The sequence below is a fragment of the Diceros bicornis genome, chromosome 31 (assembly GCF_020826845.1).
Source record: "Diceros bicornis minor isolate mBicDic1 chromosome 31, mDicBic1.mat.cur, whole genome shotgun sequence".
NCBI classification, from domain to species: Eukaryota; Metazoa; Chordata; class Mammalia; order Perissodactyla; family Rhinocerotidae; genus Diceros; species Diceros bicornis.
This window is the reverse complement of record NC_080770.1, coordinates 24,438,158-24,509,004: the sequence shown is the minus strand read 5'-3', so window position 1 is coordinate 24,509,004 and position 70,847 is coordinate 24,438,158. Positions and strand designations below refer to the sequence as shown.

Genomic DNA, 70,847 nt, shown 5'->3' with positions numbered 1-70,847 from the left:
ATGCAGGGACTGGCTCTCTGGGAAACACCCTTCTCCTCTGCAGGTTGATCTCATGTTCGGCTCTGCCCACAAGGACACTGAGGGGAGACTGGAAGGCAGGAGAAGGGAGAACGGACTTACTACTTCCTCCTGGCTTGCTGGATCTGACGCCATTGCTCCAGCGCTGATCATTCATCATGTCCCCTTCGAGGACCCAGCAGCAGCAGCTGGCTGGTGGCCGCTGGGAAGTCTGAGCCCCAGCTCTGCAGTTCTAGATTCTGTACCCCAACCTCTTCCCCTTGTTCCCCAGCCCTAGGGATGGTGACTGCATCCTATAATTATTACCTCTGTCAAAATGCCCGAAATGGGGTTTCTGTTTTCCCAACTGAACCCCTAAATGATACAGGACTTCACCACAAATCAAAGAAAAAAAAAGAAATTCAACCTGAACCTGATCAAATCTCTAGATCTAACCATCAATTTAGGCTGCTAAATTTTGTGGTAAAATTTGTTATGCAGCAACAGACAACTAAGACATGTGTGATAATGATATTATGATATGGTTTTCTGTGGCACAATGAAATATTTATATAGGATTTGCTTCAAAATAATTGGGGGGAGGGAGGTGGAGGGAGAGAGTGTGGTTGCGAGTGAAACACTAATAGACCAAGAGTTGAAAATTGTTCAAGTTGTGGGATGGGTAGATTGGGTTCACTATGCTATTCTTTCTATTTTATGTTTTTTGATCTTTAAAATTAAAGTTTAAAGAAGGCTTGCTCAAGTCCTGTAGGGCTGTCAAAGGGAGAAATTACGTTACTTAATGAGATTTGCTCTGAGTGAACCCATGTTGGGTCCCAGTGTTGCTCACTTCCATCTCTAGATGCAAACCACACATGTAACAACCCATCTTCCTATCTTGCATGGAGAAAAGTGTGCTGATTTATAGTTTCAGAATCTACATTCTTCCCCCTTTTGAGAAGTGGAAGGGTATACACTCCTCACCTGTCTTCGGGAACACTTCCTACTCTGTGTTTTCTCAAGAACGGAGACAGTGGGCCAGGAATCTCCTTTGCAAGTGTTCTAGGACTGTGAGCACGGAGCTCATTTAGAGCAGCCAGGTAAGCGCGGGTAACTTTGTCACCCATCTCTCGTTTCCATTCCATGTTTGTTTTGCCAAAAAGAAGAGACAGGAGTCAAAAAGCAGACGAAGAACTCCGTTCCGTTCATCCTTAAAAGACATGATGCCATCTTCCCCAAGCTCTGCTGGACCTAAGCATAAATACATCAGGAAAATGGGAACCAAAAGAAAGAGAAAAGCAATACGGAAAATAGACAGTGTAAAATTCAAGGCGAATGCATTAAATAGGGCCAAGAGAGTCATTTGATATTGATAAAAGTTATGATCAATAGTGAAATCATAGTCAGGTCCATGAACTTTAATGGACCGGAGAACATAGCATTGAAATATATGAGGCATAAACTCTTAGAAGAGTGAGTAGAAATTGACAGAAATTCAATTATAATGGAAGACCTTAGCATACTTGTCTCAATCCTTGTAAGATCAAGAAGACAAACTTAATAAAGCAATAAGAGACTCAAACTGTATCATTAATATCTGAATTAATAGACATTGAACTTACATCCTGCAAACAAAGACTGTATCTTTCTGTGAAGTGTTTGTGCACTTTTACAAAATTGATCATATACCAAGTCACAAATCAACTCTAGTAAATTCCAAATAGTAGGAAGTATACAGTTACTTTCTCTGACCAAGTGTTATAAAACTAGAAACAAATAGTAAAAGTTTAAAAAACAAATTTTAAAAGTCACCATTTGGAAAATTTCTTATAGACACCATTTTAACCCAAGTAGTGGATCTTTTATTCCTGATTTTCTTTTTGCTATAAATTTCACAAAAAGCCCTTTCTGTCATCCTTGGTGTTTTAGAAAGACTTAGTCCTGTTTCCTGAAACCATCTACTCACACCTATCAGAGAAGGCATTGGCTTTTTGGACCACGCGGTATCCATTTTATCTCCTTTTGGTAGTGGTGCTTCATTTCCTTCTGGGGAGGCACCGTCCCCCGGTCTCAGTTCATGGAGAGGGCTAGTGTTGACTTCACCTGTCCCCTTCCCCACTGGTGGACACGTGACACCAACCTGGTCAATGAAAGCACTGCATTCCCTGACCACAGTGATTCAGAAATGGCCACGTGGACCAATCCAGTCAATGAGACATTTGCTAGGACTGCTGGCCTTCGTCTCCTTCTGGACTTGAACCTGGGAGCCTGTAAGTCTGAAGCTGCTGCCACCTGGTTATCGTGGGAGGAAGCCCCGTGTAAGAATGGAGCCAGGATGGACTCCTGTGCTGTGTCCCATGACGTCATTTGAGCTCCTGAATCAAACCATACCTGAAACCAGACCTACCTCTAGACTTTTCAGTAAAGTCCCTTTTAGTTTAACCCAGCTTGCAGGGAGTTTTCTGTTACTTGGTTTTTTCTTCCCTCTTAGAACCTGCCCTTTTAAGCCTCATGTCTTTAGATACCAGTCTTTTAATCCTCATTGAATTATTTGGAATTGAATGATCTAAATCGCATTTTTTTTTTTTAGAATTCCCCAACTCTTTCTTGAGCAGTCTTCCCCTCTAGAGTCTTATGCCATGAATCATTCGTACCATTTGTCACATTTATCCATCATTTCCATCTTTTTTCCAGAACGTTTAAAATCTCTGTCTCTCTCAGTCAGTGCTTTTTCCCTGTGGATTGCTTCAGGTAGACTCTTGTGCAGCTGCTCTGTTTCTCTGAGAGACAGAGAGGGACAGACAGGCAGACAGAGAACAGGTTAGGATACAAATGGTTGTCCAGCCCACTCCAAAGCAGGAAATTCCACCAGGTACACATGGTATCACATTTTCTCTTACAACAACCCCATGGGAGAAATATTTAAATGCCCATCCTACAGCAAGGACAGCAAGTCTCTTCCCCAAGATCACTCCAAAGGCAGGAGAAGGAGCCAGAGGTCAAAACCAGGTCTGCCCGATGCCCAAGCCTTTCCATTCTCTCTACCACACCAGACGGCCCCCCTCTGGGCTATTGTGTCCTCAGGGAGGCCTCTGGGTCACATTCTGAGAAGCAGCCCATGTGAGCAGGAGGGAGCTTGGGGAAAGGGTGGGAGAGGTTGACTCAGTTTCCCCAGGGAAGAAGCAGCAGTTTGGGATACAGATGCCCCTGTTATAGGCCTCTGTGTGTGTGCCCAAGTCTTCCCCTCCCTGCCTCTGTGGAGTCCCCAAACAGCTGTCAGTGTCAGACAAGCTGAGAGGGCACCAAGCCTTGTGGCTGGTACCTTACAGGGACACGGAGACCAGAGAGAAAAGGTCACGTGTGGTCTCTGTCTGCTCTAACCCTGCCCCCGCCTGCCTCCACACCCAGGACCTGACCACGGGAGAAACTGCCCACTCTGGATGGATGTCACTCCCTCACCACCTGTTCCCACCCTGGGAACCGAAGCCCTCAGCAGGGCATCCCCAGCTGCAGGATGGAGCTCGCCTTCCAGCCTGTGGCGCAGACCCGAAGTCCTGCTCTTCACTGTTCTCTGTCTGAATAGGGACTCTGAGAAAAGCACTAGAGACACCCTCTTGAGGGGAGAGAGATGTTCTCTTATTGAGGGGAGAGGGCAGTTTGGGAATTTTTTTATTTCATGATCATCGAAGTTGAAGCTTGACAAATGAAAGTTTGTTCTGTTAGTCCCAAGGGTGCCTTTGTCAGCAAACCTCTGCCTCAGAATCCCCAAGGCAGATGGGTCCAGGACCCTCTGGTCTCTCCCAACCCCTCTTGAAAGCATTTTCCATCAAGGTTCCCACCAAAAGAACCCTCTCTCATCATGCTCAACCAATATCTATAAAATAACTACCTCCTATTGGGCATCTATTACACCAGGCAGTTTAGGTACATTATCTTTAACGTGAGCACTAGCCCTTACATGGTAGATGTGACTGTCCCCATTTCACATGCGAAGAAACTGAGGCTCACAGAAATTAAGAAATCCAAAATCACATGAGTGGTCAGGGGAAGAGTTGAGACTTGACCCCAGGTTGGCTAACCCTCCTTTTTCCACTGTTGGGCATCACCACCAGAAAGAAGGTCACAAATTCACCGTCTCTTATACCAACTGGGCCACCAGAGCCAGGTATAAATGTGCAGTTGGTGGGTGGATGGTCCACGCCCCTAGGAGCCCCTCCATTCTCCTGCAGTGTTACTTATATGGATATCAGTCTACATTACTAGAGAGTGGGCATCTCTAAGAGCTGGGCCTGACCCTCCTCACGCGCTCCGACACTGTGATTTGTGTAGGGGCACAGGAACATCTGCCATATTTGTGATTACTCATCCCCCTTAGAAAAGCTTTTCATTTGGGGAAATTCTCTCTGAGGTCTGCCTTCCCAAGTATATTTCAGAAGTCAACTCCCAGGCTCCCTTGCAAGGAGAGTCCCTGACTCAGAACGGAACCTCAGGCGAAAAACAGGCACAGCCTTCTGTTTTGTGGTCCAACTCTCAGGGTGGCCTCAGTTACAAGGTCAACTTCCGGTGGCAGAGGAGGCCGCGGTTGCAGCGAAGTCGGCTCCTGGCTCCCAGCTCAAGGCAGCTGCTGCAGCAGCAATAATTCCCCGCCTCGAGACAGTTCTGCGGCGCGGTTCCGACGGTTTCTCCCGGAAGCCTCGCTCAAGTCTTTCTCCTGCCCTCCCCATGACTGTGCATTATCTCATAGAGTTTAATAAATCCCTTTTCTGCTTAAACTAGCCACAGTGGGTTCCAGTAGTTGCAACTCAGTAAATGTTTGGCAAATAAACATTTTAAAATCACCCCTCACACTGGAGGCTGGAGGGGAAGCCCATTGCCCGGCACGTCTAACCCCGCCCCCTCCGCCTCCTCGCTAGATGCCCGCATCCCTCAGCAGCTGCATCAACGCAAGTGGGACGCAGCCCACAAGGCGTTGTGGGACCTGGCACAGAGCCTGGCACACAGGAGACCCACGGCAATATTTATTGATTGTTATGTTTCTCCTAACTCGCCTGCATCCCAGGATCCCCTGAGCTGCTTTTCGAAATTCCCATCCACTGAATTCTTTTCATGTGCCAGGCACTGGATAGAGGGCTTTACAACCACCAGCTCATCTAATCTTAAGAGCGCCTTATGGGGGGTAGTCTCATCAGCGTATTGAAGATGAGGACTCTGAGGCTTGGAGACCTGAAGCGGCTTGTCCAAGGTCACAGCCTAGAAGCAGCAAGGTCAGGCTTGTACCCAGGACTGTCTGACTCCAGAGCCTGAACACCCCACCCCCTTCGCTCTGCTGTACAAAGGGTGGCCTGGGAGGTGGGCGCTCGGCCTTAGGAAGCCGAGCTGCCGCCAGGGGAATATGGCCAACTCCAGTAAGCCCTACTGGAGATTTGGGAATTAACGGCTGGCCAGGCTGGAGCCCCAGATGCTCTAATTTAAAACAGGAAGACTTAAAACTATTGTACTTTTCTCTTTTAAAAGCAAATGTTATAAAGAATTTCTGAACACCTGTGGCTATTGTCTAAGGCTACACAATGGTTCGGACATTCCCCACTGTGGAGGGCTCTCTCAAACTCGTGAGGATCGGAGCAACAACAATCCTGTTTTTGCTACAGGAGCTGGAGCAGGCTCCAAGGGTCCCTGTTATGGACTGAATGTTTGTGTTCCCCTAAAAGTCCCTATAATGAAATCTAATCCACAGTGTGATGGCATTCGGAGATGGGGCGTTTGGGATGTGATGAGGCCATGAGAGCAGAGCTCTCATGAATGGGATTTGTGTGCTTACAGGAAGAGGTCAGAGAGCTGGCTCACCCTCTCTCTCCACCAGGTGAGGGTACAACCGGAAGTTGGTGAGGATCCAACCGGAAGTTGGTGAGGATACAATGAGAAGTCGGACTCTGCAGCTGGAAGAGGGCTCCCACCAGAACCCAACCCTGCTGGCACCCTGATCTCTGACTTCCAGCCTCCTGAACTGTGAGAAATAAATTTCTGTTATCTATAAGCCACCTAGTTTATGGCATTTTGTGATAGTAGCCCAAACTAAGACAGTCCTCCCTCCCCAAGCCTTCTCCCCCACAACTTCTCAGCTTTGGGGTGGGGGCTGCCAGCAGGAAGTGGAGCTGTCTGGGGGAACACAGGTAGAGAGCACCTCCCACCAGGTAAATCTCATCTGCTCTGACAGGTGATGGTCCCGGAGGACTGGGGTTGGAGAGAGAGGGAAGGTCAGCTAGGATGCTAATGTTCTTCCTCACAACATACAGAGCTCACTCACAGGCCTGTGTTGGGGGCTCCAACACAGGGACTGTTTGAGGAGGGGGTCTAAGCATCCCTCAAGGCTTGTTAGGGTGAACATAAACCTTGCCCTGAAGAGACATCGATTAGATGTCAGAAACGCATGACCTCTGTGTGCAAAGGCCAAGGTGAGGGCTAGCTCGGGTCTGGGCCTCCAACTCAGAGTTTGTAAACTGGAGACCAGTAGGCTGAATTCATCTCCTCTGTTTTGTTTGGCTGGCAAAGTGCTTCCCCACCCCAAAAAAATTTTTTTTTAATTATTTTCTAGCATCTTCCAGTTGGGAGATTTCACAGTCTAGTGAGCCCCGGGGCTTAATGAGCACAGAGCCGTTTAAGAGTGGAAAGTCTTAGTCTACTTAGTCAAATTAAGCATTTTTTTACCAGAAATTCCCTCCTGGTTATAGATCCAAGAGAAATTGTCACACAGATCTGGAAGGAGCGGGTAGAATCTCTGCTTCAGTTCTGTTTGAGGCAGGGGAGAGGAGGGAGGAGGTTTAGAAGCAATCTAGGCCTCCATCGCTGGGGGATGGATAAGTGTGGTGGATACAGCAATTAGAGCAACAGCCTAGATGTACATACAGCAACCTGGATAGAACTGTGAAAACATAAATGCTGAGAAAGAAAAAAACATAGAATTAGGTTTTTAGCACAATGCTATTTACATACATTAAAATACATGCACATAAAACAATGTAGGTTTCATAAAATCATAAAAATAAAAGCAAGTATGTCGAGTGCATTAAGTGCAGAGGAAGGAGCCAGAAGTGGGACAAGGAAGTGATAGAGAAATTCATCCAGATATCTTTGCGTGGACCAATGACGCAAATGTCAGGAACTGAGAAGTGGGTTAAAATCAATTCTGAGTTTCCTGAGATTGAACCTGAAAAAGCCTAGAGGTCTGTCCCTTAGGGGTCCGGGAAGAGGGATCAAGGACTAAAAGAGGAAAGGTCCTAATGTTTCTCTGCATGAGTGGCCAACGTTGGGCCTCAGACTCCCTGAGCAGAGCTATCATGGGCCTTAACTAGGTCCATTCATTATTCCTTCATAAGGGTAGTACTCACCTCACAGCTGTGTGGTTCATTGTCCTGCCCTCGAAAAGCTCACGGCCTGGTGGAGAGTCAGGAAAGTGACCAGGCCTCAGACGTCTGGGTGTGGGGTGTACATACATGAGAATCTAACCGAGCTTGGGGAGTCGGCGAGGCTTGCTGGAAGAGGCGACATCCGAGCTGAGCCCTGAAGAAGGGGCTCAGCCTGGCTGAGTGGCTCTGTCAGTGACTTGCTGGGGGGCTTCGGCAGATCCCTTCCCAATCTGAGCTTCAGTTTGCTAATCCATGAAAGATGAAGGCTGAGCTCTAATTTGGGGGTTTGCTAAATTGTGAAGTCCCACAGACGTACTTGAGGAGCCACTCTAACATCCAGAGTGACCAAGCAAGGCTTGAGGCCCCTATCCAAGCCTCAGTTTACCTTTGGTGATGAGCTCAGAGATGTGCAGCCCAGATCCCCCTTCAAGGAAGGGTGTGGTGCCCTGGCTGTCGAGAATGCCCCTTCGGCATCCATCTCAACTGCAGAGAGCCACCATCGCAGGTCACACCCTTCCTGGGGTGGCCCGCATCTAATGACTGACCAAAGAGGCTGGTGGGATAGAGGCCTGGTCATCTTGGCCCCTTCAGACGACTCTAATGGACCACTGCTGGCTGCAGAGCCCCCTGGGGGTTGGCCTGGGCTGTCTTTGGATCTGCCTCCCAGCCTGGCTTCTCCCTCTGCCCAATCCTGCTTCCTCCCCTCCCTTCCTCGGGGCTCAGCCCATGGACCCTCCCTGGTAAACATCCTGCCTCCTGGGGAACCCGACCTCAAACACTATTTGATATATTAAAATTTGCTTAGAAAGCAGCAAAAACAATATTATCAATGTTATGTGTTATCGGCCAGTTATTAACTATTAGTCTGCTGCCGAAAACTAACAAACTTCAAAACAAACAGACTGAATTCATCTCCAGCTATAACATTCGATGAGAGCAGCCAGAGAGTCAGTCATCAAACGCCACTGACCAGTAGAGCACAGCTTTGAAGCCCCGAGTTGAACACAACCCTGAGTACGTGGTTTTGAACCTTAGATAGCAGTTTTAGTGTTATTTTCTATAATAAGCTCTCTTGGGTATTTCCTAGTGTTTTCAGTTATTAATTACCCTCACTTTGTGCCGTATTATTGATTTATGGGCACAAAGGTTGATTTTTTTCTGCTACGGGATACTGTTTTCTTGAGAGTCAGGTTTACACAAAGAGCTAAAATGGTCATAGCCATCTGAACCCCAGGCGCCTGGCAGGATTTTATTGAAGAAAAGAAAAGAAGAGAAGAGAAGAGAAAAGAACAACTCAGGGAGGGGAGGGGGGAATAATAATGTCAATCCTCATTAATTGAGCGCCTACTGCATGCTGGGAGCTGGGCTGAGAGCTTGACAAAGTATGAGCTCATATGGCCACCCTATGAGCTGGGCCTTTAATAATCCTGTGGTATGTATGCAAGACTGAAGCTGAGTGTGACTAAACGATTTGCCCGAGATCCCAGAGCTAGGAAGTGGCAGAGCCAAGACTTGAACCCACATCTCTGTGACTCCAAAGCCCGGACACGAGGCCCACACCACCTGCCACAGTCGAGTCACACTACAACACTCTGGAAGCCAAAGTCAGGTTCGAGCTGCTCATAGCGCAAGACATGAGGCAAGATGTACCCCTGGGGTCCTAGAAAGAAGAGCAATTGAGACCAGGTGTGATCAGAGAGTGTGGCCACATGATGAATTACTCCTTGGAGAGACCCTGAAGCCTTCTGCAAAGTGTGGGAGCCAGGAGTCCGGGGGACCCCAAGCCGGGGTGTGTCCCCGGCAGCTCTGAACTCAGCAGTCCTGTGTCCCTCGGCACCTGAGTGCCCTGACCCCATCTACCCACCATAATTTTCCCCCAAAAGGGAGGGGCAACTCCACATTGGAAGCCCATCCCCGAATCAGGGCAGCCTTGCTCCTCCTAGCACAAGAGTTGCCATAGCAACCATTTGAGGCAGCTGAGATCTTCACTAAAGAAGGATTCCCCCACAGAGAGGGAGGGAGATGGGACCACAGAGGAGAAGTGGGGAGGGAAATTCTTGGAGGGTGTGGTGATTCACCTAGTTCTCTTCTGGTGGGTAGAGCGGCCTGAGTCAGTTCAGAAAAGTGGGGCACATGGAGGGTTACAGCAAGATTGCTCAGGGACTTCACACCTTGGCACGCAGAGAAAATGATCAAATTTGCACAATACATTGGAGCGAACTGGAGGTGACTTGGGATCATCTATAGGAAACAGGGTGAGAAAAACTGTATTATATTTTCTTTATATTACAGAATTTTGATGAGAAAAATAAGTACAAAGTAATAGAGAGAATATTAAATATTGCTATGTATAAAACTTCCTAATAAAATCTTTTCAAAAAATTTATTGAGAAAAGAGCTTTCTTCCATGAATACAGTTTTTTAAATATCAGGCTTTACATGTGAAATGGCCACACACAATTCTTGATGGGGGCTTTTTAATGATGATCTCTTGAAATTTTTGAAAGTCAGTATCAACAGGAAACTTTTGTTCACACGAGGACATGATAAAAACTGTAAGACCATTTTATAACCATTCAAAAATGTATCACTCTTCAAATTATATTAAAAGAATCTAACAGCCCTTCCTTTTCTTTCTTTGACAAATGTAATGTTGAAACTTCTTGGGATAATATGAATGGATTATGAATACAATCAAACCTTTTGTATCAAGTATTTCAAAATAATGATGAGGTTCTAATTTGCAAAGCGTGTGTGTATTGTTAGAACTCTCGCCCCGTAGCTAACGTGGATGCCACTAAAAGGCACACCATCTACAGGTGGGCTTAAGTTGGTGCCTTATACAAAGACAAGGATTTGGAGTCTTCTCGTCGAGATGCTCTGCCCTGGAGGTCTTACCCAGCTGCCTTGTCACCCCCTTCATGACTTGGCCCACATTGGTCTGGGCACCGTGCTTCCAGGACGTCAGGAATGTGAATTCCTCTTGCAAGCACAGGGTCCCCGTATCCACAATGGGAAGCACAGAGTTCCGCAGCTGGCTGCTGACACAGGTGTCCAGGTGGCAGAACACCTCCTTAGCGATGCCTAGCTCAACCTGGTGCCCAGTGTGGCTCTTCATCGTGAAGCCCGCTGGAACCACGGGCCTGTTCTGCCTCTAGAGAGAATAGGATGCCTGGGCCCTGTCTGGTAAGGGGACCGGCCATCCCAGTTTGCCTGGGACTGAGAGGTTTCCAGGGATGTAGTTCTTTCAGTGCTAAGAGTGGGAAAGTCCCAGGCAAAGCAAAAGGAGCTGGTCATCCTGCATAGCCACCTGAAGGGTATAAGAATCAGTTCCTCACTGCACATCTGTAACCCATTCACTGCACACACGTTGGAAAGCTCTGGATTAGAGCAGGGTTTCTCAATCGTTCATGTGCACATGAGTAATCTGGTGATCTTACTGAAAATTAAGACTCTGAATCAGTAGGTCTGGGATGGGGCCCAAGATTCTACTTTTCTAACAAGTGCCCAGGCGATGTAGATGCTGCTGGTGCATGGCCCACTTTGAGCTGCAAGGGCTTGGGTCACAGCACTGAAACCAAAGACAAGACTCCATCACTGTGAGAGGAAATTTCCAACAGCCCCCCCAAGGAAAAGAGCAGAGATGGGTCACTGAAATCCACCCCCACCATTTGAAAACCAACCATCCCAGGGCCAGCTTGGTGGTGTAGTGATTAAGTTCATGCACTCCCCTTTGGCAGCCCCGGGTTTGCAGTTTCGGATCCCAGGCACAGACCTACACACTGCTCATCAAACCATGCTGTGGCAGTGTCCCATATATAAAGTGGAAGAAGATTGGCACAGATGTTAGCTTAGGGGCAATCTTCCTCAAGCAAAAAGAGGAAGATTGGCGACGGATGTTAGCTCAGGGCCAATCTTCCTCACCAAAAAAAAAAAAAGAAACAGAGGAAATCAACCATCCCCAAAGGCCCATAGATTTGGAAAGTTGCTCTCTGCAGAAAGCAAACATCACCTATGAGGACAGATTTCCCATTGCGTCTAGGCCACTCTGAGTGAAGATCGGCTGGACCCTGCCATCGGTCATTACAGAGTTTCAAGCAGTGGTGAACTCGTCAGGCAAGGTCCTTGACCTCATAGTGTTTGGAGGCTGGCTGTCAGTTCATGCCACCAAAGCTGTGCACATGTGTCTTCATTCATCCCCTTGTTCATTCATTTATTTGCCAACTAGTGTCTGCAGACCTATCATGTGCTACGTACTGAAGAAGGATACTGAGTGTGACCCCCGTATGGCAGATTTTGGTAATACAAAGTGCTAGATACCTGGGATGACCCTCTTATTGAAAATAACTAAAATATCTGAATAAAATAAGAAAAAGTCTTCTTAAGTATAAGACAAGCTGGCAAGAAAGTAAATAATGCACAAGACAAAAAATGCAGTGAACGAAGGCAGAAACCAAAAGCTAAGAAGAGCAGCAGCTGTGTTTGCCAAGAGGGCACATACTAAATCCTGTGAAACCCTTTGGTTTTCCTGGTGTCCTAGGGCTAAGGGAGGAGCTGATAAAGCCCAGGTTCTGCCCAAGTGGGGAGTCTGATAGGAGTTTCTCCCCTCAAATATCTGAGACTTCAAAGATCTAGACTCTCAGGTTAAGGACAAAGGAGAAACATCAATTATCCCCTCCTTTATGGGGACCGCAAGAAAAACGGATTGTCCTAAAACTAAGCACTAAGTGGAAAATGGAAAAAGTTACTGAGAATTTGCAACCATCAGCCACCCCTTATGTAAGTTTGTAAGCTGAATTCGCACCACCTGGGTGGTCCTAAAACTCCACAAACCAAGAATTTAATTTACAGTGGTTACTGCCAGGTAGTGCCCCCAGGGGCATGGACGATGTAAAAAATAAAAACAAATATTCTTTGGAAGAATCCTCTGCAATCCCAGATCTCACAAATTTTCATAAATAAAAATCCAAGGAAAATGGGCAAACCACAGTACAAAACTAACCAAATACACAAAGAAACAAGGCATCTTGACTGAGAACCAACAGAAACGACTGGCAGCAGGACACACTTGTAAGAGTTTCATGTAGTGGACTTACCACACAAATTGTGAAATAATTGTGTGTGCTATTTTTAAAGAAATAAAAAATAAGTTTGAAAATATGTGCAGGGAACAAGAAACAATAAAGAATAAGCAGATTTGAAAAAGAAATAAAGATAACATCTAAAAATGAATAATATTACACCTGAAATTAACTATTGGGTGAACATACTTAACTGCAAATTAGACACAGCTAAAGAAGGAATTGATGAACTGGAAAATAACTACAAAGAAATGATCCAGAATTAAAAACAAAAAGGCAAAAAGATATAAAATTAAAAGGGAAAAAAGAATGAAGGATAGAGTAAGAAGGCCTAATGTATGCCTAAATAGAATTCCAGAAGGAAAAATATGAGAGACTGAAACAGAAGCAATATTTTAAAAACTAATGGCTGAGAACATTTTGGAACTGATGAAAGACATCAACTCACAGGTTCAAAAACCCAGTGAATCCAAGCAGATTAAATAAAACCTAGACTCGTCTTAGTAAAACTGCAAACTCCAAAGTCAATAAGAAGATTTTAGCAGCCCGAAAAAAAAAATACTGATTACCCTTAAAAGGAACACCAATAGATAATGACTGATTCTCATCAGCAGTCATGGAAACCAGAAGAAAATACAATGTTATTTTTCAACATGCTGAGAAAATAATTAAATAACTAGTGACCCAAAATTCCATACCCAGAGAAGATATCTTGAAAAATCAAGAGTTAGATAAAGACATTTTCAGATAGACAAAAATTGAGAGTTTGCCACTAGCAGACCCTCACTGAAAGTTGTACAGCAGGGGGGAAAAAAAGGAATTCCGGAAAGAAAGTCTGGGATGGAAGAAAAATGAAGTGGTAACTATATGCATAAATCTAATCAAATATTGACTACATTAAATTTTATAAAATTTAATAGATCAGGCAGATTTTTTAAAAGAATTAAAATGCATGACAAAGAACTTCTGCTTCCACTTGTAAAGAATTAAACTGCTACAGGATTTTCCCTACCACTATAAACAATTAGGAAAATGTCCCCCCCTCCAAAAAAAGAAACAACTTTTCAGACATTAGACAAAAAATAGCACAAGACCATGATCTCTAAAAGAAGAGAAACAAATGTGACAAGTCCTGTGATTGTCCCAGCTAACTGTCTGGAGACAGTTTCCAGACTGCAGTGCAGAAAAAGATAATGCAAACAGAGCCCAGTGGTCTCACTTAGTGGAGCAGACAGATATTGGAGTTTAAGGAGATTGATGTGGTTAAAATTTGTGAGTCAGATTACCAGAGAAAAGGGATTTGCAGAGAGAGAGAGAAAGCAGAGAATGATCCAGAGAACTGCAGAGGGTCCCCTTGAGTCTTTGGCTGAGTACTGATCTACACACGCATGGGATGAAACTCTACAAGCTCAGGAAAGAACCACTGGAAAGCAACAGACTAAACAAGTCCAGGAGCCCACACAGAGAGGGGAATAGTTTATGTTCCCACCATCTGGAGTGGTAACACCTCACAACACAGGGGACACTGGATAGAGTCCTTAGAAGGGTCACAATTTAGTAGTGGCACTACTAAATTGTAGTTACGCTTTGGACCCACCATAACAAAGCCTAAAATGTAAGGACTGAAAGGATCAGATGGCTCTCAAACTTCACTGTACACCAGAATGAAGTCCAATACTCTATAAGAGAATCCAACAAAATCCAGCATTCAACAACAGACAAATGTATAATGTCCAAATGCCAATTATTGCCTCTTAGCTCTAAATGCACCCTTCTTTGTCTCACTTAGTGATACTGGAGCTGAACCCTAAACACATTTCTCATTTGTCAATTGGTGCTATGTTAGATTTTGTCTTTAAAGGGTGCTGGGGCAGGTGGGGAAGTGTCACTGCAAAGCCATTGCCCAGGAAGAAGTTTTTCTTCCTGGTTCTAATATGTTTTATCTCCATAGCTGTCAATGGTGTTTAGGAGGCCTAGTGGCACTCATTCACCAGCAAGTTGTCCAGAAACCCCATAGACCACTTCCTACAAACCAGCACTGGCCCACTGGCACCTTAATTTATTGGTCACTTGACAGGCAGATCCTGTAGACCAGCTATGGTCCACCTGCACCCTCTAGTGAGTTTTTCAGCCATTTAATGGACTACTGCTGTGTAAATCTCTGGCCTGTATCCCCTGGCAAGTTTCTTCTCCTCTGGCAGGCTGTGTGTTCATGTGGCAGCCACACCTGTTCCATCAAGGTCTCAATCTAAGCAGAGGATGAAGGAGATGCCTCTTCTAAATTCTTAATTCCTTCCTTGTCTACTCTCCCTCAACCCTAGAGGAAGTGGGGCTTTTGCCCTTTATTTAATATTCCTGTATTCCTTAGAGTCCTCCTTTACCCCTTTTAGTAATTAACCACATTTTACTAGCTAATAATTATTGATATTAAATTGTTGCTGTTCAAATTACTGGTGTGGTTTCTGTCTTTGCTTGGCCCTTGACTGATACATCCAGCTTCCCACCAAAAGAAGCAGGTAAATATGACTCATAACCATGAGGAAAAGAAATCAATCAATAAAAGCAGACTTAGAAACGACAGAGATGATAAAACTAGTCAGCAAGGACTTTAAAACATAAATCTTATAAAAATGTTCAAAGATGTAAAGCAGAACATGAAGACAATGAAGATAAAATGGAATATATAAAATAAAAGGACCCAAGAGCCATATAAAGATGAAAAATATAAATCTGAAATGAAAAAATATGCTGGATGGGATTTACAACAGATTAGATGTTGCAGAAGAAAAGATCAGACAACTTGAAAACACAGCATTAGAAACTATACAAATTCGGCACAGAGAGGAAAAAGGCTGGAAAAAAGATGAAGAAGCATCTATGGGACAATGTCAGGGTGTCTTAGATATGTGTAAACAGAGTCTCAGGAAAGAGGGGGACAGAAAAAAATATTTGAAGAAAAAAATGGATGAAACTTTTCCAGATTTGATGAAAACTATAAACCCACAAATACAAGAAGCTCAATGAACCCCAAGCAGAATAAAGATAAAGAAAAACATACCACAGCACATCATAATTAAAGTTGCTGAAAACCAGTGATACAGGGAAATCTTAAAAGCAGCCAGAAAAAAAGATATTATATACAAAGGAAAAATATTAAGTCTTATGGCAGACTTCTCATCAGAAACAGCACAAGGCAGAAGACAATGAATCAAAATCTTTCAATTGCTGAAGGAAAAACTACCAACTTAGAATTCCAAAGCCAATGAAAATATCTTTCAAAAATGAAGGCAAAAGTAAAGACTTTCAGATAAAGTCTGGGAGACTTTATCATCAATTGACCTGCACTCTGGGAAATATTAAATAAAAGGTTCTCCAGGCAGAAGGAAAATGATACCAGGTGGAAATTTGGATCTACACAAAGGAATGAAGAGTGCTCTACAATAAAATGAAACAGACACTGATATATTCAACATGGATGAATATCAACTGCACCTAAGTGAAAGAAGCCAAACACAAAAGGATACATATTGTGTGATTCCATTTATACAGAACTCTAGAAAAGGTAAAACTATAGTGACAGAAAGCAATTCAATAGTTTCCAGGGCTGGATGTGGGGTAAGGAAATTGACTACAAGGGCACACAAGGGAACTTTTGGAGTTGATAGACAGGTTCTATATCTTGATGGTGGTAGTGGTTACATGACTATAGATTGATCAAACTTATCAAACAGTATACTTAAAACAAGTGAAGTTTATTGTGTGTAACTGATCACCTAAGAAACTTGATTATTTAGGGAAAAAACAACAAAAGACCATATATAATTCTTTACTTTAAAAAAATGCATCAAAAGAACCACAGAGAAGTTTAAAAGAAGGCAAATGGAATTAAAGTGTATTAAGGTATTAACTGTGGGTAAAGATATTGATTAACTTGAGACTTGAATAAACTGAGAAAGGAATTTGTTATTTCTAAGGTTACCACTAAAGGAGTAGAAACAGACATGTAATTTTCTAATCAGTGAAGGGAGGAAGATGTAATAGAAAAAAATACTGGGCCGGCCCCATAGCTTAGCAGTTAAGTGCGCGCGCTCCGCTGCTGGCGGCCCGGGTTCGGATCCCGCTTCTCTGGCCATGCTGAGGCCACGTCCCACATACAGCAACTAGAAGGATGTGCAACTATGACATACAACTATCTATTGGGGCTTTGGGGGAAAAAATAAATAAATAAAAATTAGAAAAAATACTGAATTAAAAGTAGGGATGAAAAAGCACACAATGGGTGAGACAAATAAGGAGCGCAAAATAAGATGGTGGCTATAAATTCAAATACATAAGTAATTACAAGGCATGTATATGTACTAACAGATGGAATAATAAATTACCCAAATTCTAACCAAAGAAGGCTAGTGTTGCTATATTGACATTAGACAAAATAGACTTGAAGGCAAAAGCATTACCATGATAAGCAGGAATACTTCATAATAATAAAAGGTTCAGATCACCAGAAATACATAATAATTTTAGATTTGTAGGCACCTAAAAACACAGTCTCAAAATCATAAAGCAAAAAATGACAGAACTACATGGGGAAATCGATAAATCAATCTATCCACAATCATAGTGTGAAATCTTTAATATACCTTTTTCAGTAATTATTAGAATAAACAAATATTTTTAAGTCAGGAGAGATATTTGGCCAATATGTTTAACTTGACTGCAGTAATTGGATACAGTGGGCTATATATGTCCACTGTATCCAATTACTGCAGAAGACACATTCTTTTCCATTATTTTCCTCAGGTTATAGCTGGGACAGAGACTCAGGAAAGATTACTGATTTGTCCAGCAAGATGCAGTGGAATAAGTTCTCAAGGTGAGTCTCTTGTCACCTAAATCACTAATTTTCTACTCTTCCTGGATAGTTCTAAATGCCTCCTGCTCCCCTCAGTGCAAAGGCCCTTGTCCCAAAGCCACATCCAGCTTCCTGGAGCCAGCCCAGGGCCAGGATGACATTGCTGAAGGCTGAGGAGTTACTAAGGAGGGAAGAAATTGGGAAGCAATGCAGAAGGCATTGTTGCCTGCGGCCATGAGTTAAAGTGTGCCAGGAGAGGAAGCCTCCAACAATTGGGTGTGGTTGGCTGGCTGTTCCCAGACCCACTCCAGGAAGCTTGCAGATTCAGGCTTAAGAACACTCTATATCCTTCATCGCTGGAGACAGTGGGCTTCCCTGGGCCTTCGAGAGAAAGAAGCCATTCTGAGCCCCTACACTAAAAATGGTCCTTTGTGAATGGAAAAGGAGCACAGATGCAGGTGCTTTAAAAGGAGGCGGAAGGGCCAAGTCCATCTGATCTAGAGGTGGTGGCTATGCAGCTGTCTTGGGTCCACCCCAGGAAGCCATTTCCCCAGGAAGTTAGACAATCGTGGAACTGTGGCCAGAATATGGCAGGTCAAGTCAACCAACTTCTGTTCCTGAGGGTTGCTCCTCCGAGGGGGCCCAGAGCCTGCAATACCACCCTGTGGGTAGGCCAGCTTGTCCCTATGCTTAGCAGCTATTCCATGGGCATTTCTGGCTGTTCCTCACTTCTCTCCCTCTAGTTAGCACTTGGTTCTAGGCCTTGGCTGATAAGGGGACTACATCAGCTGCCGTGCCATTTTACTCAGGGGTAACTGTGCATTGGTAGCAGTTGTGAGCAGAGAAGAGCTCACAAAAAAATGTACTCATTCAGCTAATGTTCACTGAGCAGCCATCATATTCCAGACTTGCTTGTGGGTAAAATGATGATGATGGTGATGATGATGATGATGATGATGATGATGATGATGGGGATGATGATGATGATGTGATGATGGTGATGGTGATGGTGATGATGACGGTGATGGTGATGATGATGATGTGATGATGGTGATGGTGATGATGATGATGGGGATGATAATGATGATGATGTGATGATGGTGGTGATGATGATGATGGGGATGATGATGATGATGATGTGATGATGGTGATGGTGATGATGATGATGATGTGATGATGGTGATGGTGATGATGATGATGATGGGGATGATGATGATGATGATGATATGATGATGGTGGTGATGATGATGATGGGATGATGATGATGATGATGATGATGATGATGAAGATGGCAGCTAGCATCCATTGAGCCCTCTCTATGTGCCAAGCACCATGCTATGCACTTAAATGTCTTACCTGATGCAGTCTTCAGAGTAGCCCTCTGAGATAGTATTATAATGATTCTCTCTGTACAGATGAGAACATGGACCCTCAAAAAGGTGAAGTGATGTACCCAAGGTCACACAGCAAGTACTGGCAAAGATAAGACTGGACCCTAGGACCATGTTTTTTATCACAATGGTTCTCAAGATGAAAGAGACTCCACTTCAAGTCATCAGCAGGTGGCAACTCCCAGAAGCAGAAAGTACAGCTCAAGGGAGGCATGCCAAGTAGGCAGATCTGAGGTTTTGATGGAGCACTTCAGGGCTCTGTGAAGCCCTGCATTTGTCTCTGTGTGCCCTGGGCAGGCTGGCTGCAGGCCCCCATGCCAGCCAGATCCTCATATTGGTCATCAGTCTCCCAGCTGCACCTACACACACACGAAGCCCATCCCAGTGGCCACTCAGCTGCAGCTAAACTCCCTGATGGGTCCCAACCTTGGCTATCTGCCCAGGAGGACTTGGTTCCAACCTGTTTTTCAGCCCTCAGGAAACAGAAGCGTGTGTGTTTTCTCGATGAGTCTGTGAAGGGGCTTCTCCCACATTTTTTTCCTTCCCAACAAGGAAAGTCATTCCAGCAGGGAGAAATTCTTCCCCAGAGAGGGGAAGAGCCAGGAAGGGCAGGTTTGTTCTGGACAACACCCTCTGGGATGATAGGAAGTGGAGCCCAGCGAGCTCCCCAGAGCCCCAGGGAAGGGGGGCCAGGAGGTCAGAATGTCTGCTCTCAGCAAGGAGAGAAACAAGAGTGGGCAGGTGGGAGCACACAAACAGAGGAAGCTGGTGATGAAAAGAATTGACAGGACACGGCTGCTAGAGCCATGGGGCAAGAGGGCCCTGAGTGTGGGGACAAGACCAGGAAATTCCTCCTTAAGATCTAAGCCATCAAGGCCACACACAGACGAGGTGGGGGTGGCGCTCTGACCACCATTTCCTGGCTAGAAGAAGGTGCGTCTATGTCAGCAGGAAACAGCCGCTGTAGAGGTGTGACTAAGAGGAGGGGGAGCGTGCTTTGTAAACTGCACGATTCTGTACATGTGTTTGTTAGCTCTTATCCTCCTTTGGAGCTTTAACCTGGGAAATTGTAACAAGTGGCAAGGCAGGTGACAGCACTGTGACAAAGAAACAGGAGAGCCAATGTCAGTGTGTGGAGTTAGAGAGCATTGTTGACTATGGGGGAGCGGATGTGGGTTTTTGGAACAAAACTCAGTTCAACCACCGCCCCCCCATATGTGGTCAGAGATAGCCTGGGAGGCATTACTGCCTCAGGTCTCATTAGATCCCTAAGAGGCCTTGCCCACCCCCTAATGAAGGCCTGGACAAGCAAGTTATTTTTTCAGGGGGGGAGCACCTGTTTATTCAGTCTTTAATTTATTCAACCAGTGTTTATTGGACACCTATCACATGCCAGGTCATGTAATGCAAAGTATGATTACAACTATGGTAAATGCTATAAAAGAGATGTACACTGTGCCATAAGGGCCTATAATCAGGATATATAATCAGTTATATAAGGGTCTATGATCAGGATAACAGAACTAATCTGATAAAACCAAGGGTGTTGATAATGAAGCTGAGATTGAAAGGATGAGTGGACATTATTTAGGTAAAGAGGGAATAAGAGAACCAGGCATAAGGGACAGTCTATGCAAAGACCCTTCAATGAGCCAGAGAATGGCATGTGTATGGGTCAGCTTTTGCTGCGTAACAAGCCACTCCAAAACTGAGTGGCTTAAAACAACAACCACTTTTTTCAACCCACAATTTTGTGGGTCAGAAATGTGGCTGGGTTCAAGCAGGCAGTTCCAACAATTTGGGTCAGACCATGGCGATCTTGGCTGGGGCTCACTCGTGCATCGGCCTCAGTTGCCACATCAGTGGAGGACTGTCTGGCCATTGGCTGGGGCTCTTTGGTTCTTCGCCTCATAGTCTGTCATTCTCCAGCGAGCTACCCTGGGCTTCCTTCACAGGGCAGTTAAAGGCTTCCAGAAGGCAGCCAGAAAGGACGACCTCAGGTACTTGTCACGTCTCTGCACCCATCACACTTGCTGTTGTCCCAGTGGCCAAAGCAAGGCACACGGCTAAGTCCAGAGTCAGGCATGAACAAATTGGGGGCTGTAACTGCAACAATCTACCTCAGTGTATTCGAGGAATTGAAACAGAGCAGGAAGAGGAGAGAGTGAAGGGTGAAGGGGAGCGTGGCGAGGGTGAAGCTGGAGGTGGCAGCCAGGACATGCAGGGCCTCCCAGAGCACTCTGAGAGTTTGTTCTTTGCCCTAAAAGCAGGCAAGCCCTCTGGTTTCTGACTGTCCATCATGTGGGTTTGGTCAACATAAATAAATCCTTGGAAGGTCAGCTGCCCCGGGTGACCTGGTAAAGTGGATTTTGCAAGCCTGAGAAGCTGAGGGCAGGATGTGGAGCATTTTCTACCCCACATCCCTGCCCGCAGTCTACACAGCTATAAATGCCCCAGACTTTCCCTCCTCCGTGCCTGTGTACCTGCTTCTCTCTCTGCTGGGGACGATCTCACACCCTGCATAGGGCCAATTCCTACCTCCCCAAGACTCAATTCAGGCACCACCACCTCAGAGAAGCCCTCCCTGACTTCTCTAAGCCCCAAGACCAGGGACACATTGAATGAGACCGTGAGGCCTAGGACACAAGCCTGTGATTCATTATAGTGGCCTTGTGGTTTGAGGACCAAGTTGGCGTGGGGCCCAGCCCTGCCCATAGGGCACACAGGCACAGTGCTTCTCCCACACTGTAACCATCTTTTTATCTGTCTGCCTCCCACTAGACTGTCTTCTTGAAGGAATGCTCATAAGCCCAGGGCCTGCACATAGAAGAGACAGAAATACTTGAATGAATGAATGAATGAATGAATGAATGAATGAGTGAGTGAATGATTCCACCACTAAACAGGGCTTTCCTTTGAAAGCCCCAGCCAGCGTTATTCAAGTCTTCTGTCGTGGCAGTGGAGAGGAAAGGGTCTTTCCAAGTGGCCCAGGAGCTCCAGTGTCTCCCAGTTCCAACATGAAGCCACCCACCCAGAGGAGAGAAGCCCCCTGGCTCTGGGACAATCCAAAGCAGGGTAGGGGGAGAGTGAAGAGAAAGGAGCTCCTTGAGAGACAAGTGCCCTAACATCATTTACTATGACAGGGAAAGAATCAACCAGCTGTGGCCTCCACAGGAGCAGTCTTCCCCGGGTGCTGGAACAGCTGACCAGGGGCACTGAGGGAGCTCTGACCGGCTGGGCACTGATGCCATGAAGCCAGCTTTTGAGTCAGCTCCCTCGCCACACGCTGGAGAAGCAACTCCTCTGAACCACTGGCAGAGAAGAGGGCACCAGAAGCCCCAGGCCCTGCCCCCCAAGTCCTGACAAAGACTTTCCCAAACCAGCCCACTGTTCTTGAAGGATGACGGTGTAAATCATACTATCTCCCTTTTGCAGAAAAGAAACCTGAAGCCCAGGGAGATAAGCCTTTGACTCAATGGCCACTCTAATAGTCATGGCCACCCAGATAAAAGACTACATTTCCCAGCCTCCCTTGTGGCTAACTGTGGCCATGTGACCAGGTTCTAGCCAATGAGACATGAGTGGAAATGATGTCTGTTAACTTTGGGGGTTTGCTCACAAATGGCAGAGGTGTAACCTCCTTTCTCATTTCTCTCCTTCCCAGTGCCTGGTGAGCCATCTTGGACCATATGGCCAAGAGCAACGCCTTAGAATGACAGAGCAGCAACAACATGGAAAGAGCCAGGGCCCCTGATATCCGGGCGCAGAACCAGGGAGCCACCGCATCAGCCCTGACTAGCTTTGCCTGCACGCACAGTTACACGGGAATAAAACAAAATAGCCTATCTTGATTAAGCTACTATCATCTAAGGTATTTGCTATAGCCTCTGAATCTGTATCCTCCTGACTCATATAACACCGCCCAGGACCGAGTTGCCTCAGGTAGCCCAGTGCTGTCATCGGGGCTGCCTAATCCCAGGCACTCTCATTGTCCCCGGACAATGGAGCTGTGACCCACACCCCAGGGACCAGCTGTCTTCTTGGAATAAGAGCCGGGGAAGCTGCTTGGGGAAAGCCGCTGTATTGCCAAAATGGCAAGGGAAGTAAGCACAGCTCATATTCCAGCAGTGTAGACACTAGTACACTTGCACTAGTTGTTAAAATACTGAATAATTCCAGAACAGTTGATAAGCAGCCTCTGCCCTGAGCCACCTCACCACTCGAATGTTCCCCCTCCCCAGCTATCCTGGCCCCAGACCCAGCAATTAAAGGGATAATACCTGGCACCGAAAGGGGTCACTATGACCTCAGCGTGACCTCTGGACACTGATTCAGCAAGCCATACTACTTGTTAAATATTTTGAACATCACCCTGGCTATAAGGTGACTGAAGGGAAATGAAACCCTGAACTCAGTGTGGAGGGTGACGAGGGTGACATGAGTTCTGAAAGCCAGGGACTTGTCGTTGAGTTCCTACCTCCACCTCCTTCTGTCTCTCCTCCCCACAGCCAGAAACGCCCAGCCCCCACTGACGCTGCCCTTGCCCCGTTCAGAACGTCCCACAATCACACCCAGATAGTATTGCACTCTTTTATTTACAGAAAACACAGATAAAGCATTTCAATGTTCATTTAGCAAACCAATCCACTTTTTTTTTTTTTCTTTTTGGCACAAAGAAATATCACAGATGGACCCCAAGATCGATCAGAAACCCACAAGATTTATCAGCCATCACTGGTCCAGGGGCAGCCACAAGACTCAGACAGACAGACAGCATCGCCACAGACTGCAAAAAATAAACAAGGTTCACATTCACCTCACAGTAAAAACCTGCTCACCAATGGGCAAGGGCAGGCAGGAGGGGGCAGTTTCTCTGCTCCAAGGGGGGCAGTGGGTGTGGGGGACAGGAAGGAGGATGGGGTGGGATAGACACTGCTCAGAAATTACAGAGACGTGGCCTTTTAGTTTTTAACCTCTTACCTTGTAGAAGTAAGACATTGCAAAAACCATCATACCCTGACCACTTGTCCATCCGAAGCTTCTAGAAGGTGTGTGGTTTGGGATGTCCCTCCTCGTGGGTGCCCGTGTGTGTGTGCAAATGTGTGAGTGTGGTGCTTGTAAACATTGTCACCATTCACGCAGAGACCCAACATCCGAGTGTCTGAACGGGGTGTGATGGGGGCCGGACCCCACCTCCCGCCCCCTCTGCCCCAGTGATTCCTGTCCGAGACATAGTGCAAATTTCAGAGACAAAAAGGGGCAGAAGGAAGTGGGGGGTGGGCAGGGGCCAGGAAGGACACCGAGACAGGGTGGGAGAGGGAGGGGGAGATAAGGCAACAGTTAAAAAACGGTCCATTTTATCAAAACCGGCCCCATGCGCCCCGCAGCCCGCCCTCGGCGCCCTGGTCACGAGAAAGGGCGGAAGTCCCGCTCCTCCACCAGACTGACGGAGGGGTTCTTCAGCTCCTCCTCCGAGGCTGCCATCTTGTAGCCCAGCTGCGCCAGCACCCGCTGGCAGGCGTTCTGGGCGAAGGCCACAATGTCATAGGACAGGCGGAAGCGCCACTTCTCGGCCGTGGCCGCCGAGTTGCGCACGGTGCCGTATTTGTGCTTGCCCAGGGTGGGGTCCCCCTGCGTGTTGTTCTGGATCCAGCGCGCCACGTGGCCGTCCAAGGGGATGCCCAGGAACCCGTAGATCTCCTCGGTCTTCTTCATGGGGTTCCTGGCCAGGTCCTCGTAGCGCACCAGCATGTACTTGCCCTTGAGCCAGGGCGGCCGCATGAGGCCGGTGGACACGGAGTTGGAGAAGTCCTCGCACACCGTGGTCAGCTGCGTCACGTCCAGGTTGTAGGGCTTCCTCCCGGTGCCGTACCAGAGCCGCCAGAGCCGGTACGTGTCGCGGAAGGTCTCGCTGCGGGAGGCCAGAATGCCGCGCGGGTCCCGGACCAGCTGGATGACCTTGAGGTTCAGCCGCGGGTCTTCCACCAGGGCGCGCAGGTCGTTCACCTCGGGCACGCGCACCGTCTTGATGGCCACGTGGCTGCGCTCGCGGCAGGCCTCGGCGGCCACGGTCAAGTTCAGCAGGCCGCACTTGCGCACGCAGTCCCCCTCCTCCAGCACCAGGTCGCCGGAGCCCGGAGGGTCGCACACGGGGCGCGAGCACAGCACCCTGCTGGCCCCGCGGCGGAAGATCCTGTCGGTGGTGTGGTTGACGGGCGGCGGCTTGATGTAGTTCTCCAGGAAGTAGAGGTCACAGTCGTAGAGGCTCCGCAGGAGGTCGCGGCTGGCGCCCAGCATCACCCGCCGGTCCGCCGGGCTCTTGCCCTGGGTGAAGCGAGGGATGAGCGTGTTCTGCACGTGGTAGAGGGGCTCGAACAGGTAGAAGACGTCCAGGTGCTGGTTGAAGAGCTGACCCACGAAGGAGGAGCCGCTGCGCGTGGTGGCCAAGATGAGGATGTGCGTCTTGCGGGAGAGGTTATAAGCGAAGGTGGGGCCCTCCTCGCAGAGCCGCTCGGCCAGGCCGGCCTCCGCCAGCCCCGGGCAGGTGTGGAAGGACTTGGCGGTGAAGGTGCGGATGGCCGTGTACTGGATGGCGATGGAGGCCAGGGCGAGGAGGAGGACGGCCTTCCAGGAACATTGCATGGCTGGGCACCTTCATGGGGCTGCTTCTCCACCACGCGAGCTCTGCGGGCAAAGGCGGACAGCAGTCAGGGGGCAGTCAGGCTTGGGTGCCTCACACGGCCAAGGGCACTGGCTTGCTCCCTTGGAAGAGCTGGCCTCCAGGAGGCCCAGGGAAGAACCCCCAGCTCCCTGCCCAGTGCTCACACACGCACCTAAAGCCCAGGCAGCTTCTACACCAGACTTTACATTCTCTGGGGACTCCCGGGGGCTTCCGGGGACTGGACAAACTGATGCCCTGAACCCCAAGGTTTAACCCACAGACTACTGCAGGGGCCTCCCATCGGGAACCCTGAGTTCCTCCCTGGGGCCCTGCTATGCCCCACTCCCACAGTTAGGGAACCACCAGTTCCTGGCTCAAGCCATTCCCCTGCCACTGCCTGTCACCCCTGCTGGCATCTCCTGGGCCCTCCTGCATCTTCTTCAACCCCCACGAGCTGATGCCCAGTTCCCATGTGGTCATCTTTCCTCCATCCCCTGCCCACCCCCAGGAGGAAGAAGAGTCCATGTCAGATGCCTCCTTCCGACCCAAGCCCCCGTGCAGAAAGTGGTGCACACGGTGACTGGGTGGGCTGCCAGCATCAGCTCATCCTTGCCGGCTGGGCCAGGAATGGTGGACACCTATGTCAAGCCCCCTCCCCGCCCCCGCCAAATTTATGGATGCAGGTGACCAGCTTACTCCAGACGAGGACTCTCGGGGCTCCAGAATCTCTAAGAGCCACCTGGCCCGCAGCAGAGACAGGGTCCAGGGGCTGCTGAGAAGCATCCTTCCCAGCCCCCAGCGCCTGGGGGAGGGGTCCACGCCATGGGGCAGGTGACCCCCACTGACAGCAGGGTGATCTGGCTCCTCTGCCCACCCCCTACCCCAGCCAGTCCTCAAAGGACTCAGCCCCTTCTGCCCACAGGGTGAGCTCGGGGACACCCGTGTGATCCAGCAATGACCCCAGAGAACCCAGGCAGGACAGAGAGAAGAGGAAGGAGTGGAAAAGAAGGGGCACCTCCAGGAATGGAGAAAGTGTGGGGGATGGGGAGGGCCCCAAGGCAGGGAACAGGAAGGGTATGCCAGGGGTCCAGGGCAAGGAGCCAACCTGAGCATCTGCAAGTCGTCCCCAAGAGAGGCAAGCTCAGCTACCGGCCCTGGGGGAGGGCTGGGGCTGCTCCAAGAGGGATGCAGGGTGGGCTCCGCCACTCACCAAAGAGGGGCTGCTCCGAGCTGGGAGTCCGCAGCCACCGGGTCGCCTGGCCCAGCCGGCAGTCCCAGCCTGTGCGACAGCCCTGTGGCCAGCAGGCTGCAAGGAGACAGGGAGGGGAGGGGTTCTGAGGATGGGGGGGCTCCCAGTGCCCCCCTTCCCACCCTTTCTCTCCTATGTCCTGTGCCCCACAGACAGCCCCACAGGGCCAGGCAGTGAGGGCCCTGCCTGCTCTCCCAGATCTGTCACTGGCCTATGGCTCTAAATAACCCAGCAGCATCTCTGATCCCCTGGGTCCCGCCCTCTGAGCCCTGGGCTGCATCCCACCCCCTCCGCCCACCTCCCTCACCCCTACCCCTACCCTCCTAGCACGTCCCTGTCTCTTTGCTCACACCAGGACCCAGTGGGCAGGGAGCTGGCCACCTTGCACACCCAGCTGACTGAGTCAGTGCCCCAAATGGGCAACCACCCCAGGGAGGCACCCCCCACCACCACCACCCACAGCAAAGAAATCCACTGGCCACAAACACCCCCAGGCCTGGCTAGCTCTTCAGCTCTGGGGAGCTCTTCAGACTGACCCAATCAGACACAGGGCCCAGGGCCCAACAATGGAACAGAGGGTCAGAGTCAAGGTTATCCCAGAAAATTGGGCCGAAGCCCAGCCCAGATTGGTTCTGCATTTTAAATCAACAGGACAGCCTGACCCTTCAAAATTCGACTTGTTCAGTGACTCCCCACTGAGGGGATCAGTGGACGTCAGCAAGGGCGGGGGGTGCTCACCCCAGACCTCCCGGGGGAATCAGCAGCTCAGTCGACACCAGCCCAGATGCTGCGGCCCGCAGGGAAGGGACAGCCACGGAGGGAGGCTCTTCTTCCAGCCACACCGGAGAGAGAACAGCTACCTGAAACTCAAAGCAGAAGTGGACCAGGGAGGGTTCCCGACCTGATGCTCCCCGCGGGTCCTAAGCTGCAACACCAAGGTCGGAGCATTACTCGGTTAGCATCTATGAGCACTTCCGAAGTGCTGACGAAGGCCTTTATCTGCATTAGCTCATTTGTTCCTCCCAAGAACTTGACGTGGAAGCCCATATTCACTCCATTTCACAGGCGAGAAAGCTGAGGCCCAGAGAGGGGGAGCCACCTGCCTGAGCTCACAGGCCTGGTCTAACCCCCGTCTGGCAGGTTCCCCAGAGCCCGCTCGTTCCCTCTAAGGAGACTTGACTTCCTGTTCTTCCAGCTTACGCAGACCTGGCCTTCAAACATGATTCGACCAACGTCCCCAGCCCATCTGTGGCGGGCGAGAGAGGGCCCGGGCATTAGCAGGGGACAGAGACAGGATTTCCGAGACTCGGAGCGCGTCCCTCCCCTTTGCTGACGGGTCCTGTTGATCTGTTGGCTCATGGCCGAGGAGGTGGACTCGTGTGCTTTGTGAATAGCCTTCCCACATCCTGCTGCTTGGCATGACTCCTTGGGGGCGGGTGAGTCAGGCCTCATTTCTCAAACCTGCAGCAGTGCCTGGCCCGGCCCACCCGACTCTCAACACCATGTTATTCCTTATGGCCCCCTCTGGGAGGTCCGGGTCCTCACTCCCTCCCTCCCTCACTCCCATTGTCCAGATGGAGAAATTGAGGCTCAAAGACTAAGCAAATGCGCATATGCAAATAAGTAGCAAAGACTCACATCCCTCTGGGTCAAACTCTTAGGCCAGTGCTCTGGCCCCTTCACCATCAGCTTAGAGGGGGAGAAACAGAGTTGAAGCAGGCTGCTTGCCTTAGGGAGGGGCACAGAGGCTGGGCTGAGATGGCAGGGGGCCCAGCTGAGGCTCTGGAGCTGAGAAGTCCTGTTTTAAGTATGAAACTCTGCTTGGTATCTATAGGAAGCCGTACTGCGTCACCAGGTGGCAGTAAATAGGGGAAGCGCACAGTCTAGATTCTTAGGAACTTTCAAAGTGATCAGAGAAAAACCATAACTCTGACCACATCCCATCCCACCCCTACCCCACCCCACGGCAGCAGAGGATCCTGTCTCCATCAGCAGGATTGGATGAGGTGCCCAGAGAGAATCGCCTCTCTGCATCAAATGCAGCTCCCCTGAAAAGCACAGCTCCCTCCAGCCCCCGGCCCCCGCCCCCCGCCCACCCAAGTGCCCCAAGACAAATTCAAACGCCTTTAAAGAAAGATAGGGAATGCCATCGACAACAGTGCTAGGTGATATTTCTAAGTTATTTGGGGTCCATTCTCTAGTTGCAATGCCATCTCATTTGGATGTACCTCCTTTGTATTAATTCACAAACACCTGTCAGACAGCCAACAGGAGCCAGGCACCGTTCTAGGAATTACAAGAACAATAACACGAAGGAAGGAAAACACTTACGGGGCATTCGCGATCCTTCTCCCAGGTGTATGCTCCCTTACAGGCATCAGCTCCCCTAGCCCTCACACCGACCCTATGAAGCAGATCCTGTCACATCCCTGTTTTACAGATGAGAAAGCCGAGGCTCTGCAAGGTTAGGTAACTTTCGCAAGCTTACACCCTAGTAAGGGGTCGAGCCAGGATTGCAGCCCAGGCAGTGTGCTCCGAGTCCACGCTCAAATCCACTCTCTGACTCACTCCCTGTCTACTGCACTCCACCCGCTGTGGTCCCCACTAAGACAGGAAACAGAGGCCTTAAAGAGACTTCACTTAACTCTAGGGTTCTGGTTCCAAAAACAATTCACCCACGGTTTTCTTTAAAGAGGAGCATCTTTCGGGGAGGGGACCATTTAAGTTTCTCCCCCCACTTCCCCTCCCCACCCCCAGCCAAGGCCAGGATTGCAAGCTGCTGCCTTTGCTAATAAGTCAGAAGTAACTGAAGCATCTCCATGTTATAAATCCCTAAGAAAGCGCGACTCGGGTTCATAAGGTGCGGCCTGGGCATCAGGGGGGGGACTGTGCTCGAAGGCTCAGTGGCAGACCATCCCCTGTCCCCGGGGAGGGCAAAGCCAGGGCATGGGAACGGGAAGATAGAGGAAGTCAGCGCCCCTAGAAATGCCCCCGCTCTCCTGCCAGCCTGGCAGAGCAGGGCTCCGGGCTGGCCAAGTGTCCTTGGTATGCTGGAGGCATCTGCCCTGGAAACCAGAGGCCCCGGGGCCAGGGCCCGCGCTTCCCAGGGGAGCTTTGGCCACTGCAAGGGACTCCTCAATGCCCTCAGCCTCCAAGCCAGGCTGTGAGCCCAGGGCCCCTCCCTGGGCCTCGAGCAGCCCCTGGCATGGCCTCCCTCCACCTCTGGTTAGTCCAGATCCAGGCAAACCTTGGACACAGGAGCCCAGAATCTGTAACTTCTATTGGAAGGCAGGGGGGTTAGTGAACTCCGCTCCCAGCAGAAGCTTAGGTTTCAGTGTCAGCCACCTTCCGATGAGGGCACAGACTAGGGGTGGAGAACATCTCTATACTGGCGAACTATAATTCAGAGCTAAGAGCTCAAGCCATGGAACCACAGCCCCTGGATCCTGGGTGATTCCCCAGCTGTCTCTGAGCCTCAGTTTCGCCATCCGTGGAATGGGTATAACCGTAGTAGTGGCTCTAAGAATTGACTTAAAGCATTTAGTCAATGCCAGCATACAGATATGGCACAGCCTCATGCCTGGGACATGGGCTCTGGCACCAGCCCCATTGACAGCCAGATTTCTTCATCTCTCTGGGCCTCTGTTTTCTCACCTGCAAAATGGGGATCATTTTAACAAGCTGTGGTGAGGACTCATTAGTCAGTACTGTGCATGGCATAGAAGAAACACTCAAAGAATGTCACTGTTATCATCATTAAATGTCTTGTTTGCTTTTTGTCTTGGGGAAGCACTCAGCACAAGTCATCACTGACTCTAACACAAGGCAGACACTCTCCCTTGCTCTGGGCCCAGCCCCCTGCCCCACAGGCCCTCTGCCCACCGGCCCTTCCTCCCTCGGCTCCTCTCCCAGCCCGGGACCTTTCTCCTGCTCACGCTGAGTCGCCACAGTGGCTTTCCTGCTTCCCTCTAGTGGCCACATCCTGTAGTGCAGACTCAGCCCTGCGTCTGCTGTGTTCAGAATTCCCAGCCGGTTGGCTGCAGCCTGATGTGAGGACGCAGCAAGCGGGAGGTGATGTTGCAGGAGGCAGTGAGGTGCCAGGATGCCATGCCCACCAGGGCTGCGGGCTCTGTTCTGTGCACCCCTTCATCCTCACCCACACACCTAGAGGCAGGCAGCGACAAGCAGCCTCACCTCATCCCAAGGGCCTCTCCTCCTGGTCTCATTCCACTCTGGCAGAGGAAGGGACATTGAACTGATGTCACAGGCAGGAGCAGCCACTGCCTCTGCCTTTCCTGCTGGGTGACCTTGGACTCACCCCCTGGCCTCTCTGTGCCAGATCCAGGGACTTTAAAGGCCTCCCAGATCTGACCACTGGGGTTCTCTGATCTCAGGCAGACCCCATACTCCGTTCTCAGAGTCAGGGCCACCCTTCTCTGCAGGCAAGGGGACCCTCCTTTGGGCGTGAGAAGGCCCCAGTCATCTGCCAAGAAGATAGCAGGGCTGGGCAGCTCTGCCCCCCACCTCAGCCGGATCTGTGGCTGCCCCCGTGGGGCCCAGTAACCAAGGGGCTCTGCCCTCTGCCGAGTCAGCCCCCGCCTCCTGCCCTATGAAATCCCACGCAAGCCAGAGCTGTGGCTCTTTGCCTTTTCTGAGCCACAGACCCCTTAGAGACACACAATTCCTCTTCCCAGAAAGATCCATTTGTGCCTACAATTTTACACACACAGTTAGAAGGTTCCCAGACCTAAAGCCCACCCATGGGTGCCCCCTCTCTTCCCTAGGGGCTTACCCCCTTTATTAGGAGCATTCTCCCCCCTCCCAGGATCTTTTCAACCGACCATATCAGAGAAGGCTCCACAGATGTATACATACTGACGTGGAGCCATCGCTCAAGATAAAAAAAGCTAGGGCCAGAAGACACACATGCAATAGGAGACTATTTATCACTTCTCATTTCTACAAAGGGGACATGTGTGTGTATGTGTGCGCGCGCGCGTGTGTGTGTGTGTAAACACGCATAAACAACCACTGAAAGAACTGACACTGAACTGGTAACTGTAGATGCTCTGGGGGGAACTAGGAGACTGGCGGGGGCGGCAGGGGGAAGGCACAGTTTACACTGAGCTTTTTGGTTCAGTTTAAGTTTACTAACTTTTGGGGACAGAGTGAAGCCACCCACGCAAGAACTAGGGGGGTGACTGATGACAGGGTGGGGCACTGAAAATCAGCCCTGGCCCCTCACTGTGCCTCCTGTTCTGTCCCCAGGGCACCGCCAGCCTGCTCTCCCCTCCCCCATTTCCAAAGCACCAGGGTCGAAGTCACTATCTTTCCGCCAGAATTGGGCTCTGTCTGCTCAGGTGGCCACTAAGGACAGCAACCACCTGGGGCTGCTGAGACAGGGCGGGAGCTGAAAAGGAGCGAGACCTCAAGAGGGGGCCTGGGGCTGTGCGGAGCAGCTGAGGCCTGAGTGGGGAAATGACTCCCCTCCCAGCTTTTTCTCCCTATAAACAGTTTGCGAAGCCCTGGGGAGACAGGGAGAGCAGAGGGGAAAAAAACCTGAACATCATACTTCTGACCAGACTCAGGAGCCAGTATGGAGGGGTCCCGGGAACTGGAGCAAGGGGCAGGGGACACTGCACAGGGAGGGAGGAGCTGGCAAACAGGCCTCTGGGATGGAGACTGCAGAAAGGAAATGCTTAATCCCTGAGTCTGCAGTAGCCAGCACTGATCCACCATAGACGTTTGTTTAGTTAAGGCTAAAACACATAAAACAGCCAGGTTTTTTCTTCCTAAGGAAAATGAGCTGGTGAAAATGAGGCAAGGGGAAAACAAGGGTATGAAAGTCTGAAAGAACTAGGAGGCAGGTCAGGGTACAAGAGCCAAGCCACTTCTGGGCTATACATTCAGGTCAGAGCTACCTGGCAGCCAATGGGAAAAGGGAAATATTTCATTTACATGTTTCATAGGATCCATGAGATGAAGATTAAAGTATCTGCTCAGGAGATACCCAGCTACTCCTGATATTGAATCCAGCACAAGATTTCTCATGAGGAGTCTCCTAGACAGCCCTGACCACATACTGCCGTCCTCAAGACCTCACACCTAGTAAGCCCAAGATAAGTTTCATGGGGCTGTGTCCTCGAACATCCTTCAAGGTGAGCAGTATGCCAACAGATAATTCAGCCAAAGCAACCTTCCAGAGGAGGCAATCTGATGGTGTCCAGCCTCAGCCTCTGGGGTCTGGGTCAGCCCAGGGGAGATTGGAGGCCAAGGGCTTCTCTTTGGGGTCATGCCCCCCCCAACTTGAAACACTGTGAGATCTATGGACCTTCTCCCCAGAATCTGCACCCACACAAATATGTTGATGCAGTCTCTAGAGGCCTGTCCACGGACCCCACAGGCAGAAGCAGTCCATCTTCAGGGCACCTCCAATGGGGGCACGTTCTTAGTCATGGTTCCAAAGACAAGCACGCAGAGAGCGACTGGTCTGCTGACTTTTCACATCAGCAGAGCTGCTCGGCTGCCCCTTAAGAGCTCTGGTGTCGCCAGAGTGACCTGAGCAGGTCACTCCACTGTCCACACATGATGACCCTGGGGACACCCATGGTGTCTCTAGCCTCCTCGAGAGGTTACCTACAGGCGTGCGAGGAGGCAGGCTGGGGTGGTGGCTGGGCGCCCTCGCTGTGGGGCCTGCCCGGCCTGGGTTTGCTTTATAGCCCTGAGACCTTGAGCAAGGCCCCCGCCCTCTGCAGCCTCAGTTGTCCTCATCTATGAAATGGGCCAGACGGTCACAGAATCTTTCAAATATGTGGGCTGTGAGACAGAAAGCCGATGAAGCTTAGCGCAGTGCTGGGCACAGAGCGGCACTCATGAAGCAGGAACCGAGATTGTTAGGGCCACTTAACCTACAAACAGCCAATCGCAGCCTGGAAACGTTTGAGGAAGTTGAAACAGACGCCAGAGCCTCCTCCACTGAAGCTGCCGCAGCCCGTGTGGCTGGGCTGCAGGCGACCTACCGTGCCCCGGGCCCAGTCGGTCGGCCTGGTCCTGGCCCCCCCGTGAGGCAAGTTTTCCGGGGCAGTGGGGAGAGCGACTGACCTCCTGGCCCAAGGCCCGGTGTGCCCGGCTCCTCCGGGGGAGGGATGAGTCAGAAGGGCCGGTTCCCTGTCTCAGGCCGGTCCTGCCACAGCCTGGCCTGTGGTAGGCGGGACCCTTCTGCTCCGACACTGGGCGGAAAGGCGCCGGTTTCCTGTCCCCCCTCCTCTCCCCAGCAGCCACAGCCAGAGTCGGAATAGTACCGAGGCCCCACCCCCGGGATACCGGCTTCTTCCACCACCTTCCCAGCTTCAAGGATGGGAACCGCCAACAGGAGCGGAGAGCACAGGCAGCTGCTGCTAGAGGGGCCCGGGGGGGCCAGCTGTCCCTGGATCCCGGAGTCTCCAGTCTCGGGCCACCTGCATAAGGCCCAGCCGGCCCCCGGGGACGAGGGAGGGCCAGGCGTGCGGGAGGCTCACCTGAGCCTTGGGGCTATACCGCGGGATGGAGGGGGCTGCAGGAGCGAGACCCAGAGATGGTCCCGTCCCGGTGCCCATCGAGGGGGCGCTTACGCAGGTACCACTGCCATCTCTCACGATGAGGAGCAGAGAGGCTCGGGCAAGCGAGGGAATTTGTCTGAGCATGCGCAGCTAGGCCGCGGTGGGGCCAGGGTTCAAGCTCAGCTCTAGGGACCCCAAGCCCTGGCCCCAACCACAAAGCTTAAGCCCCCAGGCCACACGAGAGCACGGCATCACCAACACCTGGAGACTAGAGAGGAGGACAGGCAGTGCCAGCATCAAGGTGGCCTCCAGGATCCCAGCACACACTGGTGCCAACCTTGACCTCAGCATTCGTCCCCGACCCAGACATGGGCTCGTCCAACAGACACCGAATGACCAGCTCTCAGATCAGCTGGAGGATGGGGGCTGCCTGTGGCCCTTCTTGGCTGGTTCCCTGGCACACCAAAAGGGTCTGTGCCATCCCACCACTTCCTGGGGGATTCTCTGTCCCCAGCTGAATGACAGACAGGAACATTATCACAAAGACTGGAAGAGATAATGAGTGTGGCCACGCCTGGCACAATGTCGCATCTGATAGGCAGTAGCCAAAACACTCTGCTCCCCACTCCGGGGCTCCAGGTCCGGCTAGGCTAGCAGAGGGAGAAGTGGGTGGCTTCATGGTCAAGGAGCCCAGGAATGCCTGAGTCCTGTGCAGCCAAGAGGACACCAAAGGATGTCTTTATTACCACCTGACCTGAAATGGTCTGGCATAGGGCATAAGGTTTGGGCTCAAGGCCCAGAGACGGCCCTCCTGCTCCCTAAGCCCAGAACTTACCACCAGCTCACAGCTGGTCACAAGGACGCCAGCATGGCTCAACCTGTCAGTCGTCTGTCTCCTGGATGAGAATCTAGGGAGAGCCACCCCTGGTAACATAACAATCGGATGAGCATCTCCGCCCCTGCATCAACAGGGCCTCCATAAGAGACACGATGGCAGCTGGTCACCGAGGATCCACTGCACAGGTAAGGGCCCGAGGCTCACAGAGGTTGATTGACTTGCTCCCACAGCCGGGAAGTGGCAGAGAATGGAAGTGGATTGAGCTTATGGGGCGTTGGGGGTGAGGGGTATATGCCGCGAGGGCCTCGCCTCGCCAAGGTTCTCCATAAAGGCTTCCCCTCCTTCCCCCACTGGCCTCCTGAAACCCTCGGTCTGAACCACCCCAATTAGCAATCCTGACTCTGTACTTTCGCTGTAAGTGGTTAGGAGCAACTTAGCAGAGGATGAAACCCAGACCTTGGGTCCTGGGCAGCCTTCCCCTCTCTGAGCCCCAGGTATGCAGGCAGGGAAATCATGCCCCCTCCCAGGGCAGTTGAGGGGCTTAAATGAGATCTCGCATATTATGCTCTTAGCATAGTGTCTGGAACAAGGCAATCACTGAATGATACCTTCGGAATGTCGCCATCAGACTGTCATCTTCATCTGCTTGCAGAATCCCTGAGGGAGAGCTCCAGGCCCTCCCTCGGTCCACCCCCACCCCCGGTGCCCACCTAGCGCACTGCAGGGCCTCAGTGGGCGCAACCCCACTCGCTGCCCCCAGCAGAGCCCCGGAGAAGGGAAGGGCTGCGCCCTGTTCCCCATCCCCGAGGAGGAGCCAAGACAGTGGTCCTGATGATTCCGGGCCCACAGCCTTCTCGCTCTAATCAAGGAGCGAACACAAAGAGGGGCTCTCTAAACATTTAGGAAACACGGGAACTCTGTGCCCCACTCGGCACCGTGGGGATTTTATAAAGAACAAATCATGCTTGACAAACTTGATAGCTTTCTTGATAGAATTACAAGACGGGTAGATGAAGGAAACGCAGGCAGGGTAATAGATCTTGATTTTTAGCAAAGCATTTGATACAGCGCCTCGAGTAATCTTAGAAAATTAATTCAAACAGACTTGGCCCTAAGCACTTGTCATGGGGCGGGAATCAGGAGGTGTAGGTCCCAAGGGCGCCAGGTAGAGGAGGCAAGCCCAGGGGCGAGGGGCTGAGGGACAGAGCCTGGGAGTGGGGACAGGGCTGCCAAGCCCCCGCGCTGGGTCAGATCTTATCTAACATCTTCATTAATGATCCTGAGAGGGAGTAAACAGTCCGTTAATGAAATTTGCAGAGGATATTAAACTGGAAGGTGGTGTGAACACCAGTGAAGACAGCAAAGTCGTCCAGAGAGACCTGGGGGGAGAACCTTGGCAGCAGCTGAGAGTTGGGGGAGGGGGAGTGGGGGGGGGGGATGCTGGGCAGCGTCTGGGACTACCTGGAGCGCCAGAAAAGAGGGAAGGGCATCCCCAGGGCTGGTGGGGAGCTGGGAGTGGCCACAGCTAGCTGGGGTTCTAGCCAAACAGGCAAACCCCGAGAACCTCGGTGTTTCCATCTGTAAAATAGAAGGAAGGGCCGGCAGCTATGGAGGCTGCCTTGCAGCTCTGACGGCTGGTCCTGGTCGTGATGGGGGGGCGTGCCCTTAGGGAGCTTGGAGCTGAAGCCCACCTTACGGGAGGGGAGGAGGGGAACAGTGACATGAAGAGGAGGCCAGGGAGGGGAGGGCAATGGAGAGAAGAGGTGGTGAGGGCGCCACTGGCTGAGCCATCACTGGCGCCCAGATTGCCCCGAGCCACTGCCCTGATGCTGCCGAGGCAAGGGTAAGCAGAGGTGGGCAGGCCCCTCTGCCAGCCGGCTGGGCAGTAACCCATCCGCTGGTGGCTCGGGGCTCCAGACTTGTAGGGTGTGCTGGGAACACTTCAGCCACAGAGGTTGGCTCTCAAACCAGGGGGGAGGAGTGGGGCAGGGTCTGTTATCTTTCTGGAGAGTTCCTGATCCCTCCTAATCCTCAAGAGGGAGATGCTTCTCCAGCCAGGTGAACCACCTTTCCAGGATCAGAGAGAGTTGCCCCACCCCAATCCCTTCTCTCTGTCCTCAGAGCGTGGACCTCTCCGGGCCCTCTCCCTCTGGCCTGATCCCAAGGGGGCTAAGGCAGGAAGCTGCCCATCCATCTGGACTCGGAGGATTTGTTCCCATAAGGCTCCTAGACAGGTGGGGTCTGAACAGGAGCCAGGACCCCCTAGCACGGTGCCTGGGCCCTCAACAACCGAAATAAACGCTCTGTGGGAGGAAGAAATGGATGGCTGGTTCCCAGCTGGGGGTGTACCAGGGTGGCTGGGGGAGGCTCTTCCAGCAGGAGGTCAGCCCTGCCCGATGTCAAGACCACTTGCAGCGATACAGAGGATGGATCCAGGTGAATGCGCATGCCGGGGGAGTTCCTTCCAACCCCCTGAATTAATTAATAATAATGCCACTTACTGAACACTTACTCCGGCTCGTTCTGAGTGTGTCCCTCATATTAACGCATGTGACCTTCACGACAACCCTCCGAGGCAGGTGCTTTTAGTTCCCCCACTTCACAAAGGAGGAAACTGAGGCACAGCGCAGCCGCCATGACCCTTGGCACCTAACTAGAAGGCCCATGGGAGAGGCAGCAGCCTGCCAAGAACCCCAGGGAGAGCTGAGCGGCTCCTGATGGGGGGACCCCCGCAGGTGGGCAGAGGCAGCCCCTCCTATAGGGACCCCAGAGCCTCACCCAGCCCCTCCTGCCCCCCTCAAAGAGAGTTGGTCCAACTCCTGCCACACTTGTGGAGCCTGGTCCTACTCTAGGTTCCCCTTCTCCCCCCCATCCAACGGCTACACCGAGTCCTCCGAACAAGTCTGTTTCCATGGAAACCATACAGTGACTCAGGGCTTCGGGACCTTCTCTGAACCAGATTGTGAATATCAAATGCTCTCTCCCCGCACCAGTGCAGGGTGAGTTGGAAAAGTAAAGAGAGACCCTCAGTGGGCAAGGGGAACCCAGTGGGGCGCAAGCCTGGACCCCTGGTGAGAGCCTGGCAGCCGACACCCCCCCCCAATATTAGCACTGTCAGCACCACCCCTCCTCTGGAATGAGGGCCCTGTGGCGCCAGGGGGCAGGGAGGGAAGCGGGATTTCCATTCCTCCTAACTGTGGCCTGCACATGGCCGAGGTTACTGAGGGGCCAGGGAGGAGGGAAGCTGTCTTCGAGAGGAGCTTGACTTCAGATGCCAAATAGCGCTGCAATATTCAGCAAAGAGGGAAATTTGGATTTTAGGGGGGAAATGCGTTTGCTTTCAGATGAGGAGGCCGGCCGGGTGTTAAGTGTATGTGCCAGGAGGGGGCGTGGCTTTCAAAGCCCCAGCAGGGTTGGGGGGATCATTAGCAGAGACTTCCTCTCACTTGCCCCCTACCCTGGCCTGGCCTAGGGAGGCTCACCTGTCAGGATGGGGACAGCAGCAGGGAAATGAAAGTTTGCAGTGCCGGGCTCCAGGCTCCGCAGGGGCAGAGGCCCAAGGGCAAACCCGCCCCCTGCTTTCCCTCCAGCTCCCTGAAGACCCAGGAGGGAGGCGAAGAGAATAGGTCTGAGGCTTGATACCTCCCTGATGAGTGCAATGTGTGAGTCATGCCGGTGAGAGCACTTGGAAAAAGAAACAGGGTCATCGTGGAGCCTGTGCGTGTCCCCAGCTGCTGAGGACTGGAGCCTGGGAACTGCCGGCCCAGGTACGGTCTCTGAGACAGCCAGCCCCAGCTCAAGGGGCTGAGGAACCCCTGAAGGCAGGTGCCTGGTACCTGGGCCCCACCTGCTTGCCTCTTACACCTACTGGTTCCTTTGGCTCATCACAGCAGCTACCTTCCCAGCGAGGGCGCCCACCTCCTGCCCCCAATCCTAGGTCCCCTCCGCTCCTTGCCCCTACCAGCCCTCGGGAAGATGCTGGGCTCCATGTCTGTCCTGGACTGGACATCCACCACCTCACCTCCTGCCTCCACCTCTCTGTCCATGGTCTAAGCCCATCCTCTGGCACCTGGACTCCCCAGCGGCCCTTCCTAGGAGCCCCTTGCTTAGGAGCAGGGTTTAAGTCCACCCGGAGGAAACTGGACCAAAGGTGAAGAACCTAATCCTGGGAAAGGGCAGGCGGGGGGGGGGGGGGGGGGACACCCTGTGGCACCGCAAATCAGGCCGAGGTGCCAACCTAAGACGACTCTCTGGTCCTACCTTTTTAACCCTTAGCTCTCCAGCCATGGCTACTCTGGGCTGTTAGTGTGAAAGCAAGCATTGGGTTCCTGGAGCCTGGGAGGGGCTGCTCCCGGGGTCCCACCCAGAGAAGAGCAGGAGGGTGGTTCTGGCTTCCCGTGGGGGGCTCTGCACCCTCCGGCGGCCCGGGCCCGCGGGGTCCCAGCTCTTCGCAGAGCGGTCGGTGCGGGTGCGGGGCCGGGGCTGGGAGCAGGAAGCAGGGGTCAGCCTGTCGCCTCTGGGTGCAGCCCTGCTTTGGAAAGTTGGCGCAGGCATGGGGACCTCAGCGTCTCGAGGTGCCTCAGCAGCCCGAGCCGGGCCGGCTGTGGGACGGTGAGCCGGGGGCAGCCCCTGAGTGCGCTCCGCAGCGGAGGGGAGCGAGGCGCCGCGGGGCCGCCGCGCGTCCCAAGTTTGCTGCCCTCCCGGAATGGGGGTGGGGAGGCTACGGCGATCGCGGCGCTCACCGCCACCAGCACGGGGAGCCCCTTCCTGCGCCCAACACGCTGCTGCGTTCCCCTCGCACGGCCAGTAGCGACCGGCCCCGAGCAGAGGGGCGTCTCCCACCGCGCCCTCGCCCCTCCCGGCTGCTGCGGCGAGTGTCCGCTCCAGCCCGCCCCGGGGCCCGCGGGGCCCGGCCGATACCTGGTCGGGGGCGCACCGGCAGCCGCTGCAGCGCCCAGCGCCGGCTCCATCCTCGGGTCTGGAGTCAGGCTCGCCAGGGGCCGGCAGGCGGCGGCGGCGGCGGCATCCTCCGCCTCCCGCGCCCTCCTCCTCGGCCTCCCTCCTCCCTCCTCTTCCACCGCCTCCGCGCACCCCTCACGGGCCCCTCTTCATGGCCCGGGGGCGCGAGCCCGGGGCGGCTCGGCCAGCGGAGAACGTTCTCCGGGGCAGGGCGCGGGAGCGGGGACGGGGGCGCGAGGGCCCGAGGGGCGCCGGGCCAGGGGCCGGGACCCGAGTGCCGCAGCCCCGGGCGCCGGAGGAGGGCAGCAGCCGCAGGCGCCGGAGCCTCACCGAGCGCCCGCCCGCCCGCCTTGCGTCCCGAGCCCAGAGCCGCGGCGGCGGTGGCGGCAGCTAAAGCGCCGAGCGAGCGGCGGGCGCTGCGGTCCCGGCTCCACCCCCCAGAGCCGCCCGCCCCTCGGCTGCCGCCCGCCCCTTCTCTTCCCCACCCCTCCAGCGCGCCCTCCCGCTCCCCGCGCCGCCCTGCCGGCTCCCGCCCCCGCGCGGCCCCAGTCTCCAGCGCTCCGGACACCCCCTCTGCAGGCCGGCTCCTGTGCCACCCCCCACCCACCCCCGGGGAGGAGCCCCACCTACACCCCGGGTTTGGGGAGGCCGGCGGGCGAGGGCGCAGGCTGCCCACTGGCACCTCTTCCCGTACCCTCCCAACCCCCCCCCGAACTGAGGGCGCTCCCAGAGCGCCTTCCGCCTGAGTGCCCCCCTCCTTCAGAAGTCCGGTGGAGCCCCAGCGCGGCCCCGGGCCCAGCTGTCCTCTACCGCTTCCCCAGGCAGCGCAACGGAGGGACTCCAGAACCCAGAACCACCTTTGGGGTATGGTGCCAATACCCCAACACACACCCCCAGCCGACGCCCCCTTACTTCTCAGGTGTGGAAATGAATCATCGGCCCCTGCTGCAGTTGTGCCTCTGGGCAGGGTCAAGGGGCGGCTTAGGGGGGCCTTAGAGTGGATTTGCTGGCTGAGCGTCTTCCAGGCCAGTCCTCCACCCCGCCCACCCCCTCCCTCCGGACTGCCGCTGGCGCTCCGAGGTGGAAATGTGGAGCCACTGCTGCCCTTATGTAGGGGAGACCTGCCGGCAGAGCCGGCAGGCTGAGCAACTTGCTCCTTCATTTTTTACACAAATATTGACTGAGCATCTCCCGCAGGCCAGGCCTGCATGGGCACCAGGGACTCGTTGGTGACAAGACAAACGGACCTCTGCCCTCTCAGAGTGGAGTGCAGTAGAAGCCTGGTAAACAGGCAGAGAATACCACGTGATCAGTGGCCCCTGGGCTGGAGAGGACAGCAGGGAATCCCAGCTCTGCCACCATGTCTGCCTGTGCCAGGGCTGGCCACCGCGGAGGCCTATTTCCTCACCTGGAGAGGGGTGTGCGGTTGGGCTGGCTGATCCCCTGGCGCTCCTCAACTCTGACCAAGCAATTATCTTCTCCGGTCAGGAAAGGCAGGCAGCTTCCATCTCCACCCATCTCTGAATCTCTGATTTCCAGTTACAGCCTCTCCATCGCTCCTGGACAGGGGCGGGAGGGGCGGGAGAGGCTGGACGACTTGAAAACTCCAGGCACCCTGGGAAAGCCTCCCTGCCTAAGTATCCAAAGCTCCACCCACACTACAGACCGTGTGGTAGAGGGGTTAGCACAGGAGCGCCTCAGTCAGAGCCACCATGTATTGGCTGTGTGACTTTGTATGAGTGATTCAGCTCCTTGGCGCCTCAGTATCCTCCTCTGGAAGGTGGAGATGCTGGTCCTCACCTCATGGGGCTGCTGTAAAACACCAGATGGTAAAATGCGTGTAAGCACTCAGCACTGTCTGGCACATGATAAGTGCTTAATAATTGCACAGTGTTGTTATTGCTGTTGGCTGGTTGGTGTTCCGGGCAGCCAGGAATGAATATTCACCCACTGGCCCAGAGGAGAATGTGGCCTCTGTGCTTCTCTGGGGGACTCTGGCCTCGGATCATCAAGTCCCTCTCTCTACCCAGAACCAGATGGGATGAAGCCTCTGCCCCTAGGGTCTCACCAGACCAAATGGTCATTTATCTTGGTGACGATTGCGCATTCGTAATTATAAACTCCCCACCACCACCTGCCACGGGCCCAGCAGCCGTCGGATCCCCATCGAGACGGAGTGTGGTCCAGTGCGGTCCAAGATCACTTTCCAGCATGTTTTCCTGCAGCGGCAGCCTGGCCTCCGCCCTGCCCACCCTCCACCGCAGCCAGGATGGGAGCGCCAGTCCTCAGTCCTGACTTCAAGGTGACTGGATCTATGCCCGCCCCCCTACCCTCCCAAGGAGTGACAGTGCTCTGGGATGCCTGACAAGAGTGCTGACCTTCCCGAAGCAGGGACTTTGTGTTTCAAAAATCCCGTTTGTCCCTCTGTAGTACACCAACCTCCGACAGCCCAAAGCTGAGCCATCAGAACCTTCCCTTTCACCCCGAGCTAATCCCTCCCCCAGTCTTCAGCCTGACAAGAATAGTCAGGGTTTAGAGAGTGCCTTCTCTATCTCGCACTCTCAGACCCAGTGCCTCATTTTTCAAATTCTGGTGTATTTCGGGTGGAAAGGAGAGAAATGTACAACAGGCTGACAGGAAAAGATTGGTGTGGTTGCAATGTAAAGATGGAGTGGAATTTGGAATTTTTTTTGAAGAACATTTAATCTCTAAAAATAGACAAAAGACCTGGTGTCTCAGGAACACTGGGATTCTGTTTCCTGGAATCTCCCAGGTGACAAGCTTGAGTGTTTCGTGAGCACCTACTGTGTGCACTGCACTGTAGCAAGTGCTGTAGGGGAAAGAGAAGGGGGAGAAAACAGAAGCAGAGGCCTTTGCTCAGGGAATTTGGATCCCATGCCATGAAGCAGCAAAGAACAGTTGCCGCAAATGTGATGGAGCACAAAATATGTAGCCTCAGAAGTCAGAGGAAGATGGAGCCTCCGAGGGTTGCTCAGGGAGGGCTTCCTGGAGGAGGAGGCAGTTAAACTGAGAGAGATGGATAAACTTCAGAGATGGATAGGGTGTAAAAAGGCAAAAGAGCAGGAGATCCTGTGAGAGGAAGCAGCAGCCAGATGGTGCTTATTTGTGGGATAATAGGAAGATTAATTAAACATTAAAGATTAATAAAACATTAAAGGCTAATGTTTAAGGTCCCACCCTGTGCCAGGCTCTGTGCTATTTGCTTTGTGTGGATTATTTTGTTTAACCCTCAAAAAAGCCCTGTGAAGGAGATGTTATCCTTCCCATTTTACAGACGAGGAAACCGAGACCCAATGAGGCTCAGCAGCTTGCCCAGGTCTGCAGTGCTGGTGAGCAGTGGAGCCGGGATTTGAGCAAGCAGTCTGGCCCCACGCGCTAACCACTCCTCTGGGCCCCGTCCCTCCAGCGGGGGGTCTGCAGGGAGGAGCAGGGGGTCCTTTGGGCTGGGGGGGCAATGGCAGGACGCAGGGGTCTCCGACATAGAGCCCCCAGGCCTTCCTGGGGAACTCTAATATGAGACATGCCCTCTTCTCCCCTCAGTGTGCGGGTCCCTGGAAATTTGGAAATTGGCTAAGAGACTTGGGGGCTCAAGGTTTCAGCTTTTTAATGTCTCTCGCCTGTCCATGCAGTGGCGGTCTGCGCCACCCACCTTGTTATTTCAGTCTGTTCTGGGAGATGGATGGCCCGGGCTCTGATTTAAGATCTGCGGCTGCAATCCTCAATTTCCCGTCTCACGGGGCACGCTGACAAGGCAGCGCGCACACGGAGGATGGCTCCTGGCTGTCCCCGGACTTCAGGCCTGAGAGCCCGCAGCACCTGTGGGGAAAGTTCCCACCAGAAAAGCCCAGGCAGAGGCAGCCGGGCCAGTGGGGGGGTGGACCCGTCCTCGGGAGCCTGTTTCCCCACACGTGATGTGACAGGGTGCTGCTAACGAGGTCAATTCAATGATAGACTTGGAGGAGCCCTCACAGGCGAGCTGAACCAACTCCCGCATTTCACAGATGAGCAAACTGAGGCCCAGAGAGGTTAAGTGACTTACCCAAGGCCACGCAGGAAGTGAGTTGAGGCTTCAGCTGGGTCTCCAGCTTTTTGAGGAAGAGGTCTCTTACATATCTCTTCTCCTCCAGTTCTGCCCCGTTCTGGATGAATTCTTGTTCTGGTGAATTCCTCTTCTGGATGATTCGAGGCACCTGAACTTCTTTGTGGTTGAGATAAAACAAATATTTGAGGACTTTACCTTAGGCCAGACGCTGGACTGGTCCCTCGAATATAGATGATCTCATTTCTTCCTCATAAGATCCCCACGGGTCACTGGGTCCAGAGGTCACCAGGCCTTGCCAGCTCCTGGATTCAGAAGACAACATCATTTTGGCCAAAACTCCCAAATTCCTGGTCTTGCCCTTTCCTGCCCTGTCAGGTCCTCAGCCGAAGCCCCTCGAAAAGTTGCCTCCACTCCACTGCCCCACCTACACGGGTTTCTGTGACTCCCTCAAAAGGACGTCGCGTTGCTCCCAGACCATCCTGTCAGCTGCTGTCACCTCTGGCCATCTGTCATGTTTGTCAGCTCCTGCTCTAGAACTTGGCAAAGGCCGTGAGGCTACTTGAAGGAGTGCCTCGTCCTCAAGTAAATCAGAGGATGCCAGCCAATCCTCGTGGATGGGAGGAAACAGGAGACTAAGTAGTCTGCTTCTGGTGAGTAGCCAAGCCACAACATGCCTGCTGCCAGACCACCCCGGCCACCCAGGGCGCTGCCCCTCTGGGCCTGCTAGGTGGGAGGCAGGAGTGGTCTGTGTGGGTCCTCGGCCCATCGAAGCCGGCCCCATCCCATCCTCCAGGCTCCATCTTCCTTCCTCTGGCCTCACGTGGTCCAGCCCAGATCTTGCCAAAGCCAGTCTCATCCAAGTCCCCAAAGTTTCCAGGAGGAAGGCCAGATGTCCACTTCCTTCTGAGGAAGGAGTCTGCTCCGGCTGCCCTCTGAGGAAGAGGTCCAGCATACAAGTTGACCTTCCCCAAGCCGCTCTGCTGGCCATTGCCACACTCACCCCTGGAGGCCCAGGCTGACGAAAATCAGGGGACACGACGCTTCCCCCGGGGCTTCCCAGAGCCTGCCTGCTGGGGGAGCGGCGAGGTAGCCGCAGGGCCCGTGCTCACCTGGAGAAGACTTCCGCCTCAGGATCTCCACCCGGGGGACACCCGGCGAGATACACAGCCACTGAGCCATGAGAAGGACAGACCGACCAAACAGGGCCTAAGAGGGCTGCAGCCCTGTGTCTGATCTAAGAATAGGGTACAGTGACTGTCTCACAGGCCCTGGGGCTGGGGAGGTGGTGGGAGTTGGGGGCGGACAGAACAGGATCGTGGGCTGCAATTAAAACGCCCATCCTGAGTACTTCCCAGGCCTCTGTGGGGCTGTTTCCATGGCGAGGGAGGCCGGCCTGGAGATGACAGGCTCCTGGCAGGGCTGGCTCCCTCCTCTGCTCCTGCCCACAGAAGCCTCAGCCCCTGGATGGGACAGTTCAGACCAGGGTGCGTGGTCCAGCTCGGACCCTGGCAATGTACAGGCAGAGGCCCAGGCTGTGTGGGGCAGGTGCCCCAGCTGGCAGAGATAGGGAAGGAGGGACAGTTCTGGGCCTAGGGAGCAACTGATGACATGTCCTGGGACTACGGGGGGCCACCAGGGCCCAGACTCGAAGGACGTGTGTTGCCTGGAGCAGCTGGGAACTCCGATCTGGTCTCTTACCTGAGGCAGGAAGAAATTAAGCTCCCGGGAAGCTGGATCCTTGTCTAGTAAACTCTTGCCCCCACCCCCAGGTCTTCCCAGTCCCGTCACTGGCCTCCAAGCCAGCCCCTCCCTGTTCTGCCTCCTGCCCTCTCACCCAGCATCTCTCATTGCCTCTTGCTCACGGGGGCTCACTTCATGTTGGCCCCCAAGGCAACCACTTCCCCAGCCCCCGCTGGCACTGAAAAGCTGGGAAGCCCTTCTGGCACATTCCCTGCTGGCAGACGGTGACAGGCAAGGTGAGAGTGGGCACTGCACTGGAAGTCACAGGCAGGCGTTGGAGGTAAGATCAGGAGGCAGAAGCCAGGGCCGTCCCTAAGCCTCAGCTCTGAGGAACCCTGGAGGAGTTCAGCAGGCGTATGGATGCTCCTTCCATGCCAGTCCACACAAGTCCCGCGCTGAGGAGTCTGGCCCAGAGGCAACCGCGGGCCTGCCTCTGGGCCTGCTCCCCAGGGGTGAACCCCCCAGGCCACCCACACTGATCCCCCCCAGGAGGGGAGAAGGGAAAAGTAAGCATTCAGTGTCTACTTCCCTTTCTCATCTTGTCCCCATTCCTCCTCTGCCCCCAGCCTCTCTGCTCCAAGGTGCCAGCTCAGAGTGAACCATCCGCAGGCACCTCAGCCCAGCATCCAGGAGCCAGGAGGCCAAGTGGAGAACGGGAAGTGTCCTCTGGGCCCCCCTGCCCAGCCCCAGGCAGACCCGGGGCTCTTTCCCTCCTCCCTCGGGGGAAGGAGGGCGAGTGGGTGTCCTGCCAGGTGTGGTCAGCCTTTGGTCAGGGGCCCATGGGCACCTCCCACTGGACAGCCCAGCCCTGGTCAGTGCTGCACCGGCTGGCTCTGGGAACTCAGCCCAGGAACAATGGGCCCATTCACACAGCCTGGGCTTTGCACAATGACCTTCTTGGTCCATCTCCGTGGCTAGACGGTGTGTGAGTGAGAGTGAGCGTGTGTGTGTGTGTGTGTGTGTGTGTGTGTGTGTGTGTGTGTGTAAGAAAGAGAGAATCTGGAGGTAACTGGAGAGCCCAGGCAGAGGCAGGAGAAAAAGCACCGATCAGGAACTTATTTATACCCGTCCTGGTCTCCATCCTTGGTTAGACAATTACTATGTGCTAGACACTGTCCTAGGAACTTGCATTATCCTCACACCAACCAAGTGAGTCAATTCCAACATTACCCTCATTTTAAAGAAAACCAAGGTGAAGTTAGAGAAGTCAGAATAATGGTAACTTCTCCATGGGGGTATCTCCTGGGAAGGGGCACAAGGGAACTTTCTGGAGTAATGGAAACTTCTCTCTTCGGGTGGTGACCACATGGGTATATACATATGCCAACATCCATTGTGCTATCCACCGAAGATTTGTGCATTTTGCTGTATGTAAATTATATTTCAGTAAAAAAAAAAAAAAAAAAAACGTTGGTACATCTGTAGAATGGAATATTCCCCAGCCGTACTTAGAGGCTAAGGAAGCGCTTTGCATGCTGATATAGATTGCCAAGATACACTGTTAAAAGAAAAAGAGCGATGTGCAAAACAGTATTTTCTGGATAGTAGGCAAACACATATTTTAAAATACTGTCTGTACATGGCTGCCTGTGCGTGTTTACTTTATCTCTGGACAGACACACAGAAAGCCTGGCTGCCTCTGGGAAGAGGAGCCACCCTGCTGGCCACAGAGGCTGGAGGGAGACTCTCCACAATACACCCTTTTCTTAACCCAGGGGAGTGTATTACTTACTCAAAAAGTAAAATTACAACAGTTCCGATTCCCAGGCCATTACGTCCATTGCTTCAGTGCATTTAGCTCCAAAGTCACACAGCCACTTTCCACTCTTTCCTCCTGTCCCCAGCCTGTCTCCCCTCCTCAGACCCCACCAGACTGCATCTGGCTGTGGCTGCCCAGCTGGGAAAAGTTCACAGCTGGGCTCTACCAAGGCCCATCCAGAACCCACTATGGCCTGAGAGTCAGGGGGCTGGGCCACGGCTGGAGCTGTGGAGAAGCTGCTGACGTCACAGAGCCCAGCCACCTCCAGCCTCTGCCCCAGGCCCTCCAGCTGAGCGTGACTGTTCAGGTCCCCACACAGCGCACTGCTCCTCACTCTACTGTCACTGCCTTGTATGTCCCATCCATGGTGTCTCCAAGCCAACCTAGGAAAACCCAGGCCCAGGGGGACCAACGAGTGTGGCCAGAACACCTGCCCAGCTTGGCTGGAGGAGGGCAGCAAGAGGCAGCCCTCCTCCCAGGAACGCAAGGCTCTGGCTCACTACAGCTGAACACATGCTTCTTGGAAAGTGCCAGCCTATTTTAGAGTTCTGGGTTCCAATCCTAGCTCTGCCATGTCCTGGCCATAGGACCTCAGGCAAATAACTTGCTCTTTGTGCTCGGTTTCCTCATCTACCTAATGAAAACGATGACCCGTCCCTGTCAGGATTATTGTGAGGGGAAACGAGATGCCGAGGAGCCTACCTAGGCATTGGGTCTGGAGCACAGTAGGCGCATCTTAAAAAGAACCACTCGCACCACTGAGTAGCATCCTCTGAGCAGAGCTTTATAAAAGTTTACAAAGTGCCTCGCAGAAGGGGGTGACCAGGAGGGAGGACCTGCCTCCACCAGGGCGCTAGGTCCCTTCTGGGTTCCTCGCTGCACAAGAGTTGTCAAGAAAGCGGAGAGCGTTGGCAGTCGCAGAGGGCGCCAGGATATCGAGGGGCTTGGAAGCCTGGTTCCTGGTCTCAGGGCTGGAGGCAGGAAGGCTCATGGTGCACCGGGGCCACCTCCAGGTCTCCCAGAGTTACCACAAGGAAGAAAACCAAGACAAAGACAGTGGGAGTTTGGGGGGGACAGGTGTCAGCGCAGCTTATCTGACCCGATCCCCGCAGCTCCGCACTCCAGGGGGCAGGGCCTGCACACACCCCTGCTGCCCAGGGCATCAGACCCCTGCGCCTGGGGCTGACCTGGGCCATCTGGCTTGGAAGCTGAGTTGCTTTGGGCAAGTCACTGAACCCCTGAGCCCCATCTTTCCTCTCTGTAAGGATCACACAGATGTCCCCGCCTGGGCTCTTTATAGTCTGTTAACACCCCTGATGGGCAGCAGCGCCCCGCCTCCCTCTCTCAGGACTGAATCCCTGTAGGAGGCAGAGTCCGCTGTCCTCTGCAGCCTTCACTCAGCAACATTAAGGACCATCGCTGTGTACGGGCCTTATGCCGGGCACAGGAGAGGTAACAATAAACAGGCAGCAGCCTTGTCCTAAAGGAGCTCACATTCCAGTGTGGTGGGGGCAGGGCAGAGACCAGCCAGAAAATAAGGGACCAGGCCACACAGTGACAAATGGTGGAACTAAGGGGGAGCCAGAAACCCTGGAACATAGAGGAAGGGATTCATTCTGCCCGGAAAGGGGGTCCCCTGCAGTCCCCAAGTCCTCTGGCGCAGGTCTGCTCTGAGCATCACATCAATGGCTCACGTCATCCTCAGGGCAGCCACGGAGGAGGCAGCAAGGCAGGACACATAGCAACACCTCCGCCTTAGAGGTGAGCACACCAAGGCTCCAAGAGCACAGTCAACTCTGGCACCGGGATGAGTGGCCAGAGCCCCAGCTCCCAGGATGGGCTGCTCCCCAGCGTGCCTGTGGCCGTTAAATACATGCCCACCCAGCACCCCAGGACGCCTCCCCCAGGCCCTGCCTCCTTTGTATAAGTGAGAAACTTCCCAGTGCCCAGGGTCATTCCTTGGCAGGTGAGAGGTGTAGGCAGTCCCTTCTCTGGGGTGAGAGGGTCTCCCTAGACCCTAAAACAACCCCACCTCTTACCCTTACCCACCCCCCTGCTCAAATCCACACCAGAAATGCTGTCTCCAAAAGACTCGATATGATTATCCATTCGTCAAGCATTCCTGAGCGCCTAACCTCTGGGAGGTTCTCACTGGGCCAAAGCACCCGGCAGAAGCAGACAGGCAGGTGGGGGGACACCCAGAGTTATTGCAACCAGCCCGTTGGGTTTTCTGGGCATTCCAGAAAAATCTCCCCTGGAGATAGGTTCTCTCTGCCCCTCTCCAAGTGGCTCAACCACTATTGCTCAACTATTTTCCAAGCAGGACCAGAATGTCCTAGAAGGGTCTCTTCACATCAGTGATTTGCCCCTCACCCTCCAAAAGAAAGACATCTTTTTAAAGGGCAAAATCTTCCAACTGCAGCCTGCAGGGGCCTGGGCCAAGTTGTGGAAGCAGCAAAGAAACATATTCCGGTGTACCGAGTGCTCCAGCAGCTCCCCGCCCCGCTCCCGGGGCCAGAGCAGCCAGGACTGTCAGAGAACAGGGGGCTGTGGCCGGGATGTGAGGCTGGAGAGAGCAATGGGGAACCCCAGGCCTGGGGTCTAGCTCCCGGGGCAAAGGGAGAATACTAGGGTCCTGGGGCCCAAAGGAAGAACATTGAAATAGGGTCCCTGGGAAAGGTTTTGGGGTACAGACACCCGCTTCTACCCACTGTGCAAGTGGAGACCTAAGCCAACCACCTGGTAGCGGAGAAAATGCTGTCCCCGCCTCTTTCCACCGCCCAACTCCAGGACAGCAGCCCTGGCTGACAGTCCCTATATATAGGGCTGTGTTGGGGTAGGAAGGGTTTCAATTAGGCCACAAGAGCAACCTTCTGCTTGTGACTTAGAACAAGACACCAGGGTCTGCTATAGAGGCACCGTTTACCCAGGATCCCTCAGCCTGGTCCAGAGCCCTCCTCATCGGGCATGGTCTTCCGTGTCAGTGCCGGCTGGAGGCAGAGGGGTGCCCTAGCTGGCCTGTAGAGAGTCATTCCCCTTGGGGATGGAGATCTCCCAACTAGGAAGCAGAACAACAGCTGGCTCTTCTCAGCCCTTTTCCGGGCCTCCGTTTTACATGGGGACAGCAATAGAACATGCCTCATTGGATTGTTGAGAGGATTAAGGGAAATAAATGTATTAAATAAAGCATTTAACAAAGCAACAAGCACACAGTAGACACTCAATAAATGTCAGCTATTATTATTGTTATTATTATTATTATGGCTTTAAGACTGCCTGAAAAGGAGCCCTCTGCCACCTCTGCCCCCACGCCCAATTATTGACTCCCCCACCAATGACATATCTGCTCAATCTTGCAAAAAAATGAAAAACAAAAAACCTGGGCTTCTGGAATGGGACCTCAGGCCTTGCTTGGAGATATGCAAAGCCTTTGGAGCCAGAGGTGGAGAGTGGAGGACAAGGGGGGAAAGAGGGGACCCAGCTCCCCAGAGACAGCTGCAGGCAGCAGATAAGGGCCAGAGCCAGTCGTGGCAGGAGCTGAGCAAGCAAAGCAGGGCTCAGACAGGTGCATGCCAGAGAGAGACTGAAAAGAAATGAGAAGCCCAATCAAAGTGTTGGGGAGGGATGCACACCAAAGCACCCTACAGCACCACGCTTGGAGGCCCTTGTTTCAAATCTGTCTTGTGGGGAGAGACAAAGAAAATAAATGAATCTTGACAAGTGAGGAAGTAGGAGAGAGAATTGTCTGCACCCTCTGCGTGGGGCCAGAGAACTGTCGCCTGGCGACAGCACAAAGCCCAACCTGGAAAGACCTTCCCGGAGCCTCTTAGCCCGTCCTGGCTCTCACTGCTCTCTCAACAACCTTCTGGCCTGTCCATCCCAGGCCCTCTTCCTGCAGGAGGCAGGGGGTAAGCTCTCAGGGCACACTCCTTAAAGGCAGCACATGGCTGCCTCCTGTCTGGTATGCCCCTGTCCTGTGCTCTGGGACAGCACAGTGACCTCAGGGGCTGTAGATGCGCTGACAATCCCCCAGAAGGCAAAGTTAACAGAAAAGGGCCACCCTTGCCTCATGTCACCCCAGGCGCCGCAGTCTGGGCTGCACAGAGGAGCCAGCTCAGGCCCCCTCTCCCTACCTCGCCCTTGTCTGTGTGGAGAGCAGCTACTCAGCTTTGATGTCTCACCTCCAGTCACCTCCCCTGCCGAGCCTTTTGCCCCACCTCTATCCTTTGGAGGTGGAAATCTTCATCCTTTTCACATCCCCATCCATTACTGTCTTGCCCCGTTAAACGTCTATGCATCTGCCTCTCCCACTAGACTGGGAGCACCTTGAGGTCAGGGTCCTAGCTCACTCGTCTCTGTAAACCCAGGACCTAGTTCAGGCCAGGCTCATAGTAGGTGGCCGCTAAGTCACCAACAAATGAATGGCAGAAGTGGCCACGAAATGCGAGGTCAACATGACCCAATAGGTGAGTTTTTCCAACTGACCCCAAAGCAGGAACTCAAGCTCTGGTCTGGACCAGCAGACCTTCCCATCCGTCCATCACCCAGAGACACACAGAGAGAATAGAGAATAGAGTGCAGAGAGAATCCCAGCCTGAGACTTGGATGAGGAGACACCCTCCCATCCCTGCAGACAAGCCAGTCTGATTATTCACCACGCCAACCGCCCCCTTTTCATTTCAGGGCGACAGAAAAGACACAGATCCAAATGCCAGCGTTTGTGTTACTGCCCCACCAAGGATCCAGCCAAACCCACACAAGCTAGGTTCTCCAAACCGCTCACTCAGCCACACTGCCGCCCCCAATCCCCAGAGCTGGACCTGCTGGCCTGGCCTCTAGCCTCGCTGCAGAAGGGGCCCACCCTTCCCCCAGAAACAGAATCCAGTGGGAGGAGGCGGGGAGGGAGGGAGGACAGGGCACCTCCAAGAGGGGTCCGCGAGGGCAAGATGTGGGGATGAGGCTGGAGGAAGAACTCAGCTGCCTCCCATACGTTCGCAGACTGCTTCCCCGAGCAGAGGCTCAGCCGTGGCTCTGAGTCCCACGGGGGACAAACTGAGAAGGACCCTATGCCCAGGCAGCAAGTGGACACTGGTTTTCTGGACGGATCATTCACTCATTTGACACACAGTAAGTGCCATGGGAGAGTCACAATCCCACCCCCAGGGAGGTCATTGTGCAAGGGGGCAGGCACAGTCCTGGAGATAACCATACCGTGCTTGGGGCTTGAAGCCTGCTACACTTTCAGGCAACGAATACACAGAAGCTTGAGGCTTTGGGTCAGAGGCTGACGTGGCTGAGATCAGGGTTTTCTAGTGACTCATGTCAAGTGGGAGGAAGATTTTCTAAGAGCGATAGAAAGAAGTTCGCTTTTACCAAACACCTACGATGGCTAAGCACCATGATTTCATCTGCATGGAAACCCTGTAACGAGGGCTCTTCCATTCTTGGGGGGAACTCGCAAGCTGCCTTTATTTTATGAGGGTTTATAAAGTACTTTTGGTATCTATGACTGCATTTCACCCTCACTAGGTTCCTATGAGGAAAGCACTAGTCTCCCTTATTTTGGGGATTAATAAACTGAGGCTCAGAGAGGCAAAAAGTGGCTTCTGCAAGGCCATGCTGGCTTCACGTCCAGGACTCTTTGCTGCCCTCTTGCGCACTGTGATGAATGGCTGGGCTGAGGATGCGGAGGCACCAGGCGGGGAGGACACAGCAGGTTGACTGTGAGACGTCGCCAGGGGAAAGTTGATTTCTGCCCTTGCATCCGAAAAGCCACCTGCGGGCACCCGCAGAAGGGCCGGGCAGACACTACCCTAAAGAAGCCTTGTGCCGGGGCTGACTTTAAGGGCTGATGAGTCAATAAGGAGTGACAACCAAGGGTTACTCGGCCTTTATGCTGCTCTCCGAGTGTCAGGAAAGATGGAAGACATATCCCATCCTCCCCTCTAGGGACAGATCGCATCACCAGGACTGGAATCAGTTCTGAGAGTCACAGACAAGGTGAGCATGCCCCCCGTTATTCAACAGGTGCCAGGGGAGACCCTGCTCTGGATCCGGCACAGCAGATGTGAACAATGAACTGAACCTGGAAAAACAGGACACGGTGGACGGGCCATTCAGGTGGAGGGGACAGACAGTATAATCACAGGCCGGGAGGTGACAGGAAAGCCTGACTTCTCACAGTGTCTGTGCCCAGGGTCCAGGCAAGAGGCGAAAGGAGAAATCCACACTATGATTGAAGTAATACAGACAAGGAGAGGCGGAGAGGACAACCGCCAAGACGTGTCTAACGCCTCCAGAGAGAATGATGGGTGACGACGGAGAATGCTCGGCAGAGGGGCTGGGGCGGGGAGGCCACGGTCAGGTGCGGGGGTGGAGCAGTGCCTGAGACCAGGGGCCCCAGACAGATGCTCAGGGCGGGCCAGCTTGGCCTGGGCCGCCCGTCCACCCTGCTCCAGCGTGGCTTGGTCTCACCTCCAGCAGCCTCCTGTCCCACCTCGTCTACTGAGCCTTTCCAGGGCACTCCGCCCAGCCCCACCTTGAGCCCTCCCTGCTCTCGTCCTTTGTACTTCAGAAGCCAGAGAAAACAGCTCCAGCCTCTCATGCCCTCAGGGGTACCGGGAAGCCAGGGATGCCTGAGAGAGAGAAAGACAATGAAGTCCTGCAAGGGGAGTGTGGCAGTGGGCCTCACTTAAACCTGAGAGGTGAACAATCCAGATTAACAAACAATCCAGTTTCCCATCCTGTGTTCCACAGAACAGGTATTACCAGAAATAAAGGATTCTATGGTCAAATAAGTTTCGGAAAAGCGGAGGTAAGCTGGTGGTATGGTGGAACTTCCAGAGCCCTTAACTGGCTAATCTGCCTGGTGAGTCTCCAAGAGGGAGAGAGAGTATGCAGCATTTCCCAAACTTTTTTGACCCAGGAAGCCTTTTATCGCAACAGATTTCTCAGGACCAATGTTCTGAGAACATGCTTTGGAAATCACAGAAATAGACCTAAACAAGCCAGTTTCCAGGTTGAGTCCCACCTAATCTACTGAGCTAATCTAACACAGAATTCAGCAAGCCAGTGAGACAGACAGAGACTTCCCACCAAAAGGCAGACAGGAGGCAGCAGGTCCGCTCTGCCACTCCCTCTCCGGGGTCATGTCACTGCCCACCCCACCATCACCCAGGGCTCTTGCAAGGATCAAAGAAAATGTGTAAAGCCCCTTTTAAACTACAGCTCTACAAACTTAAGGGCCGAAAGAGCAAACTCCCTGGGGAGAGGGGACGCATCCTACAATACGATTGGATGTATAAAAGCTCTCTTTACAACGTTTAAAGGAACTTATCTGTTGTATAAAGCAAGATACACCTATGCAAGATAAAGATGAGACAATGGAAGAAACGCAAAGGTGAGAAAGAGCTGTAGGTGTGTAGTGAAGAGTGGCAGGGAAGACAGCTGACGGGAGCCCGGAGTCCTGGCCTGGATTCCGTCTGCCCCTGGCCCGCTATGTGGCATGGTTAAGTCCCTCCTCTGTCTCTGTACATGAGGGGGTGGGGAGAGATGATCTCTGAGGCCGTCCCAGCCCTTAAGTCAGAACTAGAGTCCCCAACACTGCTTTGGGGAGTCCGTCACCCCAGCGGATCCGTCCAGGTGATACTTGCAAGGTAGCCAGTGGAAGGACAAACCTGTGCCAAGGAGAAACCCCCAGAGGCTAGCCAGAGAAGCCAAATCTGTCCCCAGGTGTGAACTTGGCCATGAAATCGGAGGAGAAACCACAAATCAGGAGCCAGGTCAGTGCAGAGAGACTCAGAGAAGCCCCTCCCATCTCCAAGAGTTCCCCCCCACCAATCTGTTCCGGCCTAAGCATCTCCCTGCAGGATGGAGAGCTGGCCAAAGGTGAAGGCGAGCGGAGGCCAAGTCTCACCCTGGTTGGCAGTAGGAGCCATTTGAGGGAAACAGGTCCTCAGAGTACAAATGTCACAAAGCCGGGTTTGATGGACAGGGGAGGAAACGGCAGGCGTCCTCTTAGAGTCTGCGGGTACAGGAACGTGGCACGCATGCTCACACAGGGGCTCCCTTCCAACCCACTTGTGCTGCTTTTCCCATTCTTCACAAGAAGTTTCATTTTCCACTTGCTGCAGAGTCTACAGTTACTTGCTCTGGAGGCTGGGGGACAGTCAGAAAGAATGCTCCATCGTTTTTGCATAACAAAGCAGTGGGCTAGACTTGAACCCTATGCTGAGGGGGGTGTGTGTGTGTGTGAGCCTGTGCCTGTGCTCACACGTGCACACGTACGTCTGGTAGAGAGATTATTTCCCCAGCCCGAGGCTCACGCGAGGAGGGTGAGCGTGTGGCAGTGAGGTCAGGAGACAGTCTGTGACTGTCTGGCACTTGGTGACACTGTCTGGGGACACAGTGGGTACTGACAGAGTCTATTACTCTGAAAGCGTGCAGACTGTGTGTGACAACGCAGCATGTGACAGGGTCTCCAGGGTGTGGGGAGGCATTTGTCTGCACGGCGAATGAAAACAGGGGGAGACTGGGAGGGTCTGCTTGTGAGCTGGGGGTACGTCTCTCCCCGCAGGCCTCCGAGTATCTGAAAGCTGCCAGACTGGAGGTGTGTAAGAGCTTTCTGTGATTCCATGAGCCCACGAAAGGGGTGCTTGTGCGTGTGTGTTGCTGGCAGCAGCCTAGGATTCCGGGCCCACCTCTGTACCAACTCACTCTAGGACATTGGCTATATTGCTTCCCCTTAAACAGGAGGGGTGGACCAAATTGTCTGAGATCTGCAGTCTGATCCCCCGAAGTGTGTGCAGGGGGCCAGGGGGAGGCAGCCCCACCAGAGAGGGGCCTTGTCTCCCACCCCCTGCCACAGCAGCCTCCCCTCTGCCCAGGGGAGGGCAGAGCTCTGCAGGATTTCGTGGTCGACTGCCCACAAAATGCTCGGGAGGCACATGGCCCTCATCTCTCAGCCCAAACAAAGGGAACTGAGTTTGGGGCAGAAGGGCTGGTAATGGGGGTTGGAATTTCAGAGCCACAGTCCTGGCCCGAAGCCTGGCGTCAGCATCCTCAGCACCACATTCAACTCCTCACAGCGTCCAGTGGGCAACTGGCCCGGCTCCAGGCTAGTGTCTTGGCTACGGCATTAGCCCCACGCCAGCCACAAAAGCTGACCTGGCTCACATGATCAGTACCCTGTGCCTCCTACATGCTGGACTGTCCGCCTCGGGGCCTGGAGGGGGCTCCCAACTGTAAAGGAAGGAACGGCTCAACTAGAGCATCCTGAGGACCCCCGCACCCAGCCCATGGTGGAGCTTGGGATCAAGCCAGTGATGTCCGCCAATAGGCCTCCGTTCTTCGACCACCTTTTCCTTCTCTTTCTTCCTTTTTTTTTTTTTTTTTTTTTTGCCAGAAAGAGTTTAATTGAGTCTCCTTAGGGAGATGCAGCTTCATCTAATTCAGCTCTTAATTAACCCAGCACACCCCAAAGAGGCTGCCGAACTACCCGTAAATTAAATATGAAAAGCATTATTTATCTAGGAACAGCCTTCTAACGGCTCTGCCTCTGACGTTTATAGTTACTAATGAAGATGGATTTGGAGGGAGAGAAGTGAGAGAGCAGAGTGCCCTGGGAGAGGAGGAAGCCCTCAGGCCTCACGAGGGTCTTGCAGGGCATGGGGAGGGTAGTCATCTTAGGCCAAGGGAGTGTGCCCCCAACTCTTGGCTTCTCCAGATCCCAGGGAGGTGGCGGAGGATCAGGACAGGCTCAGGGGTTCTGGGGGTTGTTGGACAAGGCCCTCTCCCGCTAGCTGCCATGCCATTCTTGCTGCCTCATTTTTCATTCTCAGTCCTAGTTCTGACCTTGGCCCTCCTTGATTCAACCTGAACCACCACTTAACCACTCTACTCCTTGCTCCAACCCTGTCTGCGTCCTATCCCTCCAGACCCCTCAGTGCTGAGCCATTGGAAATTGCTGGCTAAGGCCACACCTCCAATATGTGAGTCCCACCTCTCCTTCCAAGTGGCCACAAGTATCCATCAGGAGACTCTCACCTTGGCTTTCAAGGAGGAAAAGATGTCTCTTTCTCTATGTACTTGCATAGAACCAAAGAAGAAACCAAAAGTCATCTGCAGCCCAGAGGGTCCGGAACAGGAAGCAATTGTAATTTGGTTACCATTTCTCTGCCATCATCCCGAACCCCATCAATCACTGAAGGGTGAGCCTTGGGGAGCATGCCTTACTCATCTTTATAACCCAAGTCCAGTGCCCAGCATATCAGTGCCACAAATGTTTATGGAATTGTTGAATTTGCATGAACAGAGGAGGGAAAGGAAGGCAAGGGAAGGAGGAACCAAAACCAAGATAAACAGGTGAGAAATCATCGTAATATTTCTTGCCGTTATCATCACTTCAGTTCTTCAGGAAAAGCAGCTCTGTGAGTTCCCTTCCCTTCTCCCTTAAGAATCCCCACCCCACACAGTCTCCATGGCCCCAGTTCAGCCTGGGAGTAGAAGTTCGACTTCCCATTCTTGGAAAACGACAAGAAACAGAGTTCTAGTTTGGGATTTGCTCTCTCTGGAGTGCTGTCTTCATCTTCTCCACAGACAAGTCTGTCTGTGTCTTCCTTTCAGCCCCTTTGGTCTCTAGAGAAAGAGCAGTGACTGGAATTTCTCAGCTCTGCCAGGTAGCAGGACTCTCTTTAAAAAGTTTAGGCCTTACCCAGCTGACAATTTAAATGGCCACTTTGTGCCAGGTGCAGCAGCAGACACAACGAGGAACACCACACATAGCCTCTGTCCACCTGAAGCTTCCAGTTCAGTCAACGAAGACATATGAGAAAGGAAAACATACTAGAAAGCCCCACAGGTCTCCACGATGTGTGTTCTCTTTCACTGCAATGAATCAATAAACCCAACTTTGTTCAACTACACGTGTGTTGGGGAGAGGGTATTAACAGAAATGGAGGTTCCAGCGAGATTCAGCTTAAGCTCTTGCCACCTTGGCCCAGGACCCTGGACTCCATAATAGGGCACACATCTAAGACTCCTGGGTCTCCACCTAGGCGAGGTTCCACTTAAGCAGCCTCCGCATGGCCTGAAAACCCGGAGATTTGGTGTTCTGGTATTCTGAAATAGCTAGACAAAAACAGCCTTTGAGCCTTGAAAGACCTTCTCAAGTACTATTAACAATGAACACAGCCATAAATCGCCACGGCGTTGATCATTGGGTTCACGTTTCCCAACTGAAAAGATAGACAGCACCAAACTACTGGAATCCGTTCCATCGGAAGACCTCAAGCTGGGGATTTTATAAAACCTCAAAAAAAAGCTGAATACAGAAAAGAAGAGCTTCTGCCTGAGATGACAGACAAGCTGTTGAGTACAGAAGTAGATAACTTCGACCTGAGACTACAAAACACGATTTTGATTCTTCAGCACAATTTTTCTTCCCCTTTACCCTACCACAATTCTTGTCTGTTACCATACTCTGACACTCTCTATCAACTAACTAAAAGATTTCTCAACACGACCTCCCCTTTCTAAGTCCTGTTATCTGTGACCCCCTGAGGTTTTCTGCCCCTTAAGAAAAAAATCAAACTCCCTAGTGTGTTTTTCTCAGCCCATAACTGGCTGAAACAAACATTTAATTTTTGTGACATTTAATAACTGTTCCTTTAAATACTACAGAAGATAGGTTTCCTTCTTAAAGTGCTTCTGATTACTTAAGTTTCCCTCAGATAATTAATCCCAAACTCAAATTCTAAAAGAATTGGACCTTGACCTCATGTCAAGAATGTGCTTCTGTTTAGATTGTTAAAACCCGACCAACGAAAACAAAACTTACCCCATCAGAAATGGAAACTAATATTGGGAATATTCTTGCTACAATAGTATGTTCTCTTCAGAGAACATACTCATATTCATATTCTCAGAGAACATATTCTGCTTTGCAGAAATTGTTTAACTCCACTAGAGGAAGCTTCCCACCCTGAGGGCAAAAAAAACCTGGCTCACTCCTGTTGGGACAAATGACATTGCCAATATGGTCTGTGCCCCACGGGAGATTGCTTTTTATGTGAACGTCAGGCTTCTGCACCTGCCACACATTAACTTTTTCTCTGTTTTCAGGACAAATTTTAGAGACTTTCAGATGTTTAAAATTACCACCCCTTCAGTGGATCATGTTTCCCTGAAAAGAATGTCCAGAAACTTCCAGAAAGAGGCAAACAGACCACATGGGAGAGCTGCCAGAGGGGACAACGACCTCGCTTTTCATGCATACTATGTAAACTGCAATTCCCACAGTAGGCGGTAATTCAGCCCAAAAAGATGCTCCAAAACCTCCCCCCTGACCCTAGTCATCGTCATAAGTTACACAACCTCCACTCTGGAAGTTGTCATGGATGATGACATGGCCCTTAATTTCTCCTTAGACAGCCCGAGGGAATCTATACCGTATAGCAAAACCTTCTGGTGGCACCTATAACAATGCTACAGGCTCAAGCAGAACAATCTAGAAGGAGGGTAAAGAAAAAGTCACCCAGATTTCTAGGGAAAAAAACGTTGGATTTGGGACACATTTTCATTGCATGGATTTGATAATCCAGGCCCCTGTCTTCAGGGTCAATTACAAGAGCCTATGACAAGCTTTGTTTCTGGTCCCTGCCTGGTGTATTCTGTTCAGAGTCTTCAAAGTTCCTGTGCAGCCCTTGTCACATCAGAAGGTTAAGAAACTCATCCTGCCACAAAGGAGCAGGAGAGACTAGCTCTTGTCCAACTACGGACTGTATCTTCTAAAAAAACTCCTAATCAGCAAAATTTTGGCAGTGGTGAAGACCTGAATATCAGAGATGAATGCCTTGTAGCCTGACTTTGCCCTTGGCCAAAAGGGAGGGTTAGGGAAGGGAAAAGCAGTCCCCCACAGGTCCTGCCACGGCAGCATCACTTAGCCCTTTGTATTTTCCAAGGCACAACCACGACCAGGTATCCTTCTATTCTGGCTAATATGAGTGACAGCTGCTTCTTTACCAATGATGGCCTGAGTCTTCCTTCACTCCTCCTGCCTTCTAGATAAGATTTATTAAAATACCAATCATAGAATCAACGCCTCTTCCAGACAACATTCTATCCAGAGCGAAGCCCCACTTCCTTGAATTCTCCTTCCAAAATCACTTAAACAAGCCTGAATCCCATAATAAGTCCTGTCTAACACCCTCTTAGTGAGCCTGCCCATGTTCTCCACGCGGGGCATTTCTCCTTTGTTGCAATGCGCCAATAAACCAAGCTTGTTCAACTAGTAGTATGTTCCTGGAGGGCACTGACACATATATGAGCAATTCGACAAGAGGCAGAAGGTGGTACGTGCTATGAGACAGCTCCACACAAGGTAGAAATTTCATTAATATAGAGAGGAATCCTTAAGTACCATGCCCGAAAAAGGTATCTTGTAGGCATTTCTAGATATGATCATTCGTGTTGGGGCAGGAGGAGGTTGTTCTGTCTTTTTTTTTTTTTTTTGGAAGTAGGAGACTAAACTGAACTAAAGGAGCACAATCTAGACAGCCAGAAAACACGCCTTGATCAGCAAGATAGCTAGGGATCCAGATATGAGGAAGATGTTGTCAGTGTTGACATCCACCTGCTGGCCACAGAGCCTAGGGCAGTGCTTGGCAGGAGTTTGTGCAGAGGGCAATGCCTGTGATTCCCTGGGGAAGGGCTCGGGTCATAGATAAGAAAGAATGTGTCGAGCCTGAGACTCCAGGGAGCGTAGTCCCACGGGAGCCAACCTAGTGTTCTATTCCTGGTCTGACCAGTCTCCTCGTGGTACCTGTCAGCTGGCACGTCTTGCAAATGACTGTGGCAGCCCCTCTGCCACCTCAGTTGTGTTTCTGCCCCTTGCTGCTGCCAGAGGGAGGACACCTCTCATCCCCCCATCCCACCCCACCCTACTCCACACAGAGAGTGACTGGGAGTGAGGCTGGAGGACCACATACTTGCAAAGCAGTAACAAAGGCAGGGGCAAAGAGGAGAGAGCACATTTAAAAAGAAAGAAAAAGCCATCACTATGGTAAAAAGATGTTGAAGACGTTTTGGGGGATATAAGGCCCTCCACGGTACCAAGAGAAGAAATCAAAATCAACCCGAGATGAATAACGCTCTCCTCTTCACAGAGAGACAAACATCATCACAACTCGGCGGACACACAGACGCATAGGCCCTTCAGCTAATTAGACTCATTTGCTGAGCGGCCCCCTCCCTTGTGCTTCTTCCGGGTCTTCATCTTCACCAGACCAAACGCCCAATACCAATGCCATACCACAGGGCTTTTGCATTTCATCATCAAATGGCCTTGAAGCAGAGGTGCTCTCATCTTACAAATGAGGAAACTGAGGCCTAGTGATATGACACAGCTGATGACAACGAGAATCCCAGTCCAGGTTCTGTAACTCCAAACCCACTGTTGATTTGTTTTTCCCAATGGCATCTGCTCAACTAGCGCTTCTAAAGTCTGCACGGCCTAGACTGGGACGAGCTTCCCTTCTCTTTGACATGTTAGAGCCTGAGTGGAACACCCTGGGTAGAACCTAGAGGTCAAAGCCTAGGTAAGCAGTTCTACAGCGCGTCCAAGGCCTTTGCTATTAAGAAACATGTCCGAGGCTGCACGTAGCTTACACAGATTTAGACTATTATAGGCCAGAACCTGAATGCCTTTTTTTCCTTTCCTATAACATGCATTATGGATGCATAATTATGGTAATCAAGAAACTAAACCATTGGGTGGGCCAGAGCCCTTCTCCAGGGATTGGGAGAGTTCTGCTCATTCACGCCTTGTAGGCATTTAAAATCTTCATAAGCCACACATTAGCCTGGAATGTGTTTTGCACGCCACAGCACTATTTTGGGTACCTTCAATAGCCATTGACTATCTAGCTTTCAGAACTTATTTTTCAAAGCTAAGTCTGACTATGGCAGGATGCTAAGGTATCTCTTTGAAATTTTTGGCTCTTGTAGCTGTGGAGAGTTGGGGATCCATCATGTTTTAATTCCCAGATTGTTTTTCAGGAAATGTCTAACAGGCCTCAGTTTGCATTTCTAGATGGTATTTTCAGAAGCTCAAACTCGTATTTTTTGTTACTATTCCTAACACTAGACAGAGCTCAAGTTTTCCCCACCTGTGTAGGGGAAGAAGGGTCAGACTACATGATCTCTAGGTTTTCTTCCGGCTCTGTGATACTGTGACTTGGATTAAGAGAGGCGAGATGAGAAGCTCAAGGGAGGAAGAGGGGCTGGAGAGCTTCTCTGTCAGATGACGTCAGCCTTTCAGGTCCATCCTCGCCCCTCCCTTCCGACAGCTGCAGGCAGTTCAAACCCTCCTCATGTCTTGCCTAGATCACTTGAGAACCCTCCAGCATGTGAACCTCCGCCACCCCCACCCCACCCCACCACCCAATTGAAAGTGCCTTCAGGAGCTCCCACTGCCTTCAGAACCTGAGCTCCCAGGAAGGAAGACACACCCTTAAAGACGTGGCCTCTCCCCACCTCTTTGGGCTCATAGACACCGTGCTCCAGAGATTTGCAGGTCTTTTTGATGCCCCCTCTCTCTCTCACCCCCTCCCCCAAGCTTTTGAATATTCCAACGAGAAGCCCCAAGCCTGCCGCTTCACCTGGTTAACCTGGCTAATGCATTCTTCAAGGTGGGCTCTGCTCTAACATCTCCTGCCCTGTGAAACTTCCATCAGCACCACCACACCCCGGCCTCCTATACCATTTCCATCCCAAGCACCCCTTGGCAGGGCATTCCCTAATCACACTACCCTGTAATTCTCTGTCTTTGTGCCTGTCATTGTCTCTAGATGAGACATACTCCTTGAACACAAGGAGGCATTTTTCTCAGAGCACACTGCCTGGCACCCAATACAGATTCAATACATGTTTGTTAAGGCAACGAATAAGAAAATAAACCAATAGGCTTCCAACTTAATGGGAAAACTTGGAAAGGCAATTATAGATTACACAGTAGAAAGGTGCCAGACCAATGAGATCGAGATTTAGAAGTTCAGTGTCAGACATTATGAACCAGAAGAGGTTTTTCCAGAAAGCAGCTGGAAGGTTAGTTTTTGAGTCAACCCATGTCCCAGATAAGAAAAACTTGTTTTCTATGCTCATGAGGGCGTTGCAAGCCTGACCTGACCCCAGCCCCATCCCACACCTTGACCTTCCATCATCCCATTATCTCCTCATCTTGCCTCCCCACCGAAGCTCCAAGCAAGACCCATGGGGTGGGGCGAGGCGTGGGGAGGCCGTGGCATGAGGCTGGAGTGGGTAGCCTTGCCCAAGGTTGGCATGTCAGAAACAAAAGCTGCACGCTCTTTTTTCCCTTTTCTTTTTCCTCTTTAGGCCCCTGATCAGGAGGTGAGATTCCTTGAAGAAACTTCATCCCACCTTTCCGCCCCTACCCAAGCTGGTAGCCAGAGCCCCTCATAACGAAGTTCCCAAAGCACGTCTTCTCTTCGGCAAGAATAAAATGAGCCCGAGCTTCCCTCTTTGTACTACTACATTTTGTTCAAATGTTTTCAGCTGAAGAAACTGAGCCCCAGAGAGGTCAAATGACTTGCTTAAGGTCACACAGCCAATTAGCAACCAAGACCAGACTTCAAACCCAGCTCTCCTGACTCTTAGTCCTCTTTCTCTGTACTCAGGCCAGGAGTGGAGGAAGAGCTGATTTCCCTGGTTGCTGCGGGGTCTGCCCCCTGTCCATGCTCCTGCCTGCATTGCCACAGCAGGTTCATCTGCCTCCAGGGATGGTAGGAGCAGGGCATCGGTTATATTTTATCCCTTGCTGTCCTAATAAAGTGCTGATTGACACTGAGTTCCTTCTAGAAGGTGAGCAAGAGGCTCCGGACAGCCGAGAGGAAAACTTCAACGTCCCCTCCCCACAGAGCTGTCTAGGACCGTGAAGAAAAAGGAGGAAGTTATCAGCCCAGGCTATTTATCACTGGCTCCCTCTCTCCTTCCCTCACGCGTATTCCACTCAGAGTGTGGATTCCCCAGGGATGAACTAGGAGGCACGCATTTTCTACAGTTCCTAGTGAGCCACCAAGGATGACCTGCGGGGCGGGAGGATATCCGAGGCGGAGCTGAAAGCTGCTTTCTGCCTAAGTGGCACAAGCAGCCACGGAGGCCTCACCTGTCCCAGGCCGCCTGCTTTCTTTACCACCAATAAGCAAGGGAGGCCACGCTCTCTTTCCAGATTCTCTTAATAAAGTCATTCAACAAAGGCCTGGTGGCGCTCGTCCTATACCAGGTGCTATGGGAGGTTCAAAGAAGTTGAAGACCTCTGGGATCCCTTCACCTCCTCCATTCCAGCTGCATCCTGTACACCCTGCTACACAGGCATTCACAATTGCTTCCTAAAACAGTCGCCAGCCCCTCCAGCACAGCCCATCCTCCACGATGATAAAAAAACTCCTCACACTTGATCCATCTTACATACAAGATGACGGTCCCCAAAGCACTTCTAATCACATCACATCCCTGCTGAAATTCCCTGAGTGATTTCTCTAGAGTGGGTTTGAAGTCTGGTCTTACTGCTATACTAGCTGTGTCATCTTGGGCAAGTCACTTGACCTTTACGGGGCTTAGTTTGACGTCTCTGGGCCTCGTATAGAAAAAAAAAAGTCTAAAATCCTCAGCATGGCAGCCCAGGCCTCCCCCAAGCCAGTGCCACCACTCTCTCTAGCCTGCTCTCCAAAGCAATCTGTTCAACTTGACAGATTCCAGAATCTGGCTTCTCAAATGTGGTCCATGGACCACTGGCAGCAGAGATACCCAGCAAGCGTGTTAATAAAACTTCTCAGACTCCACCACAGACTTATGGAATGGAAACCTCTGGAGAGCGCTAACTCCAGGGGGCTCCTCAGCTCTGGCCTGAGTTGGACAGACTCCACAGCAGGACACTTTCGCAAGAAGGGTATTACGGATGCTCCCCTAAGCAGCCTGGGGCGGAGACGGGGGGAGGTGGAGGGAGGTGGGGACTGCAATTCTGTACCTGCTAACCATCACTGCAAGTCCCTGGCTCTCATCTTGTCTTCCTCTAACCAAGTCATGATGACAGAGGGGGCGCCTCCCTGTCCCATCCTGCCCCCGCCACCACCTGGCATTTCTCCTCTTTTTGCCTCCCAGCTCCTTCCCGTCAGCCCAGCAGGACTGGAAATTGCTCTTGCCCTCATCAGCCTCTCCCTTCCTCCCCAAGGCCCTGCAACTCTTCTTCCACTGAATTTAAACAGCTTCTTCCTCCCCAGACAAAGAAAGAAGTGACTCTTTTCCTCCTCTTTGCCCTGCGCACCAGCATGCTAATGTGTTTTATAAAACCAATGACAGGAGTATTTTCAGTCGCACACTTTATATTATACTTAATGAAACCTCTGCTGGTTACCCAGGCGGCCTCACCTCCATCCCGAGGCTTCAGACCTGCAGGGCCCCACAACGCTTCTGATGCCAAGTGTCTGTGTTTGTGGGGACACCATCACAAGACTGGGAACACAGAGGCCTAGCCTACTCCAACTCCAGGGCTGACTGGGTGCCTCTGGGGAAGTCGTGTCCCCCATCCCGGTCTCTGAAGAACAAAGGATTTGCACCAGATGATCTCAGGGAAACCTTTAGATCTAAGACTATAGGATAAGAGTACTTTATACTCTAAGATATATTAGTCCAGGCCAGAGGGCTGCAGAGTGAGAAGACCAAAGGGATGGAGCCCCGGCCACAAGGGCAGTGTCCCCAAAGCCCAGAGAAGTCACCTTGATGGTGGCAGGTCTCAGCTTCACATTTAGCAGATGCTACCCTGAAGGTATTTGCCACAAGAAGCAAATACTAAACCAGAGCATGCAAATCAAAGCAAACGCTCACACAGCATTTATTCTGAGGCTGGCAACATTCTGAGTGCTTGACACACATGAACTCATTTAATTTCTGCAACACATGCAATAGGTAGGAACTATTATTATCCCCATTGTAGATGAGGAAACAGGTACAGGGAGGTGAAATAATTGGCCCAAGGTCACAGAGCTGGCGGGTGGCAGAATCAGGAATTGAACCAGACCGAGTCCATGAATCCACACCCTCAACCACGATTGTTCAACCCTACCACCTCAGGCAAAGATACCCTCTTGTCTAATGCAGTCCACCCCATCCTGCCTACTCACAGGGCAGTGGAGACAGCCGCCACCACTTCCTTGGAGGGCATCATCAAGTGTGTCAGGTCCTTGAGATCTAGAATCAAATGGCCTTCACTGGACGAGACTGAATGTTGACTTGTGCCTATTTCAAGAATGGATACCATTTAGCAACAGAGTCACGTCGGAATAAAGCTCTTTGGTGTCCCCACCTTTCTTCACTCTCTCTTTCTTCCTGGCACCCTGTTCCCACCTGCTCACCCCCACCTGCACCGGGTATGAAGAGCACTGGACTTCCGAGACAGAAGACCTGAGTTTGGGCCCCATTCAGCCACCTACCAGGACCGTAATTCTCCTAGCTTCTCTAAGCATCAGTTTCTTCGCAGCTGGATCAAGAGGCAATACAGTGGAATGACTAGAGTGTGGGCTTGAGCAAGCCACCTGGGTGTACCTGTGAGTGTTCACTCTCGAGCCCCAGCTTCCCTACATGTGAAGTGGGGCTGTGACTCAGAGTGATAGCTGGAAAACTCCCAACACGGAGCTGGGTACCAGAGCAGGCACATTATTTGAGCGCTCAGCGGTTAACGGAGTGCACTCCTGAGCATGATCTCATTTCACACCGTGAATGAAGCCACCTCCTCCCAAGGTGGGACTCCATGCCAAACATCAAAGGGGGCTCAGCCTGAGGAAGTCCTTCATGAGCAGCCCACGGGGCGGCCAGGGGCCGGCTGCCAGCTGCCTGGGAATTCCTCGCTGAGGCTTCAATCCATCCTCCACATTTCCTTCTGTCATCTTCCTCCCTCACTCTTGTGATGCCAACTCACCAGCAAATTCCTGTATTGTGGGAAAGTGCTTCTTCAGATGAGCTGCCTATGACAACCTGGGACACCATCTCCAGAGAGCCACCGGCCCCCTCCCCTCCCACGGCTCCCTGCACATCTTGTACCTCCGTACCTCTTAACCTTTGACCTCACTGCCTGGAATGCCTATTCTCATATCTCTTCAACTCAGACCCCTGCCCCTCCTTCAAGGCCCTACTGGGGTCTGGCTTTCACATGGGAAGAATCCCTCCCAGGCTGGAAAGAACCCTCACCTCCATGAAACTCCCGAAATTATCGTAGGGTCCCATCCTAGGAATCTGCGTGCCTGCCAGTCCCCCATCAGATTAGCTGCTTCTTAAAAAGAAACCAGGTCATACTTTTTTCCTAAACCTGCTCATAATCCAGCCCGGGGCCTGGACACATAGTAGTTACTCAATATACACTTCATAAATGAACGAGAAGGAAAAAAAGAACGAGCATACTGACAGGCTTTGGTCCAACAACACAGAAATAGAAACAGCAAAGGTCTCTTTCCCTGATGAACCAAGACTGCGGTATTTCTCCACACCAAGGCCTCCTGGACCCTTCCACAGTCACCTCAACAGCGCCATGCCCACCCTGCCCTTTAGAGCTGAACCCCAAGCCTCTTGCTAAGAATGTGTATCTCCCTCCCCAGTAGGCAAGGGGCCCCTCCCTGCTGACTTGTACCCAGGGTCTGCTGGAGGCAATGTGGGGCTCTGCTCCATCGGCAGCTGCTCCTCAGGAGGATCGGGAAGGAGCCTCCCACTGCAGCATGGGGTGGGGCTGAAGGATGGGCCGCTTGCCTCAGCTCGGTCCTTCTTTTCAGCTAGACACAAGAGTTTTGTGTCTGGCCAAGGTCCAAGGCAGATGTTATAGAGCATATTAACCAATCCACATTGAACAGAACATGGCCAAGAGAACCACCTCACCCAAAAGTCAGGTGGGGGTCTCCCTGCTACAGTGCTTTTGGTTTTGTTGAGTTGGGTCTTTTTTTTGGAACAGGGGATAGTTGGTGCTGTCCAGATCCCCTGTCAAAAGTGTCCCCCTAGCTCCTTGCTAAAGGAAGCTCAGGCCACAGGGAAGCACTGGATACCGCAGACAAAAAAGGGAGTGAAGACTTTTTGCAGCCAGCCTCTGGTTTAGGGTCCAACCTCAGTTAGGCAGAAAGACTTCCCAGCTAGAAACAAATGGGCAAAATAATTATCCAAAACGCAGACAAAGAGTTATGCACTATGAGGCTCATAACCATGTAATTTATAATGATGAAAAACTATAAAAATGTAATAACTGTCTGATAAAAGTTGAATAGTCAAATAAATAGTGCAACTTCTTCAGATAGATTATTATTGATCATCTATTTGAAGAATCTTGAATGGCACTGGGAAATGCACATGCCATAAAGAGAAAAGGCTTGACCTACTTCTACGTACACAGTATATACAGACTTAACTGTGTAAAACATCGGGTCACAAAAAAAAATCAAAGTGTGGGGTTATCTCTGTGCAGTGTTTATTCTCCTATGTATCTTTCGGTGAACATTTTTCCAAGTTTCCTATAGCGAGCATATATTCCTTTTATAATATAGGAATCGTATAGAAAGGAAGCAAATGAGAGAAGTAGGGAGGAGAGAGTCGTTGTTAGAAGGAAAAGGATGGGAAGAGAAGAGGGAAACCAAGAAGAGTACCCATGGTGAGGAAGAATGAGGCATCTTCATCGCCCCCCTGAGCTGGGGGGACTAGACTGCCTAGTTGGGGGCAGGGGACATGCTGAATCGCAGGCGGGGGTGGGAGAGGGTAGCACGGGGCTTATTCCCAAGTCTAGAGTGGAGGCGAAGGGAGGGGACAACAGGAAGAGACTTGGGACCCCACTTCCACAGCCTTGGTGCCCCACCATCTATTCCTCTTTGTGACACGCTAGGACAAGAATGCCATCCGTCACCTGGAGCCAGTTCCCAGCTGAGCAGACACATCCCTAAAGAGAAGCCTTGGCTCTCCACGCGCGCACGCACATACCCATCTTGGAGGCCTCTCATCTCATCTCTATTTCCTTCCCCTCAGGCTGCACGAGGCTGGCAGCTAAGGCAGCTTGCTGTCTGCCAAATAACCAGCCTCCAGTCCAGAAGGCTCCCAAACTTACCTCTCCCTCCCTCGTCCTTCCCCCAGCTCTCCACCCTCAGGGTCCCGGGAGTGGTTTTTCTCTTTTTCCTGCCCTGGGCCCAGCCCCTCCGGGTGGCTCTCAGCTGCCCCTCCTTCTCCAGCTCCGCTTCCAGTTCCCAGGGGCTGGTCCAGGTCTAGTGGATCTGCTATCTCTCAGCACCACCTGCTGCCCATTCTGGCCTCCACCATTGTCCCTGTCAATTTCTAGAGTCCCCCGGGCCTGGCTTCTTATCACACTGTGTCCATCCAGTGCCTGTCTTTGGAAAGTAGGAACGGAAGAGTCAGAGGATGCAGACTTTACCTTCTCTCCAGCCTCTTTTTATAAAACCAGAAAATGTTAGAGCTGGAAGAGACCTCAGCAGACATCCAGGCCAGCCCCCTTGGCCTGCCCCTGTCCCCAGTCCTGCTCCCTCAAGACGCCAGGGCAAAGGCAGCAACCACAGGCCTCCTCCCGCTCCCACGGGATCCAGCTTTCTCTCGCTGCACAAGATCCGAGGTCCAGGGCGCGCTGGGAGGGCAGACAGGACCAACCCAGTCTGCACAGGTATGTCACAAGTATTGCCACAGAGGGTTAAAAATATCTAGAGCCTAGGATGAGACTCGTGTTGCCAGCTTGACCCATAAGACACCACCCCCCAGGACCTCTCATCCCTGTGTCCCCAGGGTCCCCCTGAGGCTCTTGTCCCCTCCCGTTACTCCCCTTTGAAGGCCATCACCCCTCCCAAAGGAATCAGAGAGCTTAACGCAGACTCTCGCCTAACTCTCTTGGCTGGCTATGAAGACACCTGGACTACATATGTGTGAGGGTCCTAGAAAAATCCTCCAACTCGAAACAATCACAAATGGTACAACTGCAAATATTTTAGGGCAAGGAGGCTGCTGCCTGCCCCTTCCGTCCTTTTTCCTGGGCCATCTAGACTCCCAGTCCAGGAACAGAAGTTCCAGGAAAAGAGATATGTCCTTGAGAGGAGAAGGGTTCAGAATGTCTTCCTACCACTGCCTCTTCCATCCCTCCACCTGCACCCCTACGAGAACGTCCATCTTTCCTCTGCATTGTCCTCAGTCAGTCCCAGAAGAACAGCACCACTGATGGGACCCTAGCTCAACAGGAACAAGAAACCTAATGAAGAGATGCTTTCATGCTTCCTGGTCTCC

At 52.2% G+C, this 70,847-nt stretch overlaps 1 protein-coding gene across 3 annotated transcripts; it reads right to left on the bottom strand.

Moving 5' to 3' along the window:
* Positions 1-23,306: 23,306 nt before the first annotated feature.
* CHST1 (carbohydrate sulfotransferase 1) lies at positions 23,307-41,500 on the bottom strand. 3 transcript variants are annotated; one of them, XM_058527084.1, is made up of 4 exons: positions 41,378-41,500; positions 27,373-27,494; positions 26,596-26,691; positions 23,307-25,408 (listed from the first exon to the last, which is right to left on the bottom strand). In XM_058527084.1, the coding sequence occupies exon 4, from the start codon at positions 25,364-25,366 to the stop codon at positions 24,131-24,133; it is 1,236 nt and encodes a 411-aa protein (XP_058383067.1). In that variant the 5' UTR covers positions 25,367-25,408; positions 26,596-26,691; positions 27,373-27,494; positions 41,378-41,500; the 3' UTR covers positions 23,307-24,130. The 3 variants fall into 3 exon arrangements, with proteins under 3 accessions (XP_058383067.1, XP_058383066.1, XP_058383069.1); XM_058527083.1 differs by lacking the exon at positions 41,378-41,500 and adding an exon at positions 39,931-40,289; XM_058527086.1 differs by lacking the exons at positions 26,596-26,691; positions 27,373-27,494; positions 41,378-41,500 and adding an exon at positions 26,491-26,580.
* Positions 41,501-70,847: the final 29,347 nt, after the last annotated feature.

Bases quoted from the DNA above. Each gene is read 5' to 3' on its own strand.
- CHST1 (XM_058527084.1), bottom strand. From the start codon at position 25,366: ATGCAATGTTCCTGGAAGGCCGTCCTCCTCCTCGCCCTGGCCTCCATC.